This window comes from Protopterus annectens, chromosome 4.part1, assembly GCF_019279795.1.
Source record: "Protopterus annectens isolate FY-2018-M chromosome 4.part1, PAN1.0, whole genome shotgun sequence".
Lineage (NCBI taxonomy): Eukaryota > Metazoa > Chordata > Ceratodontiformes > Protopteridae > Protopterus > Protopterus annectens.
This window is the reverse complement of record NC_056734.1, coordinates 36828376-36900464: the sequence shown is the minus strand read 5'-3', so window position 1 is coordinate 36900464 and position 72089 is coordinate 36828376.

The following is a 72089-nucleotide window of genomic DNA, read 5'->3' as shown; positions in this document are numbered from 1 at the left end:
TGTTGTTGTCATTAATTGTGTTTCATACCTATTGCTGTTACTCCTGTTGTTATTAATTATGTTTCATACCTGTCATTGCGGCTACTCCGGTTGTTGTCATTAATTATGTTTCATAACTGTCATTGCTGCTACCCCTGTTGTTGTCATTAATTATGTTTCATACCTGTCATTGCTGCTACTCCTGTTGTTGTCATTAATTATGTTTCATACCTGTCATTGCTGCTACTCCGGTTGTTGTCATTAATTATGTTTCATACCTGTCATTGCTGCTACTCCTGTTGTTGTCATTAATTATGTTTCATACCTGTCATTGCTGCTACTCCTGTTGTTTTCATTAATTATGTTTCATACCTGTCATTGCTGCTACTTCGGTTGTTGTCATTAATTATGTTTCATACCTGTCATTGCTGCTACTCCTGTTGTCAATTATGTTTCATACCTGTCATTGCTGCTACTCCGGTTGTTGTCATTAGTTATGTTTCATACCTGTCATTGCTGCTACTCCTGATGTTGTCATTAATTATGTTTCATACCTTGCATTGCTTCTACTCCTATTGTTGTCATTAATTATGTTTCATACCTATCATTACTGTCACTCCTGTTGTTGTCATTAGTTAAGTTTCATACCTGTCATTGCTGCTACTCCTCTTGTTGTCATTAATTATGTTCCATACCTGTCATTGCTGCTACTCCTGTTGTTCTCATGAATTATGTTTCATACATGTCATTACTGCTACTACTGTTGTTGTCATTATTTATGGTTTATACCAGTCATTGCTGCTACTCCTGTTGTTGTCATTAATTATGTTTCATACCTGTCATTGCTGCAACTCCGGTTGTTGTCATTAATTATGTTTCATACCTGTCATTGCTGCTACTCCTGTTGTTGTCATTAATTATTTTTCTTACCTGTCATTAGTGCTACTCCAGTTGTCATTAATTATGTTTCATATCTGTCATTGCTGCTACTCCTGTTGCTGTCGTTAATTATGTTTCATACCTGTCATCGCTGCTACTCCTGCAGTCATTAATTATGTATCATACCTGTCATTACTGCTACTCCTGTTGTTGCCATTAATTATGCTTCATACCTGTCATTGCTGCTACTCCTGTTGTTGTCATGAATTATGTTTCATAACTGTTATTACTGTTACTCCAGTTGTTGTCATTACGTTTCATATCTGTCATTGCTGCTACTCCTGTTGTGTTTAATTATGTTTCTTACCTGTCATTGCTGCTACTCCTGTTGTTGTCATTAAATATGTTTCATACCTGTCATTGCTGCAACTCCTCTTGTTGTCATTAATTATGTTTCATACCTGTCATTGCTGCTACTCCTGTTGTTGTCAGTAATTATGTTTCATACCTGTCATTGCTGCTACTCAAGTTGTTGTCATTAATTATGTTTCATACCTGTCACTGCTGCTACTCCTGTTGTTTTCATTAATTATGTTTCATACCTGTCATTGCTACTACTCCTGTTGTAATTAATTATGTTTCATACCTGTCATTGCTGCTACTCCTGTTGTTGTCATTAATTATGCTTCATACCTGTCACTGCTGCTACTCCTGTTGTTGCCATTAATTATGTTTCATACCTGTCATTGCTGCTACTATTGTTGTTGTAGCTATTAATTATGTTTCATACCTGTCATTGCTGCTACTGCTGTTGTTGTCATTAATTATGTTTCTTACCTGTCATTAGTGCTACTCCGGTTGTTGTCATTAATTATGTTTCATATCTATCATTGCTGCTATTCCTGTTGTTGACATTAATTATGTTTCATACCTGTCATTGCTGCTTCTCCTGTTGTTGTCATTAATTATGTTTCATACCCGTCACTGTCTCTTCTCCTGTTGAAGCTATTAATTATGTTTCATGCCTGTCATTGCTGCTACTCCTGTAGTAGTTATTAATTATTTTTCATACCTGTCATGACTGCTACTCCGGTTGTTCTCACTAATTATGTTTCATACCTGTCATTGCTGCTACTCCTGTCGTTGTCATTAATTATGTTGCATACCTGTCATTGCTGCTACTCTTGCTGTTGTCATTAATTATGTTTCATTCCTGACATTGCTGCGACTGTGGTTGTTGTCATTACTTATGTTTCTTACCTGTCATTAGTGCTTCTCCGGTTGCTGTCATTAATTATGTTTCATATCTGTCATTGCTGCTACTCCTGTTGTTGTCTTTAATTATGTTTCTTACCTGTCATTGCTGATTCTCCAGTTGTAGCTATTAATTATGTTTCATATTTGTCACTGGTGCTACTCCTGTTGTTGTCATTAATTATGTTTCATAGCTGTCATTGCTGCTACTCCGGTTGTTGTCAATAATTATGTTTCATACCTGTCATTGCTGCTACTCTGGTTGTGGTCATTAATTATGTTTCATACCTGTCATTGCTGCTAGTCCTGTTGTTGTCATTAATGATGTTTCATACCTGTCATCGCTTCTACTCCTGCTGTTGTCATTAACTATGTTTCATACCTGTCATTGCTGCTACTCTGGTTGTTGTCATTATTTATGTTTCATACCTGTCATTGCTGCTACTCCTGTTGTTGCCATTAATTATGTTTCATTCCTGTCATTACTGCTACTCCTGGTGTTGCCATTAATTATGTTTCATTCCTGTCATTGCTGCTACTCCTGTTGTTGTAATTAATTATGTTTCATACGTATCATTGCTGCTACTCTGGTTGTTGTCATTAATTATGTTTCATACCTGTCATTGCTGCTACTCCTGTTGTTGTAGCTATTAATTATTTTTCATAGCTGTCATTGTTGCTACTGCTGTTGTTGTCATTAATTATGCTTCTTACCTGTCATTACTGCTACTCCTGTTTTTGTCATTAATTATGTGTCTTACCTCTCATTACTGCTACTCCAGTTCTTGTCATTAATTATGTTTTTTACCTGTCATTGTTGTTACTCCTGTTGTTGTCATTAATTATGTCTCATACCTGTCATTGCTGCTACTCCTGTTATTGTTGTTGTTGTTTGTTACCTGTTTCATACCTGCCATTTCTGCTATTCAGGCTGTTGTCAATAATTATGTTTCATACATGTCATTGCTGCTACACCATTTGTTGTCATTAATTATGTTTCATACCAGTCATTGCTGCTACTGCTGTTGTTGTCATTAAGTTTCAAACCTGTCATTGCTGCTACTCCTGTTGTTGCCATTCATTTTGTTTCATACCTGTAATTGCTGCTACTCCTGCTGTTGTCATTAATTATGTTTCATACCTGTCATTGCTGCTACTACGGTTGCTGTCATTAATTATGTTTCTTACCTGTCATTGCTGCTACTCCTCTTGTTGTCTTTAATTATATTTCTTACCTGTCAATACTGCTACTCCGGTTGTTGTCATTAATTATGGTTCATACCTATCATTGCTGCTACTCCTGTTGTTGTCATTATTTATGTTTCATACATTTCATTGTTGTTACTCCTATTGTTGTCATTAATTATATTTCATACCTGTCATTGCTGCTACTCCAGTTGTTGTCACTAATTTTGTTTCATACCTGTCATTGCTGCTACTCTGGTTCCTGTCATTAATTAGGTTTCATACCTATCATTGCTGATACTCCTGTTGTTGTAATTATGTTTCATACCTGTCATTGCCGCTACTCCTGTTGTTCTCATGAATTATGTTTCATACCTGTCATTGCCGCTACTCCTGTTGTTCTCATGAATTATGTTTCATACCTGTCATTACTGCTACTACTGTTGTTGTCATTATTTATGTTTTATACCTGTCATTGCTGCCACTCCTGTTGTTGTCATTAACTATGTTTCATACCTGTCATTGCTGCAACTCCTGTTGTTGCCATTAATTATGTTTCATACCTGTCATTGCTGCTACTCCTGTTGTTGTCATTAATTATTTTTCTTAGCTCTCATTAGTGCTTCTCCAGTTATCATTAATTATGTTTCATATCTGTCATTGCTGCTACTCCTGTTGTTGTCTTTAATTATGCTTCATACCTGTCATTGCTGCTACTCCTGTGGTCATTAATTATGTTTCATACCTGTCATTGCTGCTACTCCTGTTGTTGTCATTAATTATGTTTCATACCTGTCATTGCTGCTACTCTTGTTGTTGTCATTAATTATGTATCATACCTGTCATTACTGCTACTCCTGTTGTTGCCAATAATTATGCTTCATATCTGTCATTGCTGCTACTCCTGTTGTTGTCATGAATTATGTTTCATAACTGTTATTACTGTTACTCCATTTGTTGACATTACGTTTCATATCTGTCATTGCTGCTACTCCTGTTGTTGTGTTTAATTATGTTTCTTACCTGTCATTGCTGCTACTCCTGTTGTTGTCATTAATTATGTTTCATACCTGTCATTGCTGCTACTCCGGTTGTTGTCATTAGTTTTGTTTCATACCTGTCATTGCTGCTACTCCTCTTGTTGTCATTAATTATGTTTCATACCTGTCATTGCTGCTACTCCTGTTGTAATTAATTATGTTTCATACCTGTCATTGCTGCTACTCCTGTTGTTTTCATTAATTATGCTTCATACCTGTCACTGCTGCTACTCCTGTTGTTGTCATTAATTATGTTTCATACCTGTCATTGCTGCTACTCTTGTTGTTGTCATTAATTATGTTTCATACTTGTCATTGCTGCTACTCCGGTTGTTGTCATTAATTATGTATCATACCTGTCACTGCTGCTACTCTTGTTGTTGTCATTAATTATGTTTCATATCTTGCATTGCTGCTACTCCTGTTGTCTTTAATTATGTTTCCTACCTGTCATTGCTGCTACTCTTATTGTTGTCATTAATTATGTTTCATACTTGTCATTGCTGCTACTCTTGTTGTTGTCATTAATTATGTTTCATATCTTGCATTGCTGCTACTTCTGTTGTCTTTAATTATGTTTCATACCTGTCATTGCTGCTACTGCTGTTGTTGTCATTAATTATGTTTCATACCTGTCATTGCTGCTACTCCTGTTGTTGTCATTAATTATGTTTCATACCTGTCATTAGTGCTACTCCGGTTGTTGTCATTAATTATGTTTCATATCTATCATTGCTGCTATTCCTGTTGTTGTCTTTAATTATGTTTCTTACCTGTCATTGCTGCTTCTCCTGTTGTTGTCATTAATTATGTTTCATACCTGTCACTGTCTCTTCTCCTGTTGAAGCTATTAATTATGTTTCATGCCTGTCATTGCTGCTACTCCTGTAGTAGTTATTAATTATTTTTCATACCTGTCATGACTGCTACTCCGGTTGTTCTCACTAATTATGTTTCATACCTGTCATTGCTGCTACTCCTGTTGTTGTCATTAATTATGTTGTATACCTGTCATTGCTGCTACTCTTGCTGTTGTCATTAATTATGTTTCATTCCTGACATTGCTGCTACTGTGGTTGTTGCCATTAATTAAGTTTCACACCTGTCATTGTTGCTACACCTGTTGCTGTTGTTAATTATGTTTCTTACCTGCCATTGCTGCTACTCCTGTTGTTGTCATTAATTATGTTTCTTACCTGTCATTGGTGCTACTCCTGTTGCTGTCATTAATGATGTTTCATACCTGTCATCGCTTCTACTCCTGTTGTTGTCATTAACTATGTTTCATAGCTGTCATTGCTGCTACTCCGGTTGTTGTCACTAATTATGTTTCATACCTGTCATTGCTGCTTCTCTGGTTGTGGTCATTAATTATGTTTCATACCTGTCATTGCTGCTACTCCTGTTGCTGTCATTAATGATGTTTCATACCTGTCATCGCTTCTACTCCTGTTGTTGTCATTAACTATGTTTCATAGTTGTCATTGCTGCTACTCTGGTTGTTGTCATTATTTATGTTTCATACCTGTCATTGCTACTACTCCTGTTGTTGTCATTAATTATGTTTCATTCCTGTCATTGCTGCTACTCCTGTTGTTGTAATTAATTATGTTTCACACCTGTCATTGCTGCTACTCCTGTTGTTGTAGCTATTAATTATTTTTCATAGCTCTCATTGTTGCTACTGTTGTTGTTGTCATTAATTATGCTTCTTACCTGTCATTGCTGCTACTCCTGTTTTTGTCATTAATTATGTGTCTTACCTCTCATTACTGCTACTCCAGTTCTTGTCATTAATTATGTTTTTTACCTGTCATTGTTGTTACTCCTGTTGTTGTCATTAATTATGTCTCATACCTGTCATTGCTGCTACTCCTGTTATTGTTGTTGTTGTTTGTTACCTGTTTCATACCTGACATTTCTGCTATTCAGGCTGTTGTCAATAATTATTTTTCATACATGTCATTGCTGCTACTCCATTTGTTGACATTAGTTATCTTTCATACCAGTCTTGCTGCTACTGCTGTTGTTGTCATTAAGTTTCATACCTGTCATTGCTGCTACTCCTGTTGTTGCCATTCATTTTGTTTCATACCTGTAATTGCTGCTACTCCTGCTGTTGTCATTAATTATGTTTCTTACCTGTCATTGCTGCTACTCCTCTTGTTGTCTTTAATTATATTTCTTACCTGTCAATACTGCTACTCCAGTTGTTGTCATTAATTATGGTTCATACCTATCATTGCTGCTACTCATGTTGTTGTCATTATATATGTTTCATACCTGTCATTGCTGCTACTCCTGTTGTTGTCATTATTTATGTTTCATATGTGTCATTGCTGCTACTCCTATTGTTGTTATTAATTATGTTTCATACGTTTCATTGTTGTTACTCCTATTGTTGTCATTAATTATATTTCATACCTGTCATTGCTGCTACTCCAGTTGTTGTCACTAATTTTGTTTCATACCTGTCATTGCTGATACTCTGGTTCCTGTCATTAATTAGGTTTCATACCTATCATTGCTGATACTCCTGTTGTTGTCATTATGTTTCATACCTGTCATTGCTGATACTCCTGTTGTTGTCATTATGTTTCATACCTGTCATTGCTGCTACTCCTGTTGTTCTCATGAATTATGTTTCATACCTGTCATTACTGCTACTACTGTTGTTGTCATTATTTATGTTTTATACCTATCATTGGTGCTACTCCTGTTGTTGTCATTAATTATGTTTCATACCTGTCATTGCTGCAACTCCTGCTGTTGCCATTAATTATGTTTCATACCTGTCATTGCTGCTACTCCTGTTGTTGTTATTAATTATTTTTCTTAGCTGTCATTAGTGCTACTCCAGTTGTCATTAATTATGTTTCATATCTGTCATTGCTGCTACTCCTGTTGTTGTCTTTAATTATGTTTCATACCTGTCATTGCTGCTACTCCTGTGGTCATTAATTATGTTTCATACCTGTCATTGCTGCTACTCCTGTTGTTGTCATTAATTATGTTTCATACCTGTCATTGCTGCTACTCTTGTTGTTGTCATTAATTATGTATCATACCTGTCATTGCTGCTACTCCTGTTGTTGTCATTAATTATGTTTCATACCTGTCATTGCTGCTACTCCTCTTGTTGTCATTAATTATGTTTCATACCTGTCATTGCTGCTACTCCTGTTGTAATTAATTATGTTTCATACCTGTCATTGCTGCTACTCCTGTTGTTTTCATTAATTATGCTTCATACTTGTCACTGCTGCTACTCCTGTTGTTGTCATTAATTATGTTTCATAGCTGTCATTGCTGCTACTCCTGTTGTAATTAATAATGTTTCCCACCTGTCATTGCTGCTACTCTTATTGTTGCCATTAATTATGTTTCATACTTGTCATTGCTGCTACTCCGGTTGTTGTCATTAATTATGTCTCATACCTGTCACTGCTGCTACTCTTGTTGTCATTAATTATGTTTCATACCTGTCATTGCTGCAACTCCTGTTGTTGCCATTAATTATGTTTCATACCTGTCATTGCTGCTACTCCTGTTGTTGTCATTAATTATTTTTCTTAGCTGTCATTAGTGCTACTCCAGTTGTCATTAATTATGTTTCATATCTGTCATTGCTGCTACTCCTATTGTTGTCTTTAATTATGTTTCATACCTGTCATTGCTGCTACTCCTGTGGTCATTAATTATGTTTCATACCTGTCATTGCTGCTACTCCTGTTGTTGTCATTAATTATGTTTCATAACTGTCATTGCTGCTACTCTTGTTGTTGTCATTAATTATGTATCATACCTGTCATTACTGCTACTCCTGTTGTTACCATTAATTATGCTTCATACCTGTCATTGCTGCTACTCCTGTTGTTGTCATGAATTATGTTTCATAACTGTTATTACTGTTACTCCAGTTGTTGTCATTACATTTCATATCTGTCATTGCTACTCCTCTTGTTGTGTTTAATTATGTTTCTTACCTGTCATTGCTGCTACTCCTGTTGTTGTCATTAATTATGTTTCATACCTGTCATTGCTGCTACTCCTCTTGTTGTCATTAATTATGTTTCATACCTTTCATTGCTGCTACTCCTGTTGCTGTCATTAATTATGTTTCATACCTGTCATTGCTGCTACTCCTGTTGTAATTAATTATGTTTCATACCTGTCATTGCTGCTACTCTTGTTGTTTTCATTAATTATGCTTCATACCTGTCACTGCTGCTACTCCTGTTGTTGTCATTAATTATGTTTCATACCTGTCATTGCTGCTACTCCTGTGGTAATTAATAATGTTTCCCACCTGTCATTGCTGCTACTCTTATTGTTGCCATTAATTATGTTTCATTCTTGTCATTGCTGCTACTCCGGTTGTTGTCATTAATTATGTCTCATACCTGTCACTGCTGCTACTCTTGTTGTTGTCATTAATTATGTTTCATATCTTGCATTGCTGCTACTCCTGTTGTCTTTAATTATGTTTCATACCTGTCATTGCTGCTATTTCTATTGTTGTCATTAATTATGTTGCATACATTTCATTGCTGCTACTCCTGTTGTTGTCATTAATTATGTTTCATACCTGTTATTGCTGCTACTATTGTTGTTGTAGCTATTAATTATGTTTCATACCTGTCATTGCTGCTACTGCTGTTGTTGTCATTAATTATGTTTCTTACCTGTCATTAGTGCTACTCCTGTTGTTGACATTAATTATGTTTCATACCTGTCATTGCTGCTTCTCCTGTTGTTGTCATTAATTATGTTTCATACCTGTCACTGTCTCTTCTCCTGTTGTAGCTATTAATTATGTTTCATGCCTGTCATTGCTGCTACTCCTGTAGTAGTTATTAATTATTTTTCATACCTGTCATGACTGCTACTCCGGTTGTTCTCACTAATTATGTTTCATACATGTCATTGTTGCTACTCCAGTTGTTCTCACTAATTATGTTTCATACCTGTCATTGCTGCTACTCCTGTTGTTGTCATTAATTATGTTGTATACCTGTCATTGCTGCTACTCTTGCTGTTGTGATTAATTATGTTTCATTCCTGACATTGTTGCTACACTTGTTGCTGTTGTTAATTATGTTTCTTACCTGTCATTGCTTCTACTCCTGTTGTTGTCATTAATTATGTTTCTTACTTGTCATTAGTGCTTCTCCGGTTGTTGTCATTAATTATGTTTCATACCTGTCATTCCTGCTACTCCTGTTGTTGTCTTTAATTATGTTTCTTACCTGTCATTGCTGATACTCCAGTTGTAGCTATTAATTATGTTTCATACTTGTCACTGGTGCTACTCCTGTTGTTGTCATTAATTATTTTTCATAGCTGTCATTGCTGCTATTCTGGTTGTTGTCACTAATTATGTTTCATACCTGTCATTGCTGCTACTCTGGTTGTGGTCATTAATTATGTTTCATACCTGTCATTGCTGCTACTCCTGTTGTTGTCATTAATGATGTTTCATACCTGTCGTCGCTTCTACTCCTGTTGCTGTCATTAACTATGTTTCATACCTATCATTGCAGCTACTCTGGTTGTTGTCATTATTTATGTTTCATACCTGTCGTTGCTACTATTCCTGTTGTTGTCATTAATTATGTTTCATTCCTGTCATTGCTGCTACTCCTGTTGTTGTAATTAATTATGTTTCATACGTGTCATTGCTGCTACTCTGGTTGTTGTCATTAATTATGTTTCATACCTGTCATTGCTGCTACTCCTGTTGTTGTAGCTATTAATTATTTTTCATAGCTGTCATTGTTGCTACTGCTGTTGTTGTCATTAATTATGCTTCTTACCTGTCATTGCTGCTACTCCTGTTTTTGTCATTAATTATGTGTCTTACCTCTCATTACTGCTACTCCAGATCTTGTCATTAATTATGTTTTTTACCTTTCATTGTTATTACTCCTGTTGTTGTCATTAATTATGTTTCATACCTGTCATTTCTGCTACTCAGGCTGTTGTCAATAATTATGTTTCATACCTGTCATTGCTGCTACTCCATTTGTTGTCATTAATTATATTTCATACCTGTCATTGCTGCTACTGCTTTTGTTGTCATTAAGTTTCATACCTGTCATTGCTGCTACTCTTATTGTTGTCATTAATTATGTTTCATACTTGTCATTGCTGCTACTTTGGTTGTTGTCATTAATTATGTCTCATACCTGTCATTGCTGCTACTATGGTTGTTGTCAACAATTATGTTTCATACCTGTCATTACTGCTACTATTGTTGTTGTAGCTATTAATTATGTTTCATACCTGTCATTGCTGCTATTGCTGTTGTTGTCATTAATTATGTTTCTTACCTGTCATTAGTGCTACTCCGGTTGTTGTCATTAATTATGTTTCATATCTTTCATTGCTGCTATTCCTGTTGTTGTCTTTAATTATGTTTCATACCTGTCATTGCTGCTTCTCCTGTTGTAGCTATTAATTATTTTTCATTTTTGTCATTGGTGCTACTCCTGTTGTTGTCATTAATTATGTTTCATAGCTGTCATTGCTGCTAATCCAGTTGTTGTTACTGATTATGTTTCATACCTTTCATTGCTGCTACTCCTGTTGTTGTCATTAATTTTGTTTCATTCCTGTCATCGCTGCTACTCCTGTTGTTGTAATTAATTGTTTCATACGTGTCATTGCTGCTACTCTGGTTGTTGTCATTAATTATGTTTCATACCTGTCATTGCTGCTACTCCTATTGCTGTAGCTATTAATTATGTTTCATACCTGTCATTAGTGCTACTCCTGTTGTTGTCATTATATTTCATACCTGTCATTGCTGTTACTCCTGTTGTTGTCATTAATTATGTTTCATACCTGTCATTGCTGTTACTCCGGTTGTTGTCACTATTTATGTTTCATACCTGTCATTGCTGCTACTCCTGTTGTTGTCATTAATTAGGTTTCATACCTGTCATTGCTGCTACTCCTGTTGTTGTCATTATATTTCATACCTGTCATTGCTGTTACTCCTGTTGTTGTCATTAATTATGTTTCATACCTGTCATTGCTGCTACTCTGGTTGTTGCCATTAATTATGTTTCATACCTGTCATTGGTGCTACTCCTGTTGTTTACATTATGTTTCATACCTGTCATTGCTGCTACTCCTGTTGTTGTCATTAATTATGTTTCATACCTGTCATTGCTGCTACTCCTGTTGTTGTTATTAATTATGTTTCATACCTGTCATTACTGCTACATCTGTTGTTGTCATTAATTGTGTTTCATACCTGTCATTGCTGCTACTCTGGTTGTTTCATTAATTATGTTTCATACCTATCATTGCTGATACTCCTGTTGTTGCCATTAATTATGTTTCATACCTGTCATTCCTGCTACTCCTGTTGTTGTCATTAATTATGTTTCATACCTGTCATTGCTGCTAGTAAGGGGATAGGTTTAGTGTAAGTGCGAGTGTATGTATTAGGGTTCGGACAAGAGCTTGGTAAGGGGATAGAAGTAGCGCAAATACAAGTGTGTGTTTTTTGGTTAGTGTTAGATACGATACATATTTAGTGGGTTTTTTTGTGTGTGTGTGTGTTTGTGTGTGTGTGCGTGTGTGCGTGTGTGTGTGTGTGTGTGTGTGTGTGTGTGTGTGTATGTATGTGTGTGTGTGTGTGTGTGTGTGTGTGTGTGTGTGTGTGTGTGTGTGTGTGTGTGTGTGTGTGTCTAGGTATGAATGTCTGAACTGCTTTATGTAGTAGTAGAATTATGAAAAGTTCTACTTCTTTTTTCTCTACTACCTTTTCATTCTCCAACTCTAACACATTTTCAGCTGTAAGTATTCATGCATCTGCATGTATCAGGAAACTAGCCTTGGCTCCTGAATTCTGGTATTGCTAAAATTCATCAAAAAACGATATTGCCAACTCTTCAATAACTAGTAAAAACAACTCTGGCAACGGGGGGCATCCTTCCTTCGTACTTCTGTGAAAATTTCCTTTATTTAATTTTCCTTTATTCATTAATATATCAAAACACAAGTTTTCATACAGTGCTTGAATCCAGTGTGAGGACTCCATGCCCATCTCCCTCTTCTGCAAATTTTCAGATAAGAACTGGGAGTTCACTGCATCAAAGTTCTCCTGATAATGAATAATACTACTGTTGCATGCTCATGTCTTAACTGGTTCCATCAATTATTGATGCTTTCTTTTCTTTAAGAAACCTACTCTATCCAACCCAATATTTCTGCTCAAAATTTCATCAATATTTTAGCTAGAACATTTGCTAGTATTTTTCCATCCACATTCATCTGAGATTAGTCTATAATGTGATGCATTATTCCTTTTTCCCTTACACATAAACACTATTCTGGCATGATTCATATTGTCTGGTATCAATCCCTGTTCCCTAATCTGTTTGTACTGCTCCCATTATATTAGTAGTGCTTCCTTTCATCCCATTTACAGAAGTCTTCTGGGAAACCATCTGGATAAGGGGCTTTACCTTTTTTTAAATTTCTGAATAGCTATTTTAATTTCCTACCTCATTATGGGGACATTAGGTTTTGAAATATCTTCTATACAAACTTTTTTCTCCTCCATTTGCAAGAGAACAAGTGGTCCATCTGTACCTGTCTATGTGGCCCATAAATATTTTCATGGTATGTATGGAATGCTTTCCTTACCTCATCTGGGGAATTCAGTAATGTTTATTTCCCACTTTTTATCTCTCCATGTAAAATACCCTACATCTTTCCTTAAATGCTTATGCTGTGTGTTTCACTCATCTCTCTCCTTGCAGCCACCAATTATCATTCCTGCTAGTATGTTCCTCTCCTGCTTATGATGTTGTAATTTGCTCTAGCTACCTTTTAATATCATGTCGGTCCTGCAACTGAGGCAAGATCTGCAGGTTCCCTTATGCTATCCATTCTTGTACCCATTGTAGTCTGTCCTTCTTTTACTTGTCTTGTCTATCCAGCACTCACTTGCTGTTATGTCCTATTGGCATACGTCTGGCTCTCGATACAACTTTCACCCCTTCCCCATTAAATTATGTAGGTCCTCCCTGTAAGAACAACCCCTTCTATTCCATGATAGAAAAGTAATTTATGTGCCTGAGTGATTAATTTGCCTTTTAACAGTATTCTCCACCATCTGATTTATTATTGTTTTATTTTATTTTTTTTGTTGTTTCTTGGATAGTTATTTACTTAGTTATTGATTGCCATTTGTTTACCAGGAAAGTCTAACTAAGCTTACAGACCCATTTTCAGCAGAGGACCAGGGAGGAAAATTCCTTGAAATACAGTTACAGCAACAAATTTGACAGAGAAATTGTAAGAAAATACATATAGCAAAAAATACAGTATTAGATTAAAAAACAGTGTGAGCAACAAGAAAAAATTTATATAACATACTTTAAAGAGGTACAGTAAAAAAGCATCCACATGCTGTATGAGAAACAAGAATATATATATATATATATATACATTTTGTTGTTTTGTGTTCACATTTGAACATAAAAGTATTATCAGACAAGCAAGAGAACAATGTGGAAAATAGAAGAATTAGAAACATTAAGACAGCAGAGATAGATTAGACAGTGCCATAGTGACAGGCGGAGGCTGGAAATGGCAGTAGAACAAGTTAGATAGTAGCGAATAAGGAGAATGGCGGGATAGAGAAAAGAAAAATAATGGTGTTATAGGTGTGAGAAAAGATGACTAGCTGGGATGGGAGCAAGAATATTCTTGTCACAGTCACACACCCCCACACACAGAAAGAAAGCATGTGATAATGATCACCCCCCCCCCCAGTCTGAAGTATCCCACCAGACCATTATATGCAAACATTGATTGACCAGTTAGTATTAAAAACAGAAAAAGGTGAAAATGAAGTTACCTCCTCCCCTCCGCATGCTGATGACCATTACATTTATATCAATTAATCTTACCCTACTCTAGTAGGGCTAGTTTACATAAATATTTGAAAAATAAGACAGGTTGTTATATCTTTTTTTGCTGCCAGTTCCTTAAAACTGGAGACAGGCAGTCCTTAAAATAAGTTATCATTTTGAACATATTCATTTGATTTGCAAAATCAGTGATTACATTGAGCAGTAATATGTCTATTACACAGGTATGCAACTATAACGATATTCTAGTTTTCAGTCTTAGAAGATATTCCAACCTAATCTAATTAGGCCAGTGAAACCTTGCTGATTTATTTATCAACAAACAAGTAAGAAGTTAAAAACAGATACGATATATATGTCCCAAGAAGTAGCATAGGCAGAACATAATAAACAAGTCATAGAGCAGACCCTGTTCTCTAACATCACCATCTTCAATGAAAAAAAAGGACTCAGTAGCTCATATGGTATATGCATTCAAGGGTAAACTACTCTAGTTTCACAAAAATGGACTGCATTACACACTTGTCAAAAACTTACTATTCTAATATATTACAAAGATGAAGTCCCAAAAGATGAGGTCCACTACACTAAACACTTAACCCTTTATAATTAGAATGTGAAACGGCTTTAAAAAGTCAGAATGCTTACATATATTTAAGAATCCTGTAGTCTATATTTTAGGACATTCTGGTGTTTCTTTATATACTCAGAAATAACATATCCCTTTTCCATTGCAAACTTTGTTGTTTTAAAATAAGCCATTTGATCACCACCTGTTAATGTCCTTCCCTTTTCCTCTCAGATTTTGTGGTACAGTACCATAGCTAGAGTCCAGTGATGAACCACCATGATCCAGTCCTTGAAACCCTTTCTGGGAACTCTAACGATAGTCACCCTGCATGTCAGAGTCAGATTGCATTTCCTCGCTGCTCTCTCCATTGTGGCTTCTCAAATCATATATTTTTCTTCTCACCCTTTGTTCTGATACAGCTGACAACTGCTGCAAATCTGCACCCCCTTTGCTCATTGTTCTTGTTCTGACTGCAGTACTATCATAGATAGAAGGTTTCCCTTATCAGTTTCTACAGTAGAGTCATGCTTACCAGCCAGAGAAGCACTGTTTCGTAGAGGTGATATACCATTTTTCCTCCCTTTTCTGAAGACTGCAATGTTTTCTAAATGTTTCTGTGAGCTGTTACAAACTCTGTTTTTTTCCTTATCTTTTTTCTGACAGACTGTACATGTGTCATGTCCTCAGCTCTCAATGATTTGTTTGCTTCCCATTTAATCTTCTTATAAGAAATAGTATGCTCCAGTTCTTTCCATGGCATGTTTTCCTTCTTTTCCATCTTTTCATTATGGAATGACCATGCATCAACAATATCAGTAAACTTTCTAATCTTTTCCCATGCAGCTACCAGTAATGTGACAAGATATACAATGTTTGTAGGAAAACCCTGTTCAGAAAATGTACTTTTTAGAAATTCTGCCTCTTTATATTGTCAACACAAATTTGCCATAAAACCTTCTATGAATTTGTAGAAATATTGTTGCCTCATGTAACTATGCTTCTCCTGTTATACTAAATAATCGATTAGCACAAGTCAAGGGGCTTCTGACTCTTTCTGCAAACACTGTAAATCCTTTTGACTTAAGATAAAGTTAGGCATCAGTTTCATACCTTCTATAATTATTGGATCTATAAATGCTGGTAATTCCTCTGTGATAAAACTTTTTGGAATAACAATAATACGAACATTGCACCGTCTACTTTGATTTTTCACATCATCGGGTTTAAACTGCAGATTATATATATGCTTCTCCAGATCAAGTCATTTAATGTTTTTTATTGCAATAGCCAAATTTATTTGTTTGTTAACCTCAGCTGTTCTGGTAACTTGATTCTTTATAGAGGCAAGTGTCAACTGCACAGTTAATACCAAAAAATTGTAGGCATCCATGTTATACATCACCATCTAAAGGCACTCAGGCCATAAAACTTTTGTTGTTTCCATGTTAGCCTTCTTAAAATACTCCAACACTTTATCCAAAGAATTAGACATTCTTGTCATTCTGTTTTTACTTTTCAGTGTTCAAAAGATTTTGTAGCTACTATTATATGTGCAAAATAGTCAGTAAGGGAAGATAAATTAGGCCACTATTTCTCTTCTGGTCTATCAACATCCCTAAGTATATGTTTAAAAGTTATTGTTTTATTGACAGTACACTTTTTATATGGAAAGATAGAAATAGAGAATTAAATCAGTTTTTAATTATTGAAAACATTCCTTAATGTTTTAACTTTTTAATTGAAAGTGGGTTATATATCAATGCAATTTTAAACACTGAATTATTTATGGATGGGTCAGAATTAAATCTTGAGACCAGATTCCCTCTAATAATTTCTTGCACTGCATTCAGTATGGTTGAAAACAAATACAGTGAAAAATTTTTGATAGGAACATCTAGAATTTCTTTACATGGGGAGGAATGTGAAGGAAAATTGAATGAATATTTTTCAAATGTTTCTGAGCAGTGGTTATCCAATTAAGTCATTAAAAAAAGAAGTTATGTCTTACTATGGTAATGTTACATCTGTGTTGTTGATCTTCTTCCATTCATCACTGATGGGTTCGGTTCCAAGCCCTCGGAACCGTGTTGGCCTAATACCAAGCTCGTGTACACCAAAAACTCTCGAGCTAAGCTGCTACGCACAATGCTTTTCCCCTGTTACCTCAGATCGAGTTTGCATAAGACATATAGAAGTAAAGCAGAGGCCATTTCAGTGCAAAAACCCTGAAAACACCACAAGGACCCATGAGATCCACCAGGAGATTTTGGTGGGGGATAGAGGGGGGGATGTGATGAATAGAAGAAGATCAACAACACAGATGGAACGTTATGGTAAGACATAACTTCTTTATCTGATGTTGTTAATCTTCTTCCCATGCATCACTGATGGGACAGAATCCCAAGCTACCTGAGAAACCTGGGTTGTCCTTATGGAAGAACATTCCTGAGTACCACTGAGCCGAAGGCCACTCTTCCCCTGGAGACCATATCCAACTTGTAATGTTTGATGAAAGTGTGAGGTTTAGCCCAAATGGCTGCTGCACAAATGTTGTCCATAGATGCTCTGGAGTGAAAAGCTACAGAGGTTGCTATAGCTCTAGTTGAATGTGCTTTAATATTGTAAGGTTTAGGCTCATTTGTACGTGAATATGAAAAAGAAATACAATCGCTGAGCTTTGATAAAGTGACTTTTGACACATCATATCCCATTTTTGGACCAGAGAAGGAAATGAAAAGTTGGTTTGTCTTGCAGATAGCTTTAGTCCTGTCTAAGTAGAAACGTAGTTGCCTATGAATGTCCAATTAGTGTAGACAGTACTCTCCTTTATTGGAATACTTTGGGAAAAACACTGGGAGTTTGATGGATTGGTTCACAGAAAAATCAGAAATCACTTTGGGGAGAAAAGAAAGACTAGTACGTAGTGATACTCTGTCTTTATGAAATATTAAGTATGGTCTATTGATGCATAAGGCCTGTAATTCTGAGATCCTTCTAGATGAAGTGACAGCTACCAAAAGTAGAGATATCCATTATAGGAATTTGAGCTCACATTTTGCATCAGGCTCAAAAGGGGGCTGAGAGAGAGAGACTGAAGTGCTAGGGAGAGATTCCATGCCTCTAATGGACACCTAATTGGAGGTCTGCTGTGAAACACTCTTGAGAAAGGTTTTGCATAGGTGGATGGACATAAGTGAAGTGCCCTCTGATTCGTTATGAAAATTTGAAATAGCTGCTAAATGGACTCATATAGTAGAAGCTTATGCTTCTTTCTCAAAGAACTCAGATAGGTATTGGAGTATAACAGAGACCAGAGCTGAGAAGGGGTCTAGCAACCACTCTTTAGACCAAAGAGCAAACCTTTTCCATTTTTCTTTGTAAAGTTTTCTGGTGGATGACTTATGGGAGGCTAGAATGATATCGCAAACAGGTGAGGAAAGGGTTTCCAGCCTGGCGATTAATGGAATTGGAGAACCCAATCTGTCAGCTTGAGAGTGGACAGATTTGGGAGAGTCAATGATTGGGGTGAGAAATTAAGTCTGGACGAGTGCCCAGGATCCATGGAGGCTGTAACAGGTGAGGCCAGAGGAAGGGGAACCACACTTGACGAGGCCAGAATGGGGCAATGAGGATCACCTTGCATCTCAACCAAGTTGCTTTCTTTAAAAATAGAGGTATCAAGGGAATTGGAGGATAAGCGTAGAGGAGACCCGTGGGCCAATCATGAGTCAGAGCATCTCTCGGGGACTTCCCCTCTGGGGGGAAGAGGGCAAAAAAGCTGCTACATTTGTTGTTCGAAGGGGAGACAAAAAGGTTGCAGCAAGGCTGGCCCTATCAACTGAAAATTTATGCCGTCACTTTGGGATTGAGAGACCACTCATGTGGAAGGAGAAGACATCTGCTCAGCCTGTCCACAGTCACGTTGGAACTCCCTGGAATGTGAGTTGCTGTAAGAAAGTGGTCAGAAGCTATTGCCCAGTGCCAAATTCTCATGACCTCTTGACACAGGGGGTAGGATATGGTTCCTCCTTGTTAGTTTATGTACCAGACTACTGACATATTGTCTGACTGAAAAGCAATCATTCCAGATGGAAGGAGAGGATGGAATGCCTGCGACACTAACAACACTGCTCTTAACTCCAGAACATTGATATGCAGTTTGGCCTCTAAGCTCGACCACATGCCTTGGACTGTCTTTCCCTGAAAATGACCCCCCCACCCTATTAGGGAAGCATCCATGGTCACAGCGGCATTGGGTTGAGGAGTCTGAAAAGGGCAACACCAAAGTTCTACATCTGGCCTCATCCACCAGAGGAGATCTTGCTTGCAAAAGTTGGTTATGAGGATCTGTGAGTTTAGGGGGTGAAGATTAGCAAACCACTGGTACAATAGGAGTCATTGTAACAGTCTCATGTCTAACCTTGCCAGAGGAACTGTCAGAATGGCTGCAGCCATGGACCCTAGAGCCTGCAGAACTTCCCTTGATGACACCTTTTTTGACAGAGTATCACACGTACTTGTAATCTTAATCTCTGAAGCCTGTGAGCCGGTAGAGATACCAGGCAGGTTTGAGTATCAAAAACTGCCCCTATAAATTCCAGCTGTTGGGTGTGTTGTAAGGTGGATTTCTCCCAATGCACAGTGATGCTTAGGAACTCCTCTAGTGAAAATATGTAATGGAGGGCCATGGTCAGAAGACCCTTGGTGGGGGCAGAAAGGAGCCAATCATCTAAATATGGAAACACCTGGAATCCTTGAAGTCTCAGATGAGCTGTCACCACTGCTAGACATTTTCTGAACAATCTGGGGGCTGTCAAGAGACTGAATAGTAGGGCTTGGAAATGGTAATCACTGGCTCCTAGCCATAAGCGAATGAGACTCCTGGAGCATTTGTCCATTTTGATGTGGTAATACACATCCCGGAGGTCTATTAAGCACATCCAAACATCCTCCCTTAAAAATGGGAGAATGGATTGAATAGTGACCATGCTTAGTTTGGTTTGTACCACTGATTTACTTAAATGTCTGAGATCCAGAATGGGTTTCCAGTCCCTAGTCTTTTTTGGCATTAAAAAGAATCTTGAGTAAAACCCGGATCCGAATTGGTCTGGAGGGACTGGTTGGATGACTCTTTTTTGACACAGCTTTCTTATCTCTAAAGCCGCTTCTTCCCTTTGATTGGGTGAAACATCGGGAAGGTTTTTTGTAGGTTTTTGATGGGAGGATAGAGGGATGTAGTGGCTTCTTGAGATTATTCTCTGCACCCATCAGTCATTTGAAATAGTGCCAAGCAGCTTGATACAGAGAAAAATGAGCCCCAATTGCTTCAGAGGAAAGCAATTGGGCAATGCTTCAGGAGCATTGATAAGACTGCCCAAAGAAGGAATCCCTGGAGTCTTGGTTCCGGGGTCCCCCTCTGCCCCTAAACGGGTGTCTTCCACCATTGGAAACCCCTCTGCCTCTAGGGAAATCCTTGCTATGTGCATTATGGAAAGGGCTTTGAGATTTCTTCTGCCATATTTTTCCACTCCTCTGATTCCTGGAAAAATAATGTTGGGGCTTGGAAAAATGTAGGGCAGTGGCAGACAAAGTCTTTCCATCCTGCTTGCACCTGGTCAGTGTGTCCTTCACTTTAGAACCAAATAAGGAAGATGGTTCAATAGGGGCATTGAAAAAGAAGGACTTGAAGGAGTCTGTGAGGTCACAGATGCGCATCCAGGCATGTCGCCTCATGACTATGCCTGCACCCGCAGCTCTAGCTGCCCCTTCAGTTGCATGGGAGAGCAACCTCATGGATGAATTGGAAATAGATTCAAGGGTGGCAAGTTTAGAGGCAACCTTGTCCCATGCCCCATCAGAAACTTGACCTGTGCGGGTTCAGGAAAGTTCAGCAATCGCATCTCTTTGGAGTCTCTTGAAATGTGCCAAGTAGTTCAGTGACTTGACAGGAAAGGCCGCTGAAGCAAAAACTCTCTTCCCCAACCTGTCCACATCCTGAGATTCTCTCTTGGGTGGGTGAATAGTAGGACTTTCTTCTGCTAGATCCTTTTTAGTGGCCACCACCACCACCATAGCGTCAAATGGCAAACCTCTAGACCAGTGGGGATGCTCTTCTGAGGGGGAAAGAATCTTACTTGGTCTCCGAGGAATGGCCTCAATAGAGTCAAGGTACTGCCAAGCACGCTGCATGATGATCTGGATTAACTCATCGGCAGGTGGGGTCACCCAAGAGGTAGTAGGCCGGGACCAAAAAGCCTGCAGGAAGACAAACTCCTCTGAGGAAGGGTTAGAGGGCTTCTAGCCACCCCTCTGTTTTAATATTTCCAGGATGTCTCTGAAGGAGACATCATCAGGGGGTAACCATGGGGACCCTTCCCCATTATCATAGTCCATGTCCTCTGTCAAAGACTCTTCAGGAGAGTCAATGTGCCTCCTCTTACACACCTTCTTCTGAGGAGGTTCCTCAGTGGGAATATCTGAGGAAGACTCGGAAGGATGAGTACCCTGAATTGTGGTTTCCTGAGGCTTCTACTCCCAGTGTCTTGGGGAGGTGGCTCATTGCAGCTGTAGCTCAGAAGGAGAAGGGTGAAGTTCTGATGTCAGAGGAGCACTTCCCGAAGCAAGCACCTTCTCCATCACCCGGAACGCAGGCCTGCCCGAAGAGGAATGGGAGCCCAGACCCGAGAAGGACAACATTGGAACTTGGGTCACTCCCCACTGCATCAGACTGGCTCCAGGGGATGGAGCCTCAAGCAGGATTTGGGCAGACATTAGCCCCAGATCCAAGGATGGAACTGATAAAACACTTGGAACCATGTTCTGGATCCAGGAATCCATCCCCAACAATGAGTATGAGGAAAAGACAGAACCAAAAACCAAAGCAGTGGCCTTGAAGCCTTAGTGACAGTCACAGTCTGTGCCGTGGAACGGAGTTCTACAAAGGACGTCGGAGCAATGGGTTTTGGAATCAATGGATCCAAAGGAGGAGTATATGTCACAGTTCTGAGAGAGAGAGAGAGATAGACCCAAACCCTAAAGGGGGGGTGAGTCTTAGGAACATTTGTTATCCCTCTGGCCATCAACAGCTGATCCAACAGATGTACCACATCAAATTCAGAAAGACTCCTGGTGGACCTTGTGGACACTCCTGAAGGGGAGTCGGGTCGGTCCAGAAAGTGGCTGAACATCTGACTTAGGAACGGATCCAATGAAGGGGAGTATCGGGTTCATGGTGTCTGAGCTAGTGGCACTGAAGTCTCTAATTTAGGGACAGGTAGTAAAGGAATCAGTGAAGTAGAAAAAGGACTCTGTGCCGAAGAGGCACTCAGAGTTGATGTTATCGGTTCCAAAGGAATTGCATGGGTCAATACCACTTTCAGTGCCATAAAAGGCAAAGTAGGTGCCGTAGCTGTTGTTGAAGGTAAAGTTCGAGCTGTAGCTGAAATGGAAGGCAGGGTCGGTGCCGTAGAGGTTGGTGTCAAGGATGGTGTCAACATCGAAAATCTAATAATGTCCATGGCTTCGGTCAATGTAGCAATTGGAGCAGAGATCAGAATGGTAGTAGTAGTAATAGTCGGAGCCGAAGTAGCAATTCTATGCTCCGAGAAAGGTTTGTGGGCCTTATGTTTGAGTGATGTACTTTTATCACCAGCCGGTGAAGAGGGATCAAAATGGGGATGTTACTTGTCCTTCACTGGAGGGGTTGAGACCTCTGACACAGAAAGAGCCTCTGAGAAAGGAGAAACCAGAAGGCCTTTCAGAATCAATTTATTTTTCCTTTCATTCAGCGTCCACTGACTAAAATGACATACCTGGCAAGGAGGTTTGACAAAGAGGTGAGAAACCCCACAGACAATAAAAACAGTCATCGTGAGAGTCACTGTTAGGGAGTTTACCATTGCAAGAGATGCAATGTTTAAACCCCAAAGTCCCTTTTTTGTCAGACATTTCCATACACTCACAAAAAAAGTTAAAAAAAAACTACTAAACACCTAAAAAGGTAAGAAGAAGAAAGGGAAAGAAGATACCAATGATGGTATCAAGCAATACAACATGGGTAAAGAGAGGACGTACCAATGATGGTAAAAGAATTACCCAATGGGTAGAGCTAGTTAGATATATTTATAGTAAAAGAATGAAAAATAAGAGAAGTATTCAAAAATACACAGAACATATAACACTTAGCTCGGTCAAATGCTGCTATATGGCTACATGGCAAATGAGATCTGAGGTAACAGGGAGAAGGGCATTTTGGCTAGCAGCTTAGCTCAAGAGTTTTTGGTGTACATGAGCATGGTATTAGGCCGACATGGTTCCGAGGGCTCGGAAATGAACCCATCAGTGATGAATGGAAAGAAGATTAACAACATCAGATTTATTTATTTATTTTTTAATTTATTGATTTATTTTTTGTTTCAAAGAGTAGAAGAAAACTATAAGTAGCAAACTGATCATCACATTAAAGATTTGTAAAACACTCGGAAAATGTTCTCTACATGAAGTTAGCATCACTAATGATAATATGCTTCACAGTTAGCAATAATACATGATTGAAACGAAAGAAATAAAAGATGGACAGTTTTCTTTGGCGTTACAAGGTCACTCAAGGCACATGCCTTGACTACAACATGACACACTAAACAAGTTTAACAACACGTATTAAACACACATAAATTTCCCAAAGTGCTTGCAAAAAATGAATGTCCTCTGCCCAAATGGTTTCTAGGACTTTACTCAAGACTCCATTGTCTATGTCTGGAAGAACACTGCAACTACCTTTTTCCAGACTGAAAACAAATGATAATATTTCCCAGACATAGTTACCCCATTCTAACAGACAGTTGCATTGTTGGGTTTTCCAATTAGAGGCTGTATACTGTTGTGATATGTATTTATTTATTTAATTTTGACATTTGTTATCCAGAATAAGTCCAACTGGGCAGGGGCCCTTCTTCAGCAGAAGCCAGTGGAGAAAATCTCCTACACGAGAAAGTAAATGGGAAGTCTAAACAAAGATATAAACTGAACACTCAAAGTAAATTATAACATATGGTAGCTGAGTAAAGTACAAAAAGTGGTAGTGAGCGCATAACAATTTACTTTGACAGCTGAACATACTGTTGACTGATTAAAGAGATAATCTGGTGAAAGCATAAGATGGATTTAGAAGGGATAGAGTAGATTAGGGAAAGGAAAAATATGGTAGTACATGACACTGAAATAGTGATGAGATCAGGAAAGAGTGGTAGAGTTGAGGATGTAGGAAAAGTACTGAGAGAATATATAAGTGTCTGGTGAAGGTGAGCGGGATCAGTAGTACAGTAATGTTGTCAAAGAGGGGTAGAGAGGAAAAGGCTAGTGGTCAGCTAAGCAGGATTAGAAGAGGGACAAGAGGACTTGGTTAATGGAAGATTAAGCATGATTAAGGTAGTAGAGACAAGAGTTAATAAGTCTTTCTCTTAAAGCTGTTTTTTTAATTTGAAACTATTTGGGATAGATCAGCTGGTTAGAAGAAATTTGTTCCAGGTCAGAGCCACTGTATAGCTGTATAGGCTATGACCTGTGTCTATTTTAGGTTTGTAAATTTCTAACAGAAGTTGGTCAGAGCTCTGGAGAGAGCGATTGGGAGTGTAATAAGTGATAAGGGGAGAGATGGCTGGGCAGGAAGTGGGTTTGTTAATTATGAAGTAAGTGAGAAGCAATTGAGAGAGGAGGAGCTGGTGAAAAAGCTCAAGCCAGTTTAAGGATTTTAAAAATAGGCAGTGGTGTGAGTTGTGGGGTTGGTTAGCAGCAAATCTGGCAGTTTTATTACAACAGAACTACAGCTTTGTTTTTAGGGTGGATTATAAGTTAGTTAAAATAGGATAGGCATAGAGTAGTGTGGGAAGACGATAAGCATTAGCAAGTTACAGTCTAGCATCATTGTTAAGGATTTTTTTGTTCCCTAACACATACCACATTTTTAGTGAGTTTTTTTATACAGTTTTGAACGTGTAGAGCAAATTTTAATTGATCATCAATGATGATGCCCAGGAGTTTAGTGTGTATCACTATTTCTAATAGGGTGTTATTGAGAGATATAATGGTGAAGGATTATTTGATATGAGGTTGAGATTTTGGGAGAAATAGAATTATTTTTTTTTTGGCACTAAGTACAATTTGATTTTCATTTAACCAGCATTAAATAAAGTTAAAGGATTTTTGGGTAATGAATTGCAGGTATAAGAGATTGTTGGATGAGCAGATGGTAGTGAAATCATCAGTATATTGGATTAGAGAGGAACGAGCACAGGATGAATGAAAGCTGTTTGTAAAGATGTTGAATAAAATTGGACCAAGAATGGAACCTTGTGGTACACCAATATTAACAGGAAAGAACTTGGAGAAGGAGGAAAGCCACTTGACAGACTGCCATTGTTCAGAAATGATCTAGAAAAACAGTTTAGAGTAGAGTTAGAGAAACCAAGAGCAGACATTTTGGAGAGAAGCATGGGGTGAGAGATGGTATCAAAGGATTTGGAGAGGTCAGTAAAAGGGGGGATACCAAGTCATTATTTCCTCTGGCTTTATTGAGAGTATGACTAAAGGAGACTATAGCAATAATTGTGCTGTGATTAGGACAAATGCCTTGTTAGGTTGAAGTGTGTAGATTTTCATTTAGAAGATGTTCAAGAAGTTGTTTGTGAATGCATTTTTGACTATTTTTGAGAGGGCGGACAGAATTGCTGTAGGTTTATATTTTGTAAGTTCCATGGATTGCCCACCTTTGTGAACTGGAGTAATAAGGAATTGTTTCTAGATAGAAGGAACATTAGATTCTTGAATAGATGTATTAATTAGTATGGCAATATGGTAGTATTTTGAGTTAGCAGCTAGTTTTAGGAATTCTGCAGAGAGATTACCTGCTGAGGGAGAGTGGGGTTTGAGTTTGGTTAGTAGAGATTTAATGTAGGTGGTAAGGACATATTTAAGAGAAAACATGGGTTTGTTGTTAGGGGTTGGGTGAGGAAGTGTAGGGGTAGGGTTGTGACTCTTTTTGGTTAATTTGTTTATGGAGTCTATGAAGTAGGAGTTGAATTTAGTGGTTGTTTCAGATGGACAGTGGTTTGAGCATGGCTTTGGTATTCTAGGATAACCTGGGTTAATGATCTTGTTAATGGTGTTCCAGGTTTTTTTTTATTATTTTGATGGTTTATTTGAGGTTTTATATAGTATTTTTTTTGTCTTCATTGGCTTGTTTTCTTTGTGAGGTTACAAAGTTGCTTGTAGGTTTGGAGGTGATTGGAGGATTTAGATTTCAACCATTTTTACATGCAATATCCCTAGTGTGCATAAGGGTTTGGGTGGAATGAAAAAGCCAAGGTACATGATGAGATTTAACTCTTTTTTTCCTGAGGGGAAATAGGTATTACGAATGCCCAGGAATATGTGGTTAAATTTCAGAACAGCATCCTCTAGTGGTAGGCTATGGAGGAAGGACCAATTTATAGAGGGAAGTATATTGTTAAACTGATCTGCACTGAAGTTGGTGAGACTATGACACTGTTTGTATTTGTTTAGCCTGATATGATGCAGAGAGAGCCTTTGAACATGGATTTGGAGGTGGTCACTGATAGAATATGGGAGTAATTGAAGGTTATGATAAAAGCTAGGATTGGATATTTGGATCAAATCAAGGATGGTTCCTATGTTGGAGGATTTGTTGTGGTGGGTATAAGTAGAAATTAATTGAGTGAAGCCATGTAGATGTATATTAGAGGTAGGGAAGTCAGTGGTCAAGGTTTGCCAGTTGACATTGACATCGCCAATAATTAAAGTTTCATTTAAGATACAGTTGGAGGTCCAGGAAATAATTTTTTCAAGAATGGGGATTTTATTACCTGGAGAGATATAGATCCCCATGGTGCATATATTTTTATAATATTTTAGTTTGCTGTGGCTAGTATGAGTTCTGCAGGGTGAAAATTAGGGAGTGCTATTGACAGTGTAGAGATGTTGAGTTGGTTTCAGTAAAGTATTACTGCACTGCCTGTTTTTTTCTGTATCCTTTTAGTCCTGATGGCCTTATAGCCAGGAGGAAGAATTTCAGTATCTGTGATGTGAGGTTTAAGCCATGTTTCTGTAAGAACAAGTATGTCAGGTGAGTAATGGGCAATCCATGAGTGAGCATGAGTGAAATTCACAAATTTTGTTTACAATGCTATGAATATTCATAGAAATGATAGTTAAACTCTTGGTGGATGGTTTAAAATGTGAGATAGTAGGGGTATGGAGATGGCGTCATCATTAGAAGAGGAGTTGGGGCCAGGGTTAGAGTGTATATCTCCACATAAGAATATCTTTTTGGAGATAGTTTGCAGTATAGGAGATTTAAATTTATTAGTAAGGTGATTGATTATTGTTTTATGAGGTTAGGGGTCAGTGTCACAAAGTTTGTCATTGTACATGAGAAAATTAGATGCATTAAATAAGGTGTTATTATAACATGGTAGGGTTTATCAATGTTTAGAAGTGGGTGGGTAAGACCAGGTGGTGGATTAATAGGTTAAATATTTGTTTGATATCAGGTAAGAAGAGATAGTAGCAGGATAAAAGGAGGAAAGGCATAGAAATCATGTTTGGGAGAAAAAGGAGGTGTGATGAATGACAGAGAGGCAAAAGTAGGAGATGATGGCAGGTTGGGTGAATAAATTAGAGAATAACTAGCAGGTAGAATGAGTGACAGGAAGGGGAGGTGATGAAGATGATGGATAAACCACAAGGAGAGAGGTAAAGGAAAGGATGTACTGTGTGTGTATTTATGTGTAAAGGAAAGATGAAGGAGGGAAAGAGCTAAGAGTGCAAGGGGGAAGAGGTGTGGTGAACAAGAAGGGCAGAGTGTTCCAATTGGATAAGTTGGGCAGGAAGAGGAGGAGGAGTTATTAGAGGATGTGATGTGGTTGTGAGAGTATAAATCTAGAGAAAGTGGGAGTGGGTGGGAATTAGGGATAGGGTATGGGAGTGAAGTGAAGCCTGAGCATCACAAGGGCTGAATGGAGCAGGGCCCTACTGTCACAGCAGTAAGCAACAGGAAAAAAACAATCAGTGAGGAGAGTAGATTCTGCAATCTATTGGTAAGAAGCCAAAAAGAGCTTATAAAACTATTGTAGAGGGAGAAAGAAAGAAAAAGAGTTCAGTACCCAGAAGGCTCAGCTAGGGAAAAGGGATAGAAAGGTGCTGGGGATACAAGCTGTGTATGATTGGATGCCAGGAGTCTTCACTGTGGCTTTTAAAGGTTGCAAAGGATTATGAGAAAGGGGAGGCTGGTGATAAGTAAATTTTAATACTAGAGAATATTTCTTATAGCAAGACCCACCATCACAGCTTTAATTCACATGAAAAAAATCATCAGTGCGGAGTGTAAATTCTGCAATCTATTGGTAAGTAACCAAAAAGAGTTTTGCAACTATTGTAGAGAGAGAAAGAAAGAAAAACAATTTAGTACACAGAAAGTTCAGCTAGGGGAAAAGTTATAGAAAGGTGCTGGGGATATAAGGTGGGCAGGTTAGACTGGGTTGAAAGGAATGGAGAAAATTTGGAGTGGAGTTTTGTTACAGAAAATGAAGTTAAAACTTTGGGCAGAAACAGGGGTCTAAGAGGAAGCAGGATAAATGATTACGATGCCTAAAAAGGGGGACTCATTAAACTGCGACATAATTCTAACCCTTGGCATAGCTTGCAACAAGCTGTAACAATAAGGGTATGAAACCTTAGATAAGCATAAATAACTCTATTTTGTGTAGGGATCCTAGGAGTGTTGTAGCTGGAAGATACAGTCTTTCAAGCAGGATAGGGAAATTGATTAAGTGGCTTGGTCTGCCTCTGGAGAATAGTTTGTTAGGTCTATTTGCTGTAGGGATCCTGGGAGTGTTGTAAGTGGAAAATGCAGTCTCTCAAGCAGGAAGCTTATTAAGCAGCTTGGTCTGCCTATGGAGAATACTGGATAATTTAGTATAGGTTTGTGAGTGCACTGCCAGGGGACACTGCAGGTCTTCACTCATAGGGAGGATGAAATGTGGTCAGACATACTTTCTGAAAGACCCTTTTATCAGTTCTAGATAAATAACTGGCTAATATCCAAATAAAGCTACTAAATTAATATTATTGGAAATTAATAAAAATGGATGAGCAGTATGTATATGTCATTTTAAATACACAAACATGTTTAAAAACAGAAAATGAAGCTTCAAGGGAGTTTAGGGTGATTTTAGATTATTTACTAGATTCTGTTTACATCAGAAATGATATTATGTCTAATTGCAAGATTCTTTGGGCAAACCTGACAGTTTGGAAAGTAGTTGGTGAAGGTCCCAAATCTGCACATAGAAGGGGCATGAGCTTTAAAATAGTAATAGAAACTAAATGAAGAGCTGTGATTTCTAGAAGACTGGGCATGTATCCATGTGGAACTTGTAAGTACTGCAGAGTTATGTTTAATAGTCTGCTTTACTGGCAGGAAAATCTGAAGAGAATCATTTCTTCAGGTGGAATTTATAATTGCAGGAAACCATAATTCTAACTATGCAGAATGTCATGTGTTCATTTTGGAAAACGCAGATCCACATGTCCATGTGTACAGTACCATTGTATTGACTGGTTCAGAGTTGTGACACTTTCATCAGGATGTTAATGCTGGAAATAAGATGTGGAAAAGTGCCCCTGTGGTGTATTGTGTGGCACAAGGACAAAGGTCATCAGGCAATGTGGGCAGGATTATGTTACTAACTATGCAGGACCATGTACACATTATGGCAGTGTGTTGCACCAACGGCAGAAAAGACAGTAATGATAACACAGGCAGCTGCCAACTTATAGTGGGCAACTCAATATGTACTATGGAGAAATAGCTGTTGTAATGTATGAATGCCATGGGTGTGCTAACTGGAAGTGGCATATGAATGGATACTTAGGGGCTGATGCAAGACCACTGTTATGAGATACACTGTCCATAAAGTGATAATGGCCCAACAGTCTTTCAAGTCAGATGCCATGCAGAAGTGAAATGTGTATTTCCACTGAGCATGCTGCCCATTATGCACATGGGCTGTCATGCCAACATATATACATAGGCTTTGCCTGGCAGTATGCAGTGATGTCATATACATGGGTGCTGCAGTTACCTCTACACAAATATAGTAATGTAATACAATGCTGCAATGACATACAGAATGTGTGTGTGTGTGTGTGTGTGTGTGTGTGTGTGTGTGTGTGTGTGTGTGTGTACATATATATATATATAAGATGATAGTAATCATACTCACTGCTCTCCTCCAACTCAAGAAATGGTTATATACAATTTGCTCCTGAACTACAGAACATTAACAAGAAAAAAACTTCAAGAATGACATGTCCTATAAGGGCCCTATTACATTACCCGTGACTTTATGTGCCTTTGTGCTTGCCCTATTACTTATTTGTAAAACAACATTGCAATAACTTACCCTGAATACCTACTGTACACCTCAGGAGATGTCTGTCACACACACTCTGACCTATTCCTTTCATTGGTATAGAAAGACAAGATGCCATCTTTTAATTTTATTATTAATTTTCAGTAAAATGCACATATTTATTCACTGTTATCCCTCAGAATGTACACAATACTGTATAAAATTAATACTTAGCTTTTGAAATGCAGAACATTTTCTTACATTCTTGGGCATCCCTTTAAATTTGGTTCATCCTCAATAGATAGGATCACCTCATCATTTAAGAATCACTGACCTAGACACTTTTGTGTTAATTTCCTCCATTAATAAACATTCATCAGTCTGTCTGTGTCATCTACGGTATCAGATCATATATAGTAATGAGATTAAATATGTTGCTGATGCATATAAATACAAGAGGTAAGACCATCAAAGGTCTCAAAATGTCCAATTCAAATGATTACATTTACAAATAATCCAGATCCTTGTTTATATGTACTTTCTAATGTCACTTTCTCAAGTATGTTTATAATAATGTTTGCTTCCCTGATATGCTATACATGTAAACTTATTTTTTTATCACATATTCTGAACTGAAATGCATCAGTACATAATTGTCATTTCTGATACTTGCAATATCTCCACTTAAATTGACCTAGTGATTGGCCATGGCTGCTTCTTTCAAACATTACCAGAGGGCTTCTATATAGTGTGCCTTTTGGGACAGTGTGATTGCTCCCTTAAAAAGGTTGGTGCCTAGTTTGACCTGGCATGGATATTTTGTGATGTCATAAGCATCATCCATACAGTGAAACAGTGCAGGCATTGCTATGATGACCCAAAGCAGCAAAATATGGTCTGCTTTGGCAGTGGGATGTATTCAGGGGATCTAGCAGGTGATGTACTTTCATTATACTTTTTTAAGGCAGTTATCTACTGTTGTGGTATGGCTGTATGGGTTGTCTACCTATGCTTTACAGTACACTTTTTGTTTTCCAGCTGCTGAGGGACATTGTTTAGATATGGTTGACTGTCCCAGAAGACTGGGACATATCTTCAGGCAGTGGTGTGTGTGTGTGTGTGTGTGTGTGTGTGTGTGTGTGTGTGTGTGTGTGTGTGTGTGTGTGTGTGTGTGTGTATGTGTTGTATAGCTCATCATTGTACAACAGTGATGCTGTCCATGCCATATGTGAGTTTTATTATTTTCATGGCATTTGGTCTCCCTTATACAGGCTCAGTTTAGCCACAGTGCAACTGTGTTGCTTTCTATTCTGCTAGCCATTACAGGTGCTACTGGGTCACAGTGGCCTACTATGTCTGCATCTTCAGAATGGAGCAAAGGCTCCAGTGCTGGAGGTAACATGGGGAACTCAGTGTTGCCATCAGTTTCAGCCTCTCAGGAGGGAGTTAAACACTCTTCTTCTAAAGCCGGGCTTACAATGGTGACACAGCAACAGCAGCAGCAGCAGTTATAGAGGATTGTGGCCCCAGAGTAGTAGCAGCCAGCAGCTGCATGCCTACATCAGCAACATGGAGCAACATGGAGCACATTCTAAAATGACTTGGTGAGATTCTCAGCTGGTGTGCCCAGCCCATTAGGCAATCAGAAAAGTAACCTGTCCATGAAATTAGCAACTTTGGGTCATGATGCCTGGGGTTGTTAACCTCTTTACTGATCTACCAGCTGACTATGCTGGCAAAAAAACATATTTCTATCCTGGTGCATGCCCTCTCTTCTGTGTCATTGCCTATACCTTGTTTACTGTGCATCCATCATGTCACCATTAAGAACCCTCTCTTATAAACACTTTTTCCTTTCACAAATTTCTTTTCGGTCTGGAGAGTTTTGCCAAGTTCTAATGTAATTCTTGCTTATATTTGAACAGGTGCATTTCACTGCAGAGTTAAGAAGCAGTTTAATATCACCTAAATCTAGGTTTAATGGTCATGTAAATTAAGTATGGTTACATGTGGCATATTCTGACTGTACTCTCTAGGAAAGCTAAATATTGGTAAGAAGGACATTTAAGTAAGAATATTAAACTATCATCATTAGCAGCAGCATCAGAATCAGCAGCAACCCCCTCTTTCCTTTTTCTGCATTGGGTAGGGATATCATGCCAACTGTCACCACTTCTGATTCAGTGCCACTCTCCAACCCCTGCAACTGAAGCTACTTTGGCATCTGCTTTGATGTCAACATTTTTTCATCTGTCTAAAAGTGGGCATCCTGTCACCCGTGTCAGATAATTCATCTCTATCACCACTAGTTTTCTCAACTGCAATGCCTTCATTCTCCAGATTTCTGTACCATACTGAAGAATGCGTTGCATCACTGTTTTGTACACCTTACTTTTCAGCCTCTTTGACATCCGTCTGTCACCCATTATCCCTGCAGCACCTCTGATTCTAACTTTGACCTCCTCATTGATACTTCCCTACTTTTCAACCATCCTTCCTAAACACATGAGCTGTTAACCTGTTACACTATATAACCTTCTATCTCAATTTTCAGCTTTTTTCTGATTTCCACATTTGCTGTGATGACTGTTGTCTTGTCTGTACTCAGTTTAATTATATATACCTTAGTTCTGCATTCCATGCCCCTATAATCTGCTGAAGTTCTTGTTCAAAGTCTGCTTGCAAAGCCACATCATGTGCATACAGCAGACTTGTTGATCTGTCCCTTAAAAAACAATATTTAAAAAATATTGACTCTTAAAACCTGCTACTAGTATTGACAGCAGTGTGCTCATTGCTGAGCCCTGACAGATATCCACTCTCACTGGGAACCCCTCTGTGAATACGAACAGACTCTGTTTGTGCTCTTCTCATTGGGTGCTTGTACATAATCTGAACTGAGTCTACCAACATTTTCAGGGTTTTGAAAGAATGCAAGACTGCCCGGATGTGTTTTATTGGTATCTTAGTGAATGGACAAACTATACATCAAGATCCTGATTGGAGAATGAACGTTCTCCAGCAGGATATTAATGTGCAAGTAATACACGTTGACAAATGAGTATGCCACTTCATGGCAGCATATCAAACTGCCATGGAATTCAGACTGCAAAAAAACACTTAACAGCCAACATTATTTTATGCTCATTAAGCAGTGGTCCTGCTGTTTAGTGAGCATAAAATATAAAACAAAACCAAAAGAGAGAGAGACCGTGTGTGTGTGTGTGTGTGTGTGTGTGTGTGTGTGTGTGTGTGTGTGTGTGTGTGTGTGTGTGTGTGTGTGTGTCTGTGGGAGAGAGAGAGAGAGACAGAGATCAAGAGAGTGAGAGATAAAGTAAGAGTGATGCTGTGTGACTGAATGTGTGTATGAAAAGAGAGGGGACCGTGTGTGTGTGTGTGTGTGTGTGTGTGTGTGTGTGTGTGTGTGTGTGTGTGTGTGTGTGTGTGTGTGTGTGTGTGTCTGTGTGTGTGTGTGAGAGATAGAGAGTGAGAGCGGTCCTGTGTGAGTGAATGCATGTATGAAAGCAGGGGAGCCTGTGTGTGTGAGAGAGAGAGTGAAGAGTGAGATCGATCTTGTGTTACTGAATGTGTATACGAAAGCAGCAGAGACTCAGTGAGAGAATGAGAAAGAGGGTGAGACTGATCTTGTCTGAGTGAATGTGTGTATGAAAGCAGAGGAGACTGTGTGTGTGCATATGTATGAGTGTGAAAGCAGATGAGACTGTGTATGTGTGTATGGGAGAGAATGGGCTCTATGTAAAATTGTGTTTTACTTGCTTATTACTTTTTTAAGCACTGTGTTATTTTTTATATATGTTTGATATAAATTGCTTTCTCTAACACCAGTAACATAAATACTACAGCAAGTTTGAAACATTAGGTGGAGGAGCTATTTTTCATTAAAAATATATGAAAAATAATATAGTACTTAACAAAATAAATAAGCAAGTAAAACAACAGTTTTACTGATAGCCCATTCTCTAAATGCAATAATGTCCTCCAGGGTGTGTGTTAATGTGTAATTATCTCCCTTCCAGGGGTGTAAAGGTCCTCCGCATAATACCCCTGGGCAGGCATTAATTAAGCATTAACACACACCATGTCAGGCATTATTGATTGCTTGTCATATGCTTTCTACAAGTATAGGAATGTCTAGTTGGACTATTTACTTACCCATAGTATTTTCTCACTAACCTGCCTCATAGCAAATATCAGATTGGGTTGTGCTGCACCCTGATCTGAATCTGAACTGCTTATCTCTCATCTTAATTTCTATTACTCTATATATTCTTTTAGCAACCTCCTTCTACAGCACATTCATGAAATGTGACAAGAGTGTGATATCTCCTTACCTCCCACTGTTATGAATGTCCTCTTAGCTCTTATACATGAGGACAAGAATGCTTATTGTAGAGTCATCTGGGATATACCTTTCTATCCATACTGCTATGACTGCCCCCCAAAGCATTTCCCTCCTAAGTCTCCAAACATCTTGATCATATCTACCATGATATTAGAAATCTTGTGGGATATGCATTTTTTTAAATACTTAAGTGCATTAACAATGCATTTAATCAGAATAAAGATAGTAGTTTTAAATTTCACATTCTTGGTTATCTACACTAACTAGAGTTTAAATACATTAGAAGCTAATTCTGTATTTCAGGGTAGCACATTGGGGCTAAATAAAAAAAAATATATATATATATAATAATGCAGCATCTGATACAAATTTTGAACTTTGAAAAGTGGATAATTTGCATCTTGTAAGCCCAGGAAAACCTCATTAATTAATTAATTAACACAATGTCCAGGGTATTTAATTGCTGTTAATGGCTTTGAAGTTTTTATGCACATAGACTACATCTTCATGCTTAAGTAAGAAAGCTTTTCCTTACCCACCAGTTCAGTTACTTGTTTTAGTTTCTATTCCATTTTATCACTTATGATGGCTGGACTCCAGGGTCAATTTTAAGCCACAGTACAAGAGCATAAATTAAAAACTGATACTACATCAAAATACATGCATCGGTTAGCAGCAGATTAGATAACCTGGCTTAAGACAAAACAAAGAGAACTTCAGAATCTCCTATATACCTCAGTGAATCAGAAACTCCCCTATTAAAGGCTGAAAAATCTCATTAGCACTGCTAAAAACATCTAATTTCTTGACTCTCTGAGAGGAAGCCTCAAAACATATGCCATATGTTTTCATTCAAATAATAAATAAATATAGCATTCCAGCCACACAGTCCAGTGCGGAGAAATTTATTGAAACAACAAAATCACAGCAGATGAGAACTTTTGTCTTGGAACACAAGACTTCATCAGATAAAATGTTTCAGCCTTCCACTGGCTTTTATACCATTTAGTTGATTGCCTATTACTCAATAAATATGTACCTCATTAAATTAACCCTTAAAAAATCCTTAATGATGTCCAGGTTTAACTTTTCAACTTCAGTCTCTGACTCTTGTACTACTGTCTCGTTTTTAAGCAACTTAATTAATATCCCAAAACCACACTTGCTAAAGTAAGCATTAAAATCATTAATAATTCCTTCATTGCAATTAATTCCAAACAGATATTTATACATCTGATGCCCCTAAAGGACTATCTTCAGTTTCAAACATTCATTTAAAAAAAAATTATCAATTTGAATACATTTGTATATAAATATTTTTTTGCCCATTATAAAACTCATCTCTTTAAGTGTTGGAGATTCATCAACACTTACAGGCTCATGGAATTGCTAAACATTATTTGTAACATTATTAAAATTAAAAGACATATCAAGCAAGCCTTTGAATTGCCTTCCTTTAGTCGGGCAGTCACTCGCCTCCATAAACTCAACAGAAGAACAAGTACAGCACTGTTTATTATGACATGAATTAACAGTGTCTTTGGAAGAACATCCAGACCGTTTGTTAATTCCTCCACTCTGAATGCCACTGTCTTTGGAAACTTCGTTGGTGGAGTCCGAATTGGCCGTTTTCAATCATCCACTTCTGGAACTCTTGCATTGAATGAATATGTGACAGTAAAACCGGTTTTAAAAGAAAAGCCACTTTTGTGTAAAGGAAGCCAATAGGTATATATGTATATATATATATATATATATATATATATATATATATATATATATATATATATATATTCTTTTAGAAAAAATTTTAAGGGTCAGTTTAATGATGTACATATTTATTGAACAATAGGCAATTAACTAAATGGTATAAAAGCAAGTGGGAGGTTGAAGCATTTTATCTGATGAAGTCTTGGATTGTAGCCTTTCTTGCTACTAACACAAGTAGATCTGTCAGTCTTGCCATGTGTTGTCATTTATCTGCTTGATGTGTAATCCCTATTATTAACAACTGCAATGCTAAATTGATATAGAAATGATAGATAGGGTCTATAAGTGCTTCACATTTTAATTTAAAACTATTTGATTTTGTGCAATTATCCAAAAAGACACATATCTGATCTCTAATTTCCATTGCTCTACAAACCAGTAGGTACTAGTGGCATTCAGAAATATTATTATTAATGTTTGCTGGTGTATGAAAGTATAACAACCAGGAAGTCAGACAAAAGAGATCTACAGACAGAAGAACAGATAAACAAATGGGCCTAGAAGACCAGAAAGAGTGGCCAATAACAAGACTTACACTGATGTAAAAAATAACTGATTTTTAGACAAGGATTGCTTCAAAGACAACTAAGATGGAGGTGCAAAGAAATAATAATTTATGGAATATAAATAGATCTGGACTTTCCTGTAATGCTGAAGGCCAAACTATTTCCGATAATTTCCATTGAGGTGAAAATAATGAATGTTTGATTTCATTCATAGTATTTTCAAAAATAATGTGACTAAGAAAGATGAACAACTTTGGTGCAACTCTAATACTGGTAGATTATTTAATGAGGAATATTAATTTGTTCTCAGTACAGAGTTGTGAGTCACACTTGTATGGGGGGCTAAGGAGAGCTGGTGTTTACCATACAATGGATAATAATGCTATATATATCCCTCTTACATTAACATAGTTGGAAGTGCTTTAACAAATGCTGAGACAAGTCAAAATGAATGTAATCTTATTTCACTAGTACTGAAGAAAGAAGTACTACTCCTCTGAATACTGTAGTTAGAGATACTTGGCCTGTAGACAAATAATGGCTTTATAGATTGCAGTGACAGAGTTAAAAACAGCTTTTGAACTTCATATCCTGAGTTCTCATACACAGAGAGATGTGCAGAGGACAGTCTTAAATCATTAGACTGCATGCCTTCTTCTCATGTAATCTAGATAACACATTAATTGAACTCAAATTACATATATGGAAACTGAAATTCAGTCATATTTTTGCCAAGAAAACAATATTTTTCCCCAAAATGAAGTTCATTACATGTAGTAGTGCATTTAATCCCACACTAAATTGGATTATTCAAGCTTACAAATGCTTACAAAAAAACTTACAAACATGAAATTAGAAAATCTCTAAGAAATTATAATAATTATAAATCACAATATAACCACAGAGGCGAAACAAGTTTTAAGAGAACATAGTAAAAACCAAAAAATGAATTATGATGATAGATAAATGTGAGGAATATAGATAATTATACATTAGGCATCAAAATATTTAACAAAATAAAGACTATTATCAGAAAGTCCATATACATTCCATTAATAATGTATATAAACATAGACAGTGACTTACTTGCTTTATTACATGCCATCTTTAGACATGTATAGTTTTCTTCCAATTGGATTTCTTCTAATTGAACATCCTGAGTTACCTAAGATTATTGGCATATCTAAGAGTAAACAATCCTTCACAATCCAAACTTCAGACGTAACATTTTGATCAAAGTTTCAAAAAAAGAACCTATAGCTACCCTAACTTATAGGTTATTATTAAGATTTATCAGGAGCAGTAATTCTTATGTCAGAGACTCATGGCATTTTTAGAACATCTGAAATCTGCAGACATTTAGCTAGATGACTGGATAATTACACTGAATACAAAAGATGTGTTTATGGCCATCCCCAAGAATCAGTATTAACAAAGTTACCTTATCTGCCTCAATTTTTGAAAACATTATTAAACCAGTTGCAATTTGTAAAATGAAAGACATTTTGTTATGCACTAATTATTTTGTGTTTAATTTTAACTTTTACCACCAAGTTTGTTGTATAAGGAGGGGGCAGCAGTAGCTCCTACTTTTTCTAACTTGTTATTGTTTTCATGGAAAAAATGAATTAATTCATAAGCAGCCCATTCAAAGGTGAAAAAAAAACAACCTGTACCTTTTCTATACATAGAGATTATTTCATTTTTTCATCGGGGAAGGTAGTGAAGAAAATTTGACTGAATTTTGACCCACGTTAATATGTCACAATTATTCTGAGCAAGTATTACAGGATTTGTACAAAAGTGCTAAATCTTTTGAATTACATTTTGTTTAATTTCTATGTCTTTTGAGTGGTGCACTACTTTTTTTTTTTTTTTTTTTGTGATTTTTGATTGGTGTTACAAGTGTGATCAAGTAATTCTACAGAACACACTTTTTTAGGATTTTATTTTTTATTTTAGTTCAAGAAAACCAAAGCATAAGTAATAGTTGAATGCAGTTTTTGTTGTGTTAATTGCTGCCCATTAAGTATGTAGCAATATATTATAAAGCATGGATGGTAGCTGGTAATGGAGTCGTATACACAATTTTTCTGCCTTTTTGTTCCCCAAGTCCTGTTAAAGAGAGAGTGTTTTCAGGGGTTGGGTCACTGTATTCTAGCTCAGTTTACATGTCACCAAACTATCAACTATGTAGAATATTACCTGTTAACAGGAAGAGTGATTGGGTCATTCATTTAGTTGCATAAGAGATAGTTGAATGTCAGAACATTAGCCATCAATAAAATATGTAATTAGCATATTTTTTTTACAGATGAAAATACATTTTGGAAGTCTGATCTCAAGGGACAGATGCACTAGCATCATATAATGTCATCGTGTTTCTAATACATGGGAATTTTACTCATGGATACTTAACCATTACTGTTTGCCTTGTTAATGTAATTGCTGTGGTTTTATTAGTGAGCATGTAACTAGAGGTACACATGGCAGTGTGTTAGGAAATGGAATACAGTTAATTGAGGATGTGAGCCTATGCATAACTGCTGTTTATAGTTTCTTCGATTGTAAATTTAGTAAAACACAGGTCCACATGGAAATACAATGGTTACACAAGACTGTAGTACTGAAGACAGTTCAGAGATATATATGTTATAAACACGTGTCTGTAGTGCTTCTCCCTGGGCCTCTGCTGAAAATTGGCTTTGTTCCAAGTCGGACTTTCCCAGGTAACAAATGTTAAATAAATAAATAAATAAATACAATAAATACAATAAAATGAATATGATGAAAATAAAAGTAAAACAAGAAAAACTGTAGGCTGTGTCTGTTTGCTGCTGCTAAGTATAGGCCAATTGCAAAATGCCCCAGTGACCTATTATTTGGTGTACTGATATTGTTTTTTGTTTTCCATTTTAATGTGAGCATTCCTATTAATCAGCTTAATCTGTCCTTTGGCAAAAGGCAGGGTTGTCTTTTTGGAGTAGTAAAATTAATCTTGCCAGTGATTTTCTTTGTTGAAGACTTTTAATGAAGTGAGATATTGCTTTGAGCAGCCTGCAGAATTTGAGTGCAGGAATGGATTCTGCTTGCCTAGCTTTCTTACAGTATGATCTTCGCTAAGGCATCTTTGTGTCAATCAAAAAAACAACTGCAGGGTTTGAATTCCACTCTAAAAGTTGGAATTGGGCTCTTAACTAAACAGATACTTTTATAGTTTTATTTTCTTAGCATTTCCATGGCAGGCCGATGATATGTGATCTTTAGTGTCATGGTGCAAACATAGATTTTATTTTTATTTTATTTATTTAAAGTTTGTTTGCCAGGATGGTCCACTGGGCCAAGAAGAGCCCATTTTCAATGGAGTCCTGGGGAGAAAAGCTCCATAAAGACAATATACAAAATAAAAACAAGTTATTAGTAATATAATAAAATAGAAGCACAGGTAAAAAACATGGTATTTGAAGGTACAATTTAGTAAAATGCCTAAACAGAAATTATAAAAAAAATAGGTAAATATTTACAAATATGCAAGTTTCTACCATTGCAAAAAAAAAACATAAGAAGATATTTACAAATATATTTGTTTGTGCTGAGGAAATATAACAGTAGGGGCAAGGCATACATAGGTCACTGGAGCTAAAGGAGAGATGAGCAGAGCGGGAGAAGTTTGGACAAGAAGAGAGTAAAGAAAGAGGTGGGAAGGTAGATAGTTTGGGGTAAGGAGGGAAAGGAGAGAGGGAGGGTGGATGAGAAATAAGGTGAGTTACCGAGGAAGTGTATGTAGGATGGGAGCAGGAACATTCCCAGAAGGGATGTGAGGTGTGAGTGAAGCAAGGTTTAAAAGGTAGGGAGGCTGCCAATGGTATGAATAAGAGGTGGCAGGGAGTTCCAGAGGCATACTAAGGAGAAGGACAGTAGATGTTTGCCTGGTGGGTGGGCAGGCTTGTGCAATTCAATCAGATTCTGGGTATTGGTCCTTAGGAGTCTATTGGGTAGGTGCATTTTAAAAGTGGAGGCAAGGGAGGGGCAGAGAGAAGGGCTGAAGATGAGTTTGTGAGCATGGGTGAGTTGAATGTAAGTAAGATAATTGGGCAGCTCTAGCCAATTTAGTTTATAAAGGGCAATACAGTGATGGGTGGAGGATCTATAGCCTGTGTCAAACTTGGAAATTTTGTTGTAGCAGGAACAGAGTTTTGTCTTGAGAGGAGATTGTAGGTTAGTAAGGAGTGGGGCACCATATAGGAGAGAGGGGATGAGATATGTGGTAGAGAGAACAAACTTGGTAGAGAGAATGAGGTAGCAATTGTGGCAGTAGAGAATACCAAGCTTCTGGTATGTTTATTTTTATATTTGTTTGTAGGTGGGTATCAAACTTAAGCTGATCATAATGAGGACATCTAGTAGTTTTGCATTGGATACTATTTCGAGAGGTATATTATTCTCACTGGTGATGGAGAATGAGTTTTTGTCTATGGTGGTGGTTTTAAAAGGGGTAAATATCATAAGTTTGGTTTTTGATGCATTGAGTGCTAGGTGGTTATCTAACATACATTGTTCAGTGGAAGAGAAGGCACCTTGGGTTAATTTTATGAGAGTGGAGGTGGAGATGGCAGAACAGATAATTGTTGAATCATCGGCGTACTGGATAAGTTTTGCATTAGGGATGGAATGGTGGAAGTCATTTATGAAAATATTGAACAGTAGGGGCCCTAGTGTGGAACCCTGGGGTACACTTGTGGAAGTATTGAGGAATGGGGAGGTGGCTTTTTTTCCATTTGACTGCTTGTTGTCTGTTAGAGAGGTAACTGGTAAACCAGTTGATAGAGGAGAGTGATAGATTTAGATTAGAGAGTTTAGTTAAGAGAAGGTTGTAAGAGATAGTATCATAGGCCTTTGAGAGACCTAGAAGGAGGGTAGACACAGTGCAGCCAGAGTCACGGGCCTTGTTAAAGTTTCAAGGAAGGAGATGAAAGCAATGATAGTGCTAGGCCTGACTCCATGTTGTGTAGGAGTTAGCAGGTGGTTGTCTATGAGACAGGATACGAGTTGTAAGTGGATACATTTTTCAAGAAGTTTAGAGAATGGGGATAAGATGGCGATAGGTAAAAAATTGGGGATATTGTTGTTGCCCTCTTGGTGAAGGTGAATAATAAAGGCCTTTTTCCAAAGTTGAGGTACATGGCCCTCTTGGATTGACTGATTTATTAAAATGCAGATGGGGAAGGCAATGACTTCTGCAGCTGTCTTTAGAAAGTAGGAAGGAATTATTATCAGAGGTGTTGGTGCATGGTTTCAAGGTGTTAAAAAAATACAAGTTAATTACATGCTGTAAGGAGGGTCACAGTCCAGTTGTTTTTCAGCAACACTTCCCCAAACTATTGAAAAGAGTACAATAGAATACGTTCATGATTATTCTCATTTCAGAAACCTTAAATGTATCTCCAGCACAGCAGTGCGAGTTGTAAAAACAAGTTACCAGAGTAAATTTCATGTAGCTTATTGGTAAAAATATATATATTTTATGAAGTATTAAAATAAAAACACAGATGGCAATGGCCACATACTAGAAAAATAAAAATTATTCTTTATGGTTCCGACAAAAACACTTATTGCTGGCACCAGACAATAAAGTTTTTAACTCTGTTACACTTGGTTTGTGTTTCTTTTTATGAAGTCAGCACTTGTTCTTTTGCTCTACAGTACCTCTCGCCTACCTGAGTTGGTGGTAGGGAAGGGGGTTCAAAAGATCCCATGGCACCTATTAGCAAATACTTTACACATTGCCTTTTGAATCCCTGCACCCTTTATACCCTTTAATGCCTATGAATCCCAACATGTCCCTTGCAGTTTAATGGCATGTTAGTTGCACTTTCAAGGAATGTGAGTTTCAAGGGAAAAAAGTTCACTGCTACTTATGCTAAGCCCATTTTCAATATGAGATTTTTTGTTTTGTTTAGCAAATGACTGTCAGCATTTTTGCTGTAAAATGTGACATAAACATTTTAAATTAAACACAAATCTCTGTGATCTTTATAAACAACAAAAAAGTCAAATCTTTATGGTAATTGGGGAAGAACTAGCAAGTAATGGGATATTGATATAGCTGGGGGGGTCCATTACCCAGCCTATGGTACCATTTTACCACAATCCAGACCTGATCCTGATAAAGAACTTATAAAACTATATAGTACATGATATCACTGTTCGAATGATGCAGGTTCTCTCAAAATAGTCCCTATGATTTTGAAAGGGTAGTAGGAGTTCAGGAAGTCAATTGAGTTGGGTCATGGTCTGAAAATGAGAGGCATCCATTATTTTGTGTTAGAATGATAAACAGGTATGTCCCAGTAGATATATGAATATATTGTCTATTTGTTAGAGGCAATTTTACCTCCATGCACTCCATCTTCTCAAACATATCATACCATTCTCATGGCTGCATGATACCTATGTCTTTGTAAGCTGTGTTTTTCTCTGCTACAAAAATACCAATTCATGGTCTAGTAACTGTCTTTTCAGCTAGAGGTAGTACTGAATTCACATTAAGAGCTCAAGAAGTGAGGGTAATATGGACGGTTTAACCATCCACCTATACTCGAATTTCAGCTGAACAGATAAGATAGATATGTGTTTCTTGGTTGTAATTATTATTTATTCTTCTCACAGATAGCTATAGTTTTCTTTGGTATTAATAAAGTTTCTTCTTTTCCCATAAATAATAGCAGGATTAGTTACTGTTATGCCATTCTACTAACAATGGGCTTTTACGAATGACTGCAGTTGATTCTCTGATTGCAAATTATCTGAATTGTGTCTAGTAAAAGTACTTCACAATAAAGATCTTGGCTGTTAAAGGGACTGATTCCTGTATTGTCAAAGCTTTCATGTCTGGATACAATTCTAACCAAACAAAGGCCAACAAAAGTGTCAGCGGTGCAACAGGTAACACACCCTCCTTTAGTGCAGAAGGCTGTGGGTTCTACTCCCACAGCATGCAGATGGATTGCTGGAGTTGTAGTGCAGCATAAGATGGGTGTTACAGTTCTGAGTGTTTGGTCCTTTGGGTGCGATGTTAAACTAAGTACCATATGCTTGAGCTGGTGGTAGCTCTGGTGGCTGTAGAAGATCTTACATTGCTTATGGAAAAGAGTAGGGGAAGTTCCCTGATGCCTTGCAAAAATTTACTCTAGTAGTTTAAATGCCACCTTGGGTATCCCATGAAAAGAGGACATTAACCTAGTAGGACTAATTTGGTTAACAAGGTTTAAACTGAAAAAAAAATTGATGTATTCTACGTAAAGACTCCTGTGTCCATGTGCTTGTTATGCAGTTGGTCATTCCCTTCACTTACATTAATTATATAACTATTTCTGCAGTTTTTATACCATGAGGGGACAGCAATCAACTTTCCAGTAACTTCTTTTCCCAAATGAATCATCACTTCACAAGCTGGTAAAAAAAAAAAACAATTCTAACATTGGTAGTCAGCAAAGTTATCTGCTCCCAAAAGGACCAACTCTTTTTTTCTCTTGATTAGTCAGTCTGATAACCTGAATTCTGCTCTTCTGAAAGAAGTTATGAATAGATCGCACTTCTCCTGACTATCATTCTATTCTAATGGTCACATGATATTATACTGTCACTAGTCATATTATATCATGTTCCTATCATTAACTTATTTTTTTTTTTAATTCATGTTTATACCATGCAAATTACAGGCATAACTTTTAATTATTTCTTTTAATATAAGGTGCAGATGCAGCTACATTTATTTTTCAATATACATTAATAGATGGGGCAATCAGAGTGGTTTGTGAAAGCATAATACTAATGTAATATGTGAAATGCTCTAACAGGTTATGTGGACATTTCGAAATATTTCTTAAATTCACAGTTATTCAAAACAATACAGACATGACAATCTGCACTGCATCAATTTCTTGATCTGTTTTATTCATAAGTTCTAATCTGTGAGTGCATTCTCATTCAGAAGTTTTGTTGCTTCACAGTGCTTTCTTCAATGCAGCATTTCCTGACTGGTATGTCTTCTTTGTAGTGTCTACATATGCTCCCTTTGTTTATATAATTTTCATTAGGATCTCTTCTCAATTCCCAAACATATGTCAATAGTTCGAATGACAATACTCTATGTTATGTTTGTGTGTGTGTGTGTGTGTGTGTGTGTGTGTGTGTGTGTGTGTGTGCGCGCGCGTGCAGTATATGTGTATGGGCGTATTTTGTATTTATGCATGGCGATTAAGTCTATATTTTACACCTAGCAGTTGCTAGAAAATAACCCTAAGTAAGATAAAGTGATATCAGAAAATGAAGGAATAAATTTGTGAGATGCAGTCATACCCCATTAGATGATGTTACATTGATCCTCTCCTGACATGTGCTCAGAATAAAGGAGAGACACTCAGTTGATATCACATCCTTTCCTCTGCAAAGGGAATAGAGACAGACTACAAAGCGCAGAAGGCCTGAGACATAGAGGGATGAAGGTGTCCTGGTTGACTGAAGAACAAATGCAGACCTACTGCTGTAGAGTTCCTAAGGTCTGGGGTCTAGACTGGATTAGCTATCCCTACTGACTGAAAGAGGAATGTGAAAAAGAATCTGTTTCAGTCAGAAAAGAAAGTCTGTAGTTCATATAACTGGAGAGGTAATGGATTACACAACACCAAACCATTAAAGATTCAGAGAGAAGGTATTATTTAGCAGATCCAAAGGCTCACATAATGAGATACTAGTACTGTTGATAGCTAGAATTCCAGACCGAGTGCATGAAGGATTAGCAAAAGCAAAGAAGTGAAAAAAGACAACACTCAGAAAATAAAAGAGAACTGTCTATTCAGGCAGCTCTTCTCAGACCTTAGAAATCACAGCAATGAGAACTTTCTTGTAATGCCAACTGTAAAATATATATCTGAATAAGTTTTCCTTTTATAGTAGTAATATTGTCAACAGTAATGTCATTCTCAATGCTGTACACAAAAACACGTGTATGCACATACACAAACACATATGCATGCACAAACACAGGCAAACACATGCATACACAGACACAGCCGCACGTATTGAGTATACAGTACAACTGGCATAGACTTTGGAATACCATTTGTTCCTGAATTGTGATAATCTAATCTTATGTCCATAAATAGCTTCATTAAACTTACAGAGCATAAAGAATGTGGATAATGATAACATTTCTCATACGCCATAGTAATAAAACAGACTGTCTGCTTCAAGACAGGGAGGTTAAAGGTTCAAGCTATACTTCTGTTTCAAAAATATGCTGTAATTTCAGTTACTCTATCAGTGGAAAACTTTACACAATCAATTCAGAATGAGCAAAGTGCATGCATGGAGATGCATTTTTAAATGATTGCACAAAATGTTTAGTCATTCTGACAATTTAAAAAGGTTAGAAGTTTTCTTTGAATGTAATTTGTTAATGGTGTTGGCATAGAGGGAGGTGGATATCAAAAGAATTCTGTCACAAGCACAGCTTTCCAGAAAATATGGTTTATTCTATTATCAAAACAGGACTGACCATAAATGGAAGATTCATTCAGTAGACTGCAAATGACTGCAAAGGGCAAAAGCTGTTTAGTGAAGAGGAAGGTGTTATGGAGCTGCACACGTCTAAAGTAAATAAGTTAATGTCATTTATTGGAACTGGTCAGTTCCATGAAGAAAAGTAAAGAAATATATTTTGAACCTCAGATAAAGTCTTTGCATATATTTTCGGAGGGAGGGGGAGGGGTCTGTAAGATGGAAAATGGGCAATTCAGTCCAGAACATTAGAGGAAGAAAATTTCATGCAGTTAAGAACTTCTCATGTTAGTTTTAATGAAAGCAGTGATAACAAAACAACAATTAGAATAAACATTGAGTGTTCATGAGTGTTCTTCTCACAGAAAACAGACTGGATAGTTCAAGCAAAGTTTTATGAAGGAGTTCATGGCAGATAAACTTAATTTCTTTTCTTCTTTAGTCTACTCTGGTTGTGGCATATGCTATTTGGTTTGGTCTGATTTTACAAATGCCTCTAATACAATCCATAACATAGCATTAGCAACCACAAAACTGGACGAATAGTAAGTTCTACATTTTTCTGATGGTTGGCTCATATAGATGACAAATTATAAAATGCATTTTCCCTGACTGGTTCCCACTATGTGATATATAATACCACAAGGATAACAAGGACCACAAATTAGCAGTCCACCCAAATAACTGTAGTAACATTCCAAAGTTTGTTTCAGACATTATTTCAACAATCATATTTGCCCTCAAACTGTGCCAAATCAAAACCAATTATTCATAAATTTACAGTATATTTGTTTTCTGACTGAATTACTACAACAACTATGTATATGCTTCACTCACAAAGTGAAATATTATAGTTAATTATTTATTTATAGCTAGATGTAGGTGATTAATCTTATCTCTTAATTTTTCTGATGTGTTCATTACTTTTTGTTTGCTTTCTTCCCTGTATTGATTAAGGCTTAATGAACCTTTATATATAAACATCAATGTAAAAATCAATCTAAAATCAATTTAAATATCTCTCTAATTATCAGTCCAATGCCATTGTCTCACCCCCTAGCCAAAATCTTAGAGAAATGTATCCACAAGCAGCTCCTAGACCACCCCACTACAAATAACCTCTTATCTAGTTCACAGCACAGCTTCCATACAAAACACTGTACCTCCACAGGCCTCACAAGATCCACTAACTATATAAACCTCCTCAAAAACAATGGACAACTAGTCTCTACTATATTCCTTGATATGTAAAAAGCTTTTGATATGGTACCCCACCAACTACTACTCAACACTCTAGCCTCCTTCAACCTCAACTCTACAGCTCTCAACTGTTTTATTAGCTACCTTACTAATCTACAACAGGCAACTAAAGGGAATAATAAACTCTCTACACTCCTTCCAGTGTCTGTTGGGGTTCCTCAGGGTTCCATCCTTGGCCCTCTCCTTTTTATTATATTAAAAAATAGTCTAAACACTGCCACTAAATCTGCTTCTATTATTCAATATGCTGACGACGCTACTCATATTTGTTCTGCTTCCACACCCAAAGAACAACAAGATAAACTGCAAAAGTCATTTCTAGATATTGAAAATTATCTAAATGAACTTCAACTCATTCTAAACCCAAACAAAACAAAATTAATGATCTCTAACAGGAAATCCAAAGCAAAACCACCTCCTCTCTCCACTCTCGCCATCTACTCCACTAATGGCACTATAATGGAACCAGTTAACCAAACAAAACTACTTGGTGTCAAAATAGACAACAACTTAACATTCAATAAACACATATCACTCACAATAAAGAAAGTTCACATCAAACTTGGTGCTCTGTATAGGGCCAAACCTTACCTTACTCAAAATGCCAGACTAACCACAGTCAGATCCCACATCCTATCTACTCTTCTCTGCTGTTCTCAACTTTTCACTAACCTGCATAAGTCTGATTTACATCTACTTGATTCCTGCTATAACAAAATAGCAACATTTGCTGCTAATTTACCCAACAAGACCCATCATTGCCTTGCTCTTCAAAAATTACACTGGCTTGGATTTCCCAATCTGTTATTGCTCAATCAGCTCAATCATCTCACCACTGTCCACTCTATTATCCACAAACCTGAAAACTGCCCTGAACTCTCCAACCTAGTGTAATGAAATACCAACCCCAGGACCCTTAGATCATCCGATAAACTTATACTCAAGGTTACAAAGTCCATAATTACTTCAGTGACTCTCTCTTCTCCTTTAAAGTAGCCAAACAGTGGAACCTATTACCCCAGAATATCTTAAAAACACAGATCATCATAGCTTTAAAAAACTCCTAAAGGGATACCTTACTCAACAATGGATATGCTCCTGTAATACTCCTGGCTAGTTTCTCATGCCTTCGATCAAATGTTTTCTATTCTGCTATCTTCTTGTCTTACTTCTACCAAATGAAAATACCACAATGTTTTTTAGTTATATATCTAATGAGTTTCATATTACTGTTTGTAGTAAGTCTTAAGAAATGTAATGTTTTCTGTTTTACTCTCACCTTTTTGTAAATTGCGATTGTTGGCAACTGTCAAACTTTTTGTATATTGTTTGTAAATCTTTTAAACGTTTTTGTTATCTTTTTGTACTATTGTTATGGAGCTCATCCCCCTGGGTCTCCTCTGAAAATGGGCTATTTGCCCAGCTGGACACTACCCATTTAACAAATGTAAAATAAGTAAATACATGTGCAAATGTGTAACATGAAAACTTCTCAGAAAAAAATAAATTACTCAGAATCCTTCAACATACCTCTGAAATGTACTGCTGGGTTAAAAGAAAGGATTAGGTTCATATGTTCATAGGTTCGTACTAGGCTATCTGCCCTAGGGCATTTATAAGCCTAGCCAGAGTGTATAGGCTTACACCACCCCTTAGGATGAGAATACTATGCCCTTTTAGGGTTCAGTTTACTATGCCTCTGTCTAGTAGTGACACAGAGATGACCCCCGGGGTAAACCTATGATCTCCCATCCACTCGTCGAGATTTCTCTTGAATAGAGTCAGTGAGGGGCTCTGCCTAACATGGACTGGGATTCTGTTCCAGAGTGTAGGGAGCCTCTGGGTTATGAATCTGTCCCTCCAGCACGTTCTATTTATTTCTGTGTTGAGGTTTAGTTCACTTGATCTCATGGCTCTGATGGATTTGGATTTTCTGAGGTGGAGCATGTCCATTAATTCAGGATTGGACATGGCCTTGTACGTCAGGCACAGATCACCTCTGAGTTGGCGGTATGCGACTGAATAGAGCTGGAGTTTTTTCAGTCGGGCAGCATATGACATATGTTTAAGACCCTTTATCCTCTTGGTGAGGAACTTTTGGGGTCTTTCCAACTGCTGCAGGTGTCGGGTGAGATACATCCCAAATGGGGCATTGTACTCAATCATTGGCCTGATAAGAGAAGAGTACAGGGGCACGATGACCTCTATTGATCTAGATGTAAAACCCTTCATGATAAGGTGGGTAATATAGAAGGTCTTCCTAACCACTTTGGCAATGTGAGTGTCAAATGAGAGGTTACTGTCAACCTGGGTTCCTAGGTCCCTGATTACCTCTTCCGTACTTAATGGATTACTACCTATGTGGTAATTTGTCGATACCTTGTTTTTCCCAAAGGGTATGACTATACATTTTTTGGCGTTCAGCTTAAGGCCATGGCTCTGGCACCAATTATCCATTTCTATGAGGCCTCTCTGAAGGATGTTTGTGTCCGCTGGAGTATCAATTATGGTGCCCAGTTTGCAGTCATCTGCGAACTTTGTCAGCCACAATCCTCCTATGTTTGCCTGTACCTCAGAAAAATAAATGCCGAACAAGAGGGGTCCCAGGACTGAGCCCTGTGGGACACCTCTTGTGACTGGCTTAGAGTCTGACATAGCTCCAGCAACTCTGACCCTGTGAGTTCTGTCCTTGAGCCAGTTTGCAACCCATCTTGTGACATATGGGTTTATATTTAAGCTGGTGAGTTTGTCTATGATGCCCGAGTGGGCTATTGTGTCAAAGGCTTTTGCGAGGTCAAGGTAGGCTGTGTGAACTGCCTTGCCCTCATCAATGGCCTTATGACTGTTTCAAAAAAGTCGACCAAGTTCAAAAGGCAGGATCTGCCCTTGACAAAGCTAAATTGGGTAGGATCCAATGTCTGTAGACCCCCAATGTCTTTGTTTATGAGTTCCATAATGATCCTCTCCATAGCTTTGCAGACCAGGCTCGTCAAGCTTATGGGGCGGTAATTTCCAGGGTCCCTAGAAGCACCGCCTTTGTGAAGTGGGACCACTGTTGCCGTACGCCACTCTTTGGGTACGTATCCTGTAGTAAGGCTAAGATTAAACAGCAGCCTTATGTGTGGGTTTAGTTCCTCTTGGAGTTCATGTAGCACACAGCCTGGGACACCATACGATCCCATTGATGCTGTGTTTTTAGCTTTAGAGAGGGCGGCTCTCACCTGGGCATCTGAGATGTTAGGGAGGCTACACTCTGCTGGGATAGTTATTTCTCCTTTTGGGGGGGAGGGGGAGGAGAAATTTGCACTGAACCTGTCTGCCAGAATGCTGGCAATGTCAGTGGGTTCAGTGTATTTTTTGTCATTTTGGACTAACTCTGAGCATATCTGGGAGTTTCCACCCAGGTTTCTAACATAGCTAAAGAAGGCCTTGTGATTGTCTTTTGTGTCTTTTGCGATTTTTCTCTCAAAGTTGGCCTTGGATGATTTTATGAGTGATCGTAGTTTTTTGCTAGTACTGATCAGAGATGCCTTCCCTTTTAGGGATTTTGCTCTGTCATGTAGTAGCTTCCTCCTCCTGTTGTAAAGTTTGTTTATGGCTGGGGTCCACCAGACCGGGTGCCTGCCTTTGGGGGAATGGGTCTTGGTTTTATTTGGGATTGCATGATCCATGCATTCTTGAAGGTGCCCATAGAAGGCATTTGCAAAAGATTCAGCAGTGTGGGTTGTGGTTTCCACTGGGCCAGGGGCTTTGAAAGATACCACTTCAGTCTTAAGAAGTGTGAAGTTTACTTTTGAGAAGTTCTTCACTGTGGTCTTTTGTGCAGGGGGTGGGGGCGGGATGTGGATTTCCAGTGAGATTAATTTGTAGTCTGATCTTACCAAAGAGGGATGTACTTCCGGTGTGGAGCATTTTGTCCCCATGTTTGTGATGATCAGGTCTAGTATATTGTCTCCTCTTGTGGGAATGGTGACTAGTTGTTCCATTGCATTTGAGTTTATGAATTCTAGGAACCTTTGGGCTAGGGTGTTGGGGCTTGAGTAATGTTCCCAGTCTATGTTTGGGTAGTTGAAGTCTCCCAAAATGATGGTATTTGGAGAGACATTCATACTCTCCAGTGTCTTCAGGAAGGCTGTGTGGGGTTCCTGAGTTTGAGAGGGTGGTCTGTAGCATGCTACAAACTGTAAGGCAGTTTTGCCTATGGTTAGTTGCACCTGGATAGTCTCCGATGCTTTGTGCGTTGCCACTAACTTGGAGGTGTGGGTATCTTTGATGAAAATGGATACTCCCCCTCCTTTTGTGGTTCGGTCCAAGTTTTGGGGCCAGAAGGCATGATATGAGGTAAAACCTGATAGTGCTGGTGTGCTCTTAGGAGCCTTGAACCAGGTTTCAGTCACTGCACAGACATCGATGTTCTCCATACTGAGGAGGGCTTCCAGGGCATGCATTTTGAGGTTTAGACTTCTGGCATTGAGCAGCATTACCCTTAGTTTTTTTACACTTGTGTTTTCTAGGGAGGTAGGTTTGTCATTTGAGCATTGCCTAAAAAAGGCACTATGGGGGTGGCAAGAGCCTTGGCTAATATCCGGAAGCCCAGGGGTGACAGGTGCAAGTCATCCCTTGCGAAGCAGCTTGGCATATGCATTTCAAGCATTTCCTAGTACACAGGAGTTAAAGTGATTAAAGGCTGATAGTTTGTGTAGATCAGTATTTATGGATACTTTTAAAAACTTTCCATGGACTTGCTCATGTGTATAAATACTGAGCACATGTGAGCTAGACTACCATTTTATAGAGAGCAGTTGAGATGTAAGCATGCATATATGTGTTAGTCTGTCAGTTAATCAGTTTGTTTATATTTTATGTTGCTACTATCCATCCTGATGTGTTTCTATGCAATAAAGCATATAAAAGAGCTACCCCACCTCTTTGTCTTGTATGATATCAGAGGACGAGTGACATGGTGTCACAGTGGGATCCAGAATCAAGAACAAAAGGCACTCAGTTATTTTTGGAGGAATATAGAGGAATGGATCATCCATACTGCATGTACACCTTGCAAAACAGATTAGAAATGAATTCCAGGTACTAAAACTTGCTTAAATGATTTCTTACTCCAGGAATGTAAAATGAAGCACTCAGAATGGTCAAAACAAATTTCTAGTTAAACAAAATGACTGAAACTGCGACATACTGATAAAAATATTCAAAATAGTTGCAAAAATATTTGAAATGATGTCTGAATCACGTAAAATGTATTAAACAAGGAAAATGACCACATTTTTTCGGTATGTGATACTTTTCATATTAATTAAAGTTATTCAAGATATCCGAAGTGTACCAAGTGTTCCTGTTTGTGCAGTATTACAGTACAGATATTTCATAAAACAGCCATTTTAAATCATATTTTGCAAAGTACAGTATTTCAAAGAGTTTATTGTGCATTTGAATGTTATTACAAGTACCTGGTATGTGTGAATGTTCATATGTAATTACAAGTGGGCCAGGATTGCAATGTGTTTTACTATAATTTGTTGGCATGGTATAAGGTTTTTGCAGACCAGCTCCACTTGTATTAATAATAATATTGCAGCGAACTGGAAAGTGTTTTAGCAAGAGTGTGTTGTTTTCATATAAGCAGCATTTTCTGACAAAAATGCATGTACAAAGACATTTATTCTGCTTAGCTGGTTCCAAAGCCATAGAAAGAGAGCATTCATTTATGTATGAACTTGCTGTGTTTGCAGGGGAGGGGGAAGACTGCCATATAGTGGTACCAGCTGAAACAAGGGAAGACCAAGAGTTCTTAAAATATATGACATGTTGGATGATCTTCGGAGGAGTGGTAACATCTCTGATAGTTTGTTTAAGTTTTTGAAGGTTAATAACCCTTTAATAGGGTTGCCTAAAGTTCATAAATGTTTAAGAGCACCTCCATTACGCCCCATTGTGGCTGGAAGAGGGTGGGTGACTGAACCCTTCTCTTTGTACTTGAAGCATTTTTTGAGACCTGTAGTTGATATGAATTCTTCTATCTTAAAAGATAGTAAACAGTTTTTGATAGACTTGTATAGTTTTATGGAGACAGTAGGCGTTGATGATGAGTACATCTTGGTCACACTTGATGTTAGGGATCTTTTTACTATGATTCCGAATGACTTAGGGGTTGAGAAGATACAGGCTTATTTATCCAAGTTTACCTCTTTACAGACTGAGGTGATTGATTTGTTAAGGCTATTTCTGGAAACAGTTTTGTTTAATAATGTCTTTATGTTCGATAGCAATGTTTTTATTCAGAACGATGGTGTTGCCATGGGTGCAGCATGTGCAAACAGTTATGCAAACATCTTTATGGCAAGCTGGGAAGATGAGTTTTTGTTTCCCCTGGGTAATTTTAAGGAAAATGTGAGATTCTACAAACGCTTTGTAGATGACTTGTTTTTTATCTGGGAGGGAGACGATGGCAGTCTGTTGGAGTTTTATGACTCCATTAATACTTTAACTGACTACCTACAGTTTACATCTACCTTTTCCAGGGAAAGTGTATCTTCTTTGGATGTCCGCATTGAGAGGCTGAGTAGTGGCCTTTTAAACACTGGTGTCCATAGGAAGATGTGTTATAGGAACACCTTACTGTACAGGACCAGCATGCACCCTCACTATGTATTTAATAATGTTATGAAAGGTCAAGCTATTAGAGCATCATGACTTAACCCCCGAAATGAAGGCTATGAAAGTGAGCTCAATGTCCTTAGGAAAAGGTTGATAGAGAGGAAATATGGACGGCTAGAAGTTGAGAAGGCACTTATGGATACTAAGTCCCTTAGAACTACCAGGGGAACCCCTTATTTTTCAGGTTCCAACTATTTGACTCTAGATAATAACCCAAACATTACTACATCAGATGTACAAATAAATTATCTTAAGGTACCCATGTTTTATACTTTAGATACACCATCCATTAAAAAGTTGATACATCGACATTGGGGCACACTCCTCTTGGATGATGATATAAAAGATATAGTAGGAGAGAATCCTAAGTTTTTCTTTAAGAATAGAAGAAATATTAAACAACTGTTATGCCATAGGCCCCTTATGTTAAACAAGGTTAGTAGTAGGAATGAAAGCCTGTCTTTAGGTACAACTCCATGTGGAAGATGTAAACAGTGTGAGTTTATTGATGTTAGGACCAATTTTTTGCATCCTTGTATACATCGTGACTTTCAACTTAGAGCAGTTGCCAACTGTCAAACGGAGTCTGTTATATATCTTGCTAGGTGTGTATTATGCCAGGCGTTCTATATAGGTAAGACCACTAGAAAACTTTGTGAAAGAATTCGTGAACACGTTTACCATATACGAGTTGGACACGAAGTTAACGCCCTGGCTAAACATAACTTAACTGCAGGGTTGCACCATACATTTAAATTTGCAGTCCTACAGGTGCTCAATGCTAACATGAGGGGAGGTGATTTCAACAATTTTATTGAGGAATGTGAGCTAAAATGGATAGTAAGATGTGGAGCTGATAAGCCACCTGGCTTGAATGACAAAGTTCATTTGAAGCCAGTCCTTAGGAATAGAAGGCTTAAAGTGTTGAAACCCTGATGTTTGAACACATACATTCGTATTCCCTTATTTTATTGTTTCCTACTCTATTATATATTTTTTGAGCTTTTAATATGTATTTCTCAGGTATAGAAGTTCTATAGATACATGTTCACATGCATTTGTAGTTTTTTGTGTTTTATTATATTTTTTATTATATATGCTTTTATAATTTTCACTCAGGTTTGTATGATAAAGTTTACTTGAAGCTAGTTCCTAGGGATAGAAGGTTTAAAGTGTTGAAATCATGATATATGAATATATACCTTTGTAGTTTCACATCTTATTGTTTTGTACGCTACTATATATATATATTTTTAAGCTTACAGCATGTGTTTCTCACGAATAGAAGTGCTGAAGATACATGTTTATATGTATTTGTAGTTTTTTGTGTTTTATTATATGTTTTCTTATATGCTATCATAACATGCATTTGATAGTATTTATATATATGTCTTTTAGGTATATGTAGTTTGTGTGGTTGAGATCTCAACGCTTGTTTTATGGACTTGAATTTTATATGTTCGTAGCGCTGACGTATATTTTTTACATTTTTGTATAAATTTGCTAGTTAACTCTATTAGGTATAAAGTGCATACATTATGAAAATGTTTGTTTGTAGCGCTGAGGCTTTAATATTTAAGATGTGAATATGTATGGTCAGTGATGACGTCACTAATGATGCAAACCAACTGCTGCTTTGGTAGCAGTATTTGAACATCTATGCTGTTTATGTTTTGCAAAGCTTGAAGAAGCCATTTTGGTGAAAGCGCTCGCTATTTAATAAAATTATTCGTTTGTTTATCAATTCGTGCAGTACGCATTTGTCGCTATCAAGTACTATTTTTTTTGAAATTTGTTAAAGTCGTGGTTGCCCTGTGAATGTTATATATGCTTGGCGTATTATCTGTTTTATATATTTTATTGGTCACCGAAGCATTTACTCTCGGGTTGTGCTTCTTTATTATATTTTGAAAAGTAACCCTACTTCCTAACTTACTATCTAAAATCCAACTACCTTCCTTTATTACATAAAAACATTGACTACACCTGCCACATGGGCCAATCCCCTTGTTCATGGTGTCGGGTTACTTCCATTGTTCTAAATAAGCTGTTTAAAATTTTCCAGTTTTGTATATAAGGAGAGGTTCTTCTCCTAACAATTCATATACTTCTTTATTCACTTAAAAAATGTTCCAATTTCTTTTAACTGTAGATCTAATGTCCCCAGAATATTGATTATATTCAAGCAACAATGCTTTTTCATATTTAACAATATCTATCACTTCACTATATTTGTCCATACCTGTTGCTAACAGGGGCTTATACCTTACTCCACATCCCTGGTAAAGTTCTTGAATGACACCATTTAACATTTTTTTCAGGATACCCCCTGTTTAAAAGCATCTCCTTAAGTTTAATTAGTTCAACCAATACATCCACATGCTCTGATGTTATCCTAGCAATGCATATAGCCTGTTCTTTAACCAAAATTTTCTCGTAAAAATTTGGGTAGTTACTAGAATAATGCAAAAAACTGTTATAAAATGTTTCCTTCCTTAACAGATTAGATTTGAAACCTCTTGCCGTATGAGAAATACAAGTATCTAAATAACTGATCTTTTCCTTGTTCCAACATTTAGTAAAATTAAAATAACTAGAACAATTGTTTATATAATCCACAAATTTGTATATCTCTTCTATAGACCCATCTAAAAGTTAGCAAAAGGGCTACTAAAGACATGCTCATACTCTTACCCTAACATTACAATGTTTGCAAAAGCTGGGCTGCAGGCTGCACCCATTGCTACACCAGTAATTTGTTGATTATATTCCTCATCAGAACGTAAAAAGTTGTTCTCCAACACTAATTCCATTAACTTTATAGTAATGGAAATCAACTCTTTCAATAGGCTGGACTTTTGATACAAAATATTCTGGAAAAAATCTAACCCTTCTCTCCTGGGTATAACAGAAAAAAAGGTCCATTACATCAATAGTCAAAAATATCAGATCTTTCTTTCACATACTTTGCCTCAATTTTCACAGAAAATTCCAAGAGTCCTTTAGCAAGTGTGTCATACTATTCACAACTTTCTTTACCCAATGATCTCTTAACACATCTAAAGAATGGGTTTTTGATCCTTTCACAGACACAATTGGTCTGAAAGGTAGATTCTCCACATTTTTCTGTATTTTGAGAATCCCAAAGATATTTGGAGTAATGGGACTAGGTTGTCGCAAAAATTTATAAATTTCCATACTAATCCTATTGTCCAAAAGATATTCTTCCAAATATGAGTCAATACAACAGCACACAATGTGGATCTAATTTTAGATATGGGAGAATAAGTTACATTGTTGTGTAACAAATTAGTCATAGCATTCTTATGATCTTCCATATTAAACAAAACCGCAATTCCCTTTTATCCGGCTTCATAACTCTTATGTTTTGTTATTCGTAAACGTATACAAAATCTTCCTTTCCATCTTAGTCAAATTTGCCATGTTACCCCCTGGTTTAAATGACCATATTTCCCTTAAACTCATTTTAAATGAAAGGACAGCATCACTTTAGAGGTTGTGATAATGTAAAAACTTGGTTTATACTTTTATTTGTGAGACAGACACAGTGAACAGATAGATTTTGATGTGTTTTATATATACTATAAAAGTATGTGTTCGGTGCAAAGATTTTAATGTGTATGATTATTCATGTGTTTACTTTAAGAAAAATTAATTATTTCTTTTAATAAACAACTAATTTGTTAATTGGACAGGGTATGGAAAGAGTATTTAATGATGTGAGATGTGTAGTTATTTTATCTGAGGAAGTCTCTATCTATGGGATGAAAGTGCTTATGACTGTGTGTTTTTCTAATAAACTATCAGCCAATTACCTCCATATCTAACCATGTTTCGGCATATTTTTATATTAACATCTTGCACTGTGGCCACCCATGAGCAGATTCTACCAAAAGAAGGGTGAGAGGACTAGTGTTTTTGCCTTCAATGTCAAGGGACATTGAGAGGGTACTTTCATCTTGTTCTGTGTGGAATAGTACAAAGCCACATCAACAGAAAGAACTACCCTGGTCGACAGTAGCTACAGACATTTTCAAGTGGAATGGTCAACATTACTTGGAGTTAGTAGACTCTTATTCAAACTGGTTTGAGATTGACCTACTTCCTAATCTGGCATTCAGTACTGTCATTACTAAGTTGAAGCATCAATTTGAAGTCCATGGTAGTCCACACAAAATTATTTCTGACAAATGTACATGGTTTACAAGCTAGCAGTTCAAGAGATTTGCTGAAAAGTGGGAATTTATTCATGTTGCAAGTAGCCCTGAGTACCCACAATCAAATGGTTTGGCAGAAAGTACAGTTCAAAGTACAAAACAGTTATTAGTGAAGTTGAAATGAGACAATAGAGATGTTTTTCTGAATTACCTGAATTTCAGAAATATTCCTCATGACAGACATCTTGGTTCACTTGCACAAATGCTTTTGTTGAGACAAACCAGAACCACACAACCAATTACTGGTAATCTATTAGTCCCCTGCTCACAACAACAAAGCAGTGAGACCTCAACTCATAAAAAGGTATTTGTCCCAGAAGTCCTATTATGATAAGTCCAGAAAACCATTCAATCCATTATGAGAGGGGGAGATAGTGAGGATGCAGATGTCCAAAGGTTTTGATTAGATTGTATTTATGAAAAGTGTATGCCCAGAGCCAAGAATGTACATTGTGGAATCACAAGGAGTTGAATTTAGTTGGAATTGGAAACATTTAGTACCAGTGTCTGAGCCAGTATTGCAACATATTGCCTGTGAAAAAGAGTCTAAATCTCAGAGTGAGTTATGCAGTGTTCCAGTTCCAGAGGACATTCCAGCAAGTATCATTCCACCATCAGGTGGTCCTTTTTGCTAAACCCAGTCATAATTGTTATATCACTAGATCAGGTCACATTTCCAGACCATGATCTAGATACATGGCAACTTGGACATGAACGTTGTGTTTATTTGTCAGTGTCTGTATAATTGCATGTCTTTTTCAGATGTCATTTTACTTTGGGCAATTCACTAAAGAGGGAGGATGCAGATCAGTATGTATGTATACATTTAAGAAGCTTTCCATGGGCTTGCACATGTGTATAAATATTGAACATGTGTGAGCCTAGACTGACATTTTGTAGACAGCTGTTAAGATGTAAGCATGCATATATATATGTTAGTCTGTCAGTTAATCAGTTCATTTATATTTTATGTTGCTGCTATCCATCCTAATGTGTTTCTACGTAATAAAGCATATAAACAAACTACCCTGCCTGTTCTTCTTGTATGATAACTGAGGATGAATGACAGCTTGTGGAGTGGCTGTAGAATATTACAGTGTTGTGCTAGTTACTTATAAAAGTAATACATTACTATTACTAGTTACTTTTAAATGAAAGCAATATGCTACTATTATTACTTTTCTAAAAAAGTAATTTATTACTATTACTAATTACAACTAAAGTTACTTGTTAGTATTGAGTTACTTCTACATAGGTATAGTTTATCAATTCTCATATTCAGATTTACTCATACAATACTTTTGTGTGAAGAATACATGCTCACTGCACATGAATACAAGTGTATTAAAGTTGTGTACACAATGTTACAATAATGATGAATAGCATTTTACAGACAATGTCCCACAGGCTAGTCTTTATAGTCAAGACCACTAGTTCAGGCCCAAAAGTATTTTATTATATAGCGCCTCGGTACCAAACCTTCCAGGAGTTACAAAATTCAACTAAAAATGTGCTATGTTTTATACAAAAAAACACAAACTCAATCAATCAATAATACAAACAATTAAATAAAATACTTCCAATTAACCTCTCCATTCAGTTCCATAGGGACTAAAAGTATAATATTTAAGAATAAAGACAGACTCTTTATATAACAGTGTTTCTTTCAAAATAATTTCATCATCATTTTCAATAAATACTTGCTCTAAAATACAACCTTGAAGCATAAAACAAAATCACTACCATGTACATCTCTAAAATGATATGCCAAAATCTGGTCTTCCTTTTGATTTTTATGTCCCTGATATGTTCCATTAACCTCACTTTAAAACTTCTTTTTGTTTCACCAATATAAAAGAAATCACATGGGCATCTTAAGGCATAAATAACCTCCTTGCTGTTACATGAAAAACATCCCCTTGGTACATATTTGATTTTATTCCCATATTCAAAGTGTGAGGGCAGCACCAAGGATCAAATGGTGGAAACTGAGTTAAGACAGGCACTGGGTGGGAGTGAAGAGTTACAGAATAGCTGGGTAACTACAGCAGAGCTAGTAAGGGAAATGGCTAGAAAGGTGCTTGGTGTGACATCTGGACAGAGGAAGGAAGACAAGGACACCTGGTGGTGGAATGAGGAAGTACAGGAGTGCATACAGAGAAAGAGGTTGGCGAAGAAGAAGTGGGATTGTCAGAGAGATGAAGAAAGTAGACAGGAATATAAAGAGATGAGGTGTATGGCAAAGAGAGAGGTGGCAAAGGCTAAATATAAGGCATATGAAGTGTTGTATGAAAGGTTGGACACTGAGGAGGGAGAAAAGGACCTGTACCGATTGGCTAGAGAGAGGGACTGAGCTAATAAAGATGTGCAGTATGTAAAGGTGATAAAGGATAATGAGGGAAACATACAAATGAGGAGAGTGTGTTGAGCAGATGGAAAGAGTACTTTGAGGGGCTGATGAATGAAGAGAATGAGAGAACGAGAAGGTTTAATGATGTGGGGATAGTTTATCAGGAAGTGCAACGGATAAGCAAAGAGGAAGTAAGGATAGCTATGAAGAGGATGAAGAATAGAAAGGCAGTTGGTCCAGGTGACATACCTGTGGAAGCATGGAGGTGTTTAGGAGAAATGGCAGTGGAGTTTTTAACCAGAGTGTTTAATGAAATTTTGGAAAGTGAGAGGATGCCTGAGGAGTGGAGAAAAAGTGTTTTGGTACCCATTTATTTAAGAATAAGGGTGATGTGCAGAGCTGTAGTAAATACAGAGGGATAAAACTGATCAGTCACAGCATGAAGTTATGGGAAAAAGTAGTGGAAGCTAGGTTAATAAAGGAAGTAATGATTAGTGATCAGCAGTGTGGTTTCATGCCAGGAAAGAGCACTACAGATGCGATGTTTGCTCTGAGATTGTTGATGGAGAAGTACAGAGAAGGTCAGAAGGAGTTGCATTGTGCCTTTGTTGACTCAGAGAAAGCATATGACAGGGTGCCCAGAGAGGAGTTGTGGTATTGTATGAGGAAATTGGGAGTGGCAGAGAAGTATGTAAGAGTGGCACAGGATATGTATGACGGTAGTGTGACAGCAGTGAGGTCTGCGGTGGGAGTGACAAATGTGTTTAAGGTGAAGGAGGGATTACATCAAGGATAAGCTCTGAGCCCTTTCTTATTTGCAATGGTGATGGACAGGTTGACAGACAAGATCAGACAGGAGTCCCCGTGGACTATGATGTTTGCAGATGACATTGTGATCTGTAGTGAGAGTAGTGAGCAGGTTGAGGAGACCCTGGAGAGGTGGAGATATGCTCTTGAGAGGAGAGAAATGAAGGTCAGCAGGACTAAGACAGAATATATGTGTGTGAATGAGAGGGAGGATAGAGGTATGGTGAGGATGCAGGGAGTAGAGTTGGCAAAGGTGGATGAGTTTAAATACCTGAGATCAACAGTTCAGAGTAATGGCGAGTGTGGAAGAGAGGTGAAGAAGAGAGTACAGGCAGGATGGAGTGGGTGGAAAAGAGTGTCAGGAGTGATTTGTGACAGACAAGTACCAGTAAGACTGAAAGGGAAGGTCTACAAGAGGGTAGTGAGACCAGCTATGTTATATGGGTTGGAGACAGTGGCATTGACAAAAAGGCAGGAGTTAGAGCTGGATGTGGCAGAGTTAAAGATGTTAAGATTTGCACTGGGTGTGAAGAGGGTGGACAGGATTAGGAATAAGTATATTAGAGGGTCAGCCCAGGTTGGATGGTTTGGAGACAAAGCCAGAGAGGCAAGATTACATTGGTTTGGACATGTGCTGAGGAGGGATGCTCGATATATTGGGAAAAGGATGCCAAGGATGAAGCTGCCAGGTAAGAGGAAAAGAGCAAGGCCTAAGTTAAGGTTTATGGATGTGGTGAGAGAAGACATGCAGGTGGTTGGTATGATAGACAAAGATGAAGAGGACAGAAAAAAATGGAAACAGTTGATCCATTGTGGCAACCCTTAATGGGAACAGCCAAAACAAAATGAAGAAGAAGAAGATTAAATGGAACATATTATATATTTGCAAATAGAACAAAGTTTGCATTTATAAGTGCCCATAGATGTTGGACAAACACCTAAGATATTATTGTAAGACAAAATTTCCTTGAACAAGCATATCATTTAAACTTCTTCCCCGTTTGTATGACATCATAAGGTGCTTGCTTAAAATTTTACTGAAATCCCCATCCTTGTGAAGAAAATTCCAATAATATCTTACAATACTACTTACTTCTTCACTGAGATGGCTTATGCTAAAGAGACGGTAACATATCATTATGTAGAGAGTTATGAAGACATTAGAAGTCGCATATGAAAATAGTTGCAGGAATGCATACCACAGGGAGAAACGGAGAGAAGAGAGAGAGAGAGTGAGAGAGAGAGAGAGAGAGAGAGATAGAAAACCATGCAGAGAAAAGAAGAGGAGAAAGGAGAGAAAAGAGGGATGCAAAGAGAAGAGGGAGGTAGGGTGAATAAGAAGCAGTAAGTGCAGAATGACAAGAAGAGCTAAGGAGCGATGAAACAGGAATAAAGGATCATGTCTTCTCCTTCCCTCTCTTACCATATTTTTTATCCTACATTGTATAAAATGTACCATTAGAACCTCGATCAAGGAGCCCCAGAAAAACTGTCTTTGTATGGATGATGAAATTGTTGCTCAGAATATCAGTCACTTTGCCCTCTAAACAAGTCTTGAAGACTGGATTATAGTAACAAGTTTGAAGCTGCCACTTTCTCAGAACAGTAAGGACAGATAGGAGCTCATTTGGTGAAATATGAAGAACTCATTAAATACCTGCATTCCAGTGAAATTATGTGTCCATGATGATCCATCATAAAATACGCATTATGGCAGCAAACATTCTTTGTGTTTTTTTTTTTCAGACATCTTTGTTGAATTACCTCTTGTGACATAGGCAATTTTACATTCACATAAAAGTAATCAAACTATATTAACATAAAAACATTATAGTACAAACCACAGTGTAGAACCAGGCGAGTAAAGTTCCAGTTACCGGTTCAAAAATAATAATAATCCAAGCAATCATATAAGGTAACTGAAAAGCAAGCAGGCTCCTTAAAAATCAATTCGCCAGGAATAAAAAGTCTGGTGTGTAAAAAGTACATAAAGCAAGTAGAATAAAAACGAACGTTCTTTTAATGGTCACAGTTAGCGCTTTCACCTCCTTGGCTTTGTCAGACTGTGTTCAAACCACCCAAGACAGTCATATATATACCACATTCAATTAAAACTGTAATTGATTAATTACATTCGATTTAAAAACACAGTGAACTTTTCAAATAAATCAAATACAATTACATATATATATATGCAAATATAACCTTATGTATTCTGTAGAGAACTAAAATATTCTCCAAAAAATATATAATAAGAAGCATAGATAGACAATGTATACCTACTCAAATCTATAAAACTATATAAAAAATATATAAAAAATATATAAATATGTATGGTGGTAAACAGACCTAACACAAACATAGTCCTCTGGTCAGAAAACACAAACATGAATGTGCAGTCTTTGAACTAATGTAAACATTAATGTTAATATATTGATCTATACATGAAAACAAACACTCTTAATAAGTATAAACATACATACTAAAGAAAAGGAAACTAAGAGGAAAATAGAGAGATGTAGAGTTTAGCCTGAGTTCATTGGCAGGAAGATTAGATGTGACAGTTCTTATTTTAGTTGTATGTTTATACTTATTAAGAGTGTTTGTTTTCATGTATAGATCAATATATTAACATTAATGTTTACATTAGTTCAAAGACTGCACATTCATGTTTGTGTTTTCTGACCAGAGGACTATGTTTGTGTTAGGTCTGTTTACCACCATACATATTTATATATTTTTTATATATTTTGTATATAGTTTTATAGATTTGAGTAGGTATACATTGTCTATCTATGCTTCTTATTATATATTTTTTGGAGAATATTTTAGTTCTCTACAGAATACATAAGGTTATATTTGCGTATATATATATATATATATATGTAATTGTATTTGATTTATTTGAAAAGTTCACTGTGTTTTTAAATCGAATGTAATTAATCAATTACAGTTTTAATTGAATGTGGTATATATATGACTGTCTTGGGTGGTTTGAACACAGTCTGACGAAGCCAAGGAGGTGAAAGCGTTAACTGTGACCATTAAAAGAACGTTCGTTTTTATTCTACTTGCTTTATGTACTTTTTACACACCAGACTTTTTATTCCTGGCGAATTGATTTTTAAGGAGCCTGCTTGCTTTTCAGTTACCTTATATGATTGCTTGGATTATAAAAACATTATACTTTGCATATATTGCTATATATCATATAACTTAAGCAATATTATGTAAATTATTCAATTTGTGCCTTTTTGTAAACATTACACATCTTTGCTAAACCATCACTTACTACAAAGGCAATCATACAGTTATATTAATGAAAATAAAAACACACTGACACAATCCTAGTTGCAAGCATTTTGCATCACGAACCATGGTGACACACTCCCAGTTGCACACATTATACATCACTTATAATCGACCCAATCTTTCTCACTCAAACATTACATAGCTCATTTAAGTCTTGCTGCCTTACAAATCTCATTCATCCCTAGTATGTACTGTTCCCACAATTCTCATTTTTTTCTATGTAATTTGCTCCTACCCTTTTCTAAATATATTGATTCCATTTGTTTTATCTTTGTTACTATATTCCCTACTTACAGTATAGTTAGTTTAGATTTTGATTTCCATTTTCTAGTAATTGCTTTTTTGGCAGCCACCCTTATTAGACACAGCAAGGCCTTACCATGTCCAGGCAATTCCAATTCTGTATCATAGCTCAGAAAAATCATATCCTCCATCAGACCAATCTGACCACCCAGCATTTCCGACTGTGCATCCCACAGGGAATCCATAAAGTCTGCCAAATGTTCTTTGAATTTTGTTCTACAAAACTATTGCCAACAACTCTTCTTCCAGTATGTTTTGATATGACTGCTCAGGAATGACTTCCCATAGGCTTGACTTTTTAATTGTTGTGTCAATTGAGAAAACCATGCTTCTATTTTGGGACACTTACAGAATGTTATTTCCCAATATATAGTCTTCATTTATTTTATTTTATTTTATTTTGTTTTTCTTAATTACTATCTGATGACCATGAAGGTGGACTGGACAGATGACCCTTTTCAGTCATGACCCAGGCTCATAGAGCATAGAGCAATAAAAGACAGTTAAAACAATACATTATTACATATTCAGTTTTCACAACAATACATAAGTTCCATCAGCACTGACAACAGTACTTAATTTTCATCACATCTGTTTGACAATTATCATCAGCACAGTTTATAATACTACAACATTATGGCAGAAAGAGTGACAACAGTGTGATAAAATAATCTAGTTATATGACTTATTGGTTGCTAACCATTGTCTCTTAAAAACTTTCAGGATTCAAATAGAAGATGTTTTAAGTGATTGTCTGATATCTTTGAAGGATTCCTGATTTTTGGATTCTGCATATAAGTGTTTCAGGTAGCAGGTCCCATTTGAGAGAAAGTTCTTATATCTGGTGTAGATTTGAATATTGTGTATGTGTATAAGTTATCCCTTGAGCTTCTCTGTACATTTGAACTGTCAAGAGTTGGAAGTTTTGTTTTTAGAGGAAAGCAGTGACCTTCTTTAAATACTTTGAATATTAATGTGCTTAAGAGAAAGGTACCTATATATATGTCATTGAGAGTCATTTGGCATTTTTAAACATAGTACAGTGGTGGACTAAAGGCTCAACCAAAAGAATACATTTACAGGTTTTGTTTCTTTCTCTTTTTATTTTGTTGTTATTGTAGAATGAAAGAAAGACTAGGAAAACGAGTCCATATTCAAGATTAGATATTAGCACATTCATAGCCTTTTGCCAAGGAGGCATTTGAGGATCGAAGGTGTGAGATTTTATAGGAAAGTTTAAGTTGAGTTACTAACTTGTTGGTTATAAAGTCAAAGGTCAGTATGTGCTGTAAATCTGAGAAAAGGGTAAAGGATACACTCTCTGTGCCTGTTCTTGATAGTATTAGGAGTAGTGTAACGTTTATGATCAGTTATATGAATGGGAAGGATATTGGGTGATTTCTAAGAAGATGAGAAGATTACTACTTTAGTTGTCTTGTGGCTGATTAGTAGTCTGTTGGAATAAAACCAATTGTACAACTTAGTGAAGTCTTGATGGAGCCTGTTTTATAGTTTGGAATGGTTACCACTGGATTTTAAGAGAAGTCTATGGTCTGTACACATAACCAGTTTGAGATTAAGAGTCTTTATCAGAAGGTAACAGTTAAGAGGGAAAACAGTAGTGGTTAGAGCCTTGTGAAACTTCTTTGTTTAGAGACCAAAAGAAGAAACGGAGTTACTGTAATATATGAAGAATGACCTATTCTGTAGATGACTCTAAAACCAATGAATATTACTAATACAAAAGTTAAGTTTTGCTGGTCTATGAGAAGCATGGTATGATTGAAAGCATCAAAGACCCTAATATTTATAAATAGACCCTCTGTGATATTCCCTTCATTCGTGTTACAGTATATGGCATCAGTAGACATTAGGAGAGTTGTAAAAGTGCTAAAAGAATTACAGAAGACAAGTTGTGCTGTTAATGTGCTTTAATAGTTGGTTGTCCAATAGTTTTCAAATATTTTATAATAAGGCAGATGAACATGTGGTCATTCAGTTCTTAGGAAGAATAAACTTTTGGTAGTAGAATAAAGAGTGAGTGTTTAAATATAGCTGGGACAGATGCAGAGGTTAAGGAAGGTTGAAGATATGGTCAAGTGGTTTAGCTATCATTTTAACAGCAACCTTAAGAAGTTAGGCTGGAACTTAAGGAACTGGTGTCTGAACTGTTAAGTTTCTGTAGTAGAAACAGTTTATGAGGCTGTTATTTGTGAAAAGTAGAATGTTGTGGCATAGAAGGCAGTGTGATGTATTGTATTGTTCAGAAGTCATCTTTTTCACCCATGGGAAAGTCTAGTGAGGAAATGAATTTGTAATGTTAGTTTTGGAAGCATGTAGATGGTGTGCATTGTTGTTGGCAGAGGTGGTAGGATTGTTAGTGAATGGATAACTTTTGGATTGTTGGGAATTAGATAAGAGTCTGTTAGTTGTTTTATTTCTTTCCAAACTCTTTTAGACGTAGACTTGTTTTGTTCTTGTTTTTGCCTCAGGTATGTGGCTTTAGCTGAGTTCATTATAGCACTCATCACTGCAATAGAGGGAATATACAAGGTATATTCAAGCTGAGGTGTATATATGTATATATATATATATATATATATATATATATATATATATATATATATATATATATATAAATGACATACAGGCTCCAAGTATGAAATCATTGGCCTGAAGTGTCCATCCCTTAGGAATTAGGACACAGATTTTCCTTCACTTCCTTCTAATACACTGAGACAAAATACCCCTAAATGCTTATATTAATAACTTGCAAGTTTTAGAATGGTTGAAATGTGTTCCGTCAAAACAAGAAAATATGAGGTCCATTGTTAGCTACATTTTCTGAACGATTGTCTCTCTTTTCTTTATTTTAAAGAGCTTGTGCATATACCAAGAGATGATGTTGATGTCATCACTGTTTTGAAAAGAAATACTGGTATAATTGCTTTGGTTATTTGTTTATTAAGCCAAATATTTGGATGGTTCCAGTTATTGAAGCACTCAATGAAAATGACAGAAAAAGATCTTCAGCAATACAAGAGTTTATTCTTCAACATCTGTGTGGAGGTTAGGTAAATATGTCTAAGCATCCCCAAATAGAGGAAACCACGTATACAATACATATAAAAAATAGAAACAGTTAATGTAAATTCATGCTATGTGAAGATAAACAATGGAAAGCTTGCACACTTGGACAGTTCATATTTGTAACATATTCACTGTTCTCTTTTGACATATAGTTTCCTTATAAGGCATATGATTTATTTTCCATTAACTGAATACGCCATTTGCAAAAAATGCTCTGACATTACTCAAAAACAGACCTTGACTCTCGACATTTTGTGCCATTCATTTTTTTTCCTACCACCTCTATCCAACTGCATTTTTATTTCTTTTGTACTACCATATGGAAAAACAATAATAAGCTTGCTCTATCAGCTGACTTAATAAACGTAAGCTATGATTACTATCCATCAGATAAAAACAGAGCTATGTCCAAAATTAATTGATTCTAAAATGTTTGATGTAAAACCACAACCTCTTGTAATGGAGTCAAAAAATGTTTCCACATCATGCCAAGGGAATTTACACAATGAGTGGGCATGAGCAGGGTCATGTGATTAAAAACCACAGGAATTGCGAGAAGGGCAGGCCAAGCAGCATGGTCCGGCATGCTTTATGCTAATAGCCATATAATGACAGGGTAATGATCAATGATCAATGCTATTAAAATGAGCTCCTTGAGGTATGCTAATGAGGCAAAACAGGGTGGCAGAGCAAATAATAAATGTATAGCTACTATGCAACAAAGCTGCACCAGTAGCATATTTGGATTCTGCCAAATATTGTTGTTCAGATTAAGGATATTGCTAAAAAATGTTAGAAGCTGCCTCTATATTTGTAAATGTGTATCTGCAAGAGGGCCTTTTGCTGCTGCTTTGCCTGGTGTTGTATGACATCACCCTCTGGAGGTGATCTTACCATGCTTAACATCTCAGGGACTGTACATTGAAACTAAAGACTGGTGCTGTATAGACAGAGACATACAAGAAACTTCGGACATCGTTCAACCTTGTCAGCAAACCCATGAGAATCATGGAGAGCCCATACCAGTGGACAGTAAGGTATGTTTGGCTTTATGTACATTAGCTACAGAGACCTGTGAGCATCCTATTGTGGAAACAGTGGTGGTGTCTTAGGCCATTGCATCAAGAATACTCCATTGATTTCTCAATGTCTTGTTTCAGCATGTAAGGTAGTATTTGTAGTTTCCACATTCTCTAGAGGAGAGAGACAACATCAGGCAGGATTTGTATGATATAGTCCTTTTCCTAGAGGTACTGTGGGACATAAAATATATTCCCCAGGATTTAATAATATCCATGTAGGCACCGTGTAGAGCCTACATGGAATGTATCCATGTACACAGCCATGGTTCCACCTCAACAGCATGCCATGCATATTAGTCATGGTGCGCTGCCGAGGGAGAGCATAAGAACAGGGATATTTATTCTATGTAGGGAGAAGTGTAAAGGCTACCTGTGGTTGTGGATGCCTGATCAGATGTTATGTAAAGGGAGAGGCTCCCTGTAATGCTCCCTGCTACTACTGGAATGCTGTGAATTGGCTCAAATGTGTAATATTTTGTTTAATATGAATTATTTTTTTTTGTCTGTATGTTTGTGCACCGCGGCGTGGAGAGCAGCAATGCCAAGCTGTGCTCACATACAGACAGCTGATACCCGCTACACATCTAAAATTAGAAACCAGATGTAATGAATTATCATTACATTTTTTTAACTACCATTTTTGTGGTGTGGCATGCAGTGCTGCATAGCCGAGCAGTGCACATACATACATAGCTGACAGCTGCCAGACATCTTAAAATAGAAACTGGATGCAATTAATTATTTATTTCTGTATCTATTTAAGCATGTTTGCATGGTGCATCACACTGCTTAGCAATGCTAACAGGTAGCCCAGCAGTATCTGTGAAGGTATACTAGTTTTCATAATATCCAATTTGCTAAATGGGTAGATACAGCCTAATGCTTAGTAGCTCCTGGGTTCAAGTCCCTAGCAGTCATAAGATGTCTGTAACTTAATTTATTATATATGTTTAATTTTAAAATCAAATTTATTAAATATGGCACTGGTGCACTGTGCTGAGCACCGCTAAGGCATGCTAATGACTATTACTATTTGTGTGGAGTTAAGCTTAGCTAAAACCTCAGTTGTGCGAGTTTTCTTGCTGCTTAGCTGGATTGCTCACTGTTAAGTGACGTGATGCTTTTTTAAATGTTGCTCAATGATGTGTAAGGGTGGGAAAACAGACTATATTAGGTGCAATAGGTGGGAATTATGCAGCATTCATTGGAGTCTAATCATTTGTTGATATAGCAGGCAGTGCTGGTGAAGGTGCACATTTCTGGGCATAGAGACGGGGTGTTCAGGAGTCCAGAGTCTTTGTTGAGCTCCTGGTAAAACATATACACCCAGGCTGATGCAGGGCAGTTTTCAGGGCTTGGAATGTAAGTCAGAGGCCTGGGAATGGTTGTCCAGGGAACTTACCAGTGCTACTGGTATCTCCTGCATAGGTGAGCAGTGTCGCCTTCATTTTGATGACTTGAAGAGGAGAAAGAGGGGAAACTGTAGACACCTGGTTCCAAGAGGCATGAGCTGGGAATGCCCCACAAATATGTAAGTATGTTTTCCAATGTTTTATCAAACTGCAAGTTGAATGACTGCAAAACTGGTATGCATAATGGTGTGCTTCTTTTCCAACAACTGCAGCTGAGAGGGCTTGCAGTGTTGAGTCCCATGCAGGACACCCAGCCATGTTGTACCGTGAGTGTGGTAAGTATGGATTTACTAAACTAACTGTAGTGCAATAAGCAAAAAAGAGTAAAGCATATATTGCAATAAAGTATACACAAAAACTGTAGTGCAATAAATGAGCAAGAATAACTGTAGTGCAATAAATGAATAATAACAACTGTATTGCAATAAACAATAAGCTCAGCTAAATAGAGCTATATTGACTATATGTGGCTTTAAAATCATAATCTACCCTTTTCCCATATTTTGATATCAAGGCCATTACACCTGCAGACCACTGCATTAACTTGCCATACCATGCAACTCTTAATTAAAACAGGTGGTTTAAACAGAACATAGTAATTGACAGTTAAAGTCATTAAGCGTGTTTTAGCAGTGCTGCTTGGTGCTCTGCATTGTGCAAACTTGATTAAAAAGTAATGGGAAAGAATGGGAGTGTACCAGACTCTGGTGCAATAGTACACCACTAGAAAGCCAAAGAAACTATAATGGATGTAAGTGAGGCCTGTGATAGCAGGTAAATGTGCCCTTTTTTCAGCAACATGCAGAAAGATACCTACTAAGGGATTAATGGCAAAATACATGTTTAAATGGGATGCTGGTGCAGAAATACATCCATATAAAGCCATGCACATACTGATGGCTGTAGAAAATGTTTGTCACAGCCTGTATGTGTGCACATATATCTAGCAAAAGCACCTGCTGTAGCAGTGACTCAATAGCGCTGTCTATTAAATACCTTGGAAACAGTACATTTTGCCACACAGTCCTGTGTTCAAATCCTGTGGTGTGTAGCACTAGAATTATAGAATTGTGAGGCCAGCAAATAATGATGGAGCCATGCACTCTTTATCCACACAATGCATATCAATGGAAG